We start from the raw sequence: 72,089 nt of genomic DNA on the forward strand, positions 1-72,089 counted from the left end.
GCCCAACTAGTGTTCTAGGTGTTGGGGACATAGAAGTAAATAAAATGAAGCCTTTGCCCTCATGAAACTTAAATGCCAGTGGAGAGAGACAAACAATAAGATAAGTGCTTAGAAATAAGCTGAAGCAGTGTTGGGAATAGGACCTGGTTTGGGTGGAAGAGTACGATATTACATGTAGGTGGAGCAAGGATGGCACTTTGCCGGGAGCTGGAAGAAGTGGGCCGTGTGTTTGCTACTTGACACAAAGCAGTGTAGTATGAGGGTGTTAGCTAATGGGCGTGCAGCAGTACCGCCTGGGGGCTTTTGCTGCGCGAGCAGCAATGTTGTATGAGGAGAAATGCTACCGAAACTGTACGAGTGTGAAAAAGGACGCGAACTTCTCAGCGTATGAGTCTGGAACAGCCTCCATCACAAAGTATCGCAAACTGAGTGGCTAAACCAACAGACATTTATTGTCTCAGTGCTGGAGGCTGGAAGTCCAAAATGTTCCGTCTGAGGGCTGTGGAGAAGACTGTGTCCCCTGCCTCGCTCCTCATTCCTGGTGGCTTTCTGGCAACCTGAGGCTTTCCTTGGCTTGTAAAAGCATCACCCCAATCTGCTTTCATCTGCACGTGGCACTCTCCCTGTATGTATCTGTGTCCACATTTCCCATTTTTATAAGGACGCCAGTTCTACTGGATCTGGGGCCCACCCTATTCCAGCATGATCTCATCTTAAGTAATCACATCTACAACAGCCCTATTTCCAAATAAGGTCACATTCTGCGGCGCTAGGGGTGAGGACTTCAGCACAGCCTAACGCGTTTGTGCTGCAAGCCACTCTGTATGCTTTCTGTGTCCAGGACCCCGGCTTTCTCCCGCTCCCCTCTTCCTTTCATTATACAGTGCAGCTTTCTACCTCGAGTTTAACAACCCCACACCCATGCCACAGTATGGCAGCACTCTGTATTCTGAGCCCTGCTGACTCGCCACCTTGCATTTCAGGCCTTGTGTTCTTCAAAGGAAGCAAGTTCCCTATCTTGGAAACATTCCAGATAATAAAAAGAAAAACCACAGAACAACTTGTTTGAAGGATCGTTTGATGACACACTCATCATTCCTACACCCGTGCCATCTTGGTTTGTGTCTTCTTACTTGCCGATCTTTCCTCTTGGCAAACTCCTTCGAACAAAGAGATTTCCTGCTCCCTAAGCTCAGCCCACCCTGGCAGAAGGTCCTGCATGCGGGCCATGCGTAGAAATGACCAGTGTAGCAAGCTTAATGAAGAGCACTTTTAATTCTATGGCCATCTCCACACCCTCCTCTCCATTTATATTTTCAACATATGGTTGGCTTTTGAATGTTGCTTTAATGTTTTCTCTTGTATTTAATTATTTAAAGATTTAATAGCAAACTGCTGAAAATCAATTGCACACTAGAGACACATTCCTTTGAATTCTCGCTCTTTTTTTCTGCTTCTGCATAAGACTTCATTTAAGCCGGTGAAAGCTAAAGGCACAAAGCAAAAGGGGAAGAGAACAGCCTGAATGCGTTCAGAAAAGGATATCTGTAGGTGAAATCAAACTCTCAACAATATCTGATAGGCATCTCTTATCAGCAATAGGCGGCAGTGATGACCAAGGAACCAAAACAAATAAGTTTAATTTCATTTTGTATCTTATAATACGAAGCCACTAGCTTACATGTCAAAGATTTTCTTCCTAAAATAAATTGTTTCTGAGATTGGTTCTGAGTGTTGGGGACAAGGAGAAGAAAGAATAAGTATTGCTTTGGGGATCTAGTCCTATTGACAGAAAAAGCAATTTTTTAAAATATCACTTTTAGAATCTTAAATAGTTTGTTGCTTAATATTTTATGATCTCCTTTCCTCATTTCTATTTATTATTTGTATAAGCTGATCCAGTTTGGAAGACATTAGCATATTCTACTGATAGAACAACCAACCCTACGGGACAGTGCTCCAGTACTGAGGATCCACCCAGAAGCAACACCCACTCTACCCCTGCCTTCATAGCCAGCTGCATGCACTCTTGGGGAACAGAGTGAACAAAAGGACAGCTATAATGCATGCGCTCTGATTTGGGAGGTATAGGGTACTATGGAAGCCCAGAGGGAAAGCATTTAACTCAGATTTGGAGAAAATGGAAAATGTTTCCCCGAAGAAGAGAACTATCACAAGACTTGAAAAACCAACAGGCGCACAGCAGATGGAGTGTGGGAAGGATAAATAATGGGCTTTATGGAGAAGGAACAACTACTTAGTCATTTTCTATCTGTGTACTTTAAATACGAGTTAGAAATTAAGTATTTTACAAATAACTCTGGAAACGCTTCTTGTATAGGCAAAGTCTCGGTGACTTTCTCTAGGAGAAGGCCCTCCCTAATTCTCGCCATGTGACTGGGTGGGATGCTCTATTTGCTTGCTCCATCTAACATTGCTAAGAAGAGAAACCCAACTCTGCATCTGCTGACCAGGGGGTTCCATGATCAGAACCGTTTAAACCAGGGGTGGGCAAACTTTTTGACTCGAAGGCCACAATGGGTTCTTAAACTGGACCGGAGGGCCGGAACAAAAGCATGGATGGAGTGTTTGTGTGAACTAATATAAATTCAAAGTAAACATCATTACATAAAAGGGTATGGTCTTTTTTTATTTTTTTATTTTTATTCATTTCAAACGGGCCGGATCCGGCCCGCGGGCAGTAGTTTGCCCACGGGTGGTTTAAACTCTTGGAGTCCAAAGCTTGGGACTGGCCAAAAGGCAGCCCAGAAACACTCCAAGAGTAGAATCAGGAGACCTCTCCAACTTTGAACTGAGGGTTCACATTCCTTGAAATTCTCCCTGTGCCAGATTCCTTAGGCCCTTACATTCCATTTCACACCTATTTAAAACTGTGGCACTTATTTGCTAAACAAAATTCAAAGCAATTAAAAGTATATATACCAAAAAATATCATATGCCATTATAATATTTTTCCAGAATATGTAAAGTTCCATTCAGTTAACATCCTTGTTTCAAGGAGCACATATTTATGAAATACATAGTTAGAATATTTTTAAAAGACAGTGAATAAATATAACTTTATTTTTAATTTTTTAAAAATTTTCAAAGGTGTTTCTCCAGGACTTCATTAATGAAAAAGCTAGTCATTATTTGTCATCCTGAACAGTGTGACAAATCTTACCACCCTATCTTATGATGCACCCATTTTTCTGCCAAAATGAAACCAAAGAAACACTTGGCTTTACAAAATGGAACATATGCTTTTCATAAACAATAACATGTATTCCAAAAAGATTTGTTGAGCAGCTACTACTTGCCAGGAACTGCCCTAAACAAATAAGCAAGAAAGACTTAAGACAATAAAACAGCAAGGTTCATAGTATTTTACTTGGGAGGAGAAAAATGAATAAATAAGTGAAACAAATTATACAGTGTATCAGGAAATGATAAGAACTGTCAGGAAAAATAAAGCAGCTTAAAGAGCAGAGAATGCTAGCATGGTGTTGCTATTTTAAACAGGATTATGAGAAGATGGTCCTTTAGCAAACATTTGAAGGAAAACAGAGAACAAGCCATGTGTTTATCTGCAGAAGTGCTCCAGGCCGAGGAAACACTTAATAGAAAGGCCTTGAGCTGTCCTGGCCCTTTCAAGGAGTTCCAAGGAGGTCAGTAGCTGGAGTGAAGGTAATTAGGGCCAGATCATGTGGGACTCTACACACCATAGAAGACCATCCAGCTCTTACTCTAAGACAGAAGCCCTTGAATGGTTTCGAGTAGAGGCAGGATATGCTCTGCTTTCTCTGTATTGAGGCTGCTGTATTGAGGATACTTGGTGGGGTGATAAGAGTGGACACAGAAACTGGTTTGGAGGCCATGGCAATAGGTCAGGCAAGAGATGTTAGAGGTCTGGCTGTGGTGGTTGAAGCAGGATTCAGAGGTCAGATTTAGGATTAATTTTTTTTTATTGTTGTCAGCGTTAATTTTAAAGGCAGATCCAATAGACTTTGCCCTTGGGTTGAAGGTGAGGTATAAGAGGAAAGATGTCAGGTGATTCCTAAAGTTTTGGCCTGAGCACCTGGAAGGACTGAGCTGCACTTCACTCAGATGGGTAGACATCGGATAGGACAGGTTTGGGTCCATTTTTCTTGAAAGAACACACAAAAAAATATGCTACGACACTTTCTCCTATCTCCTTAAAACTATGGTATAGATTTTCAAATTCTCAAATGTGATTTTGTCTGGTATAAATTGTCATAGATTCACAGAGTACCTTATCTGGGGAGCACTTACTGACAAACTTACCTGAATGGAAAAATGAAAAACAAAAACAAAACACCTCCTTTGACAAAAAGGATTATTTATTCTTTCTTTATTCATAAGTGCTAATTTTTTGCCACTTGCCATTGACATTTCTGGCTGAGCTGAAATGCAGACATTTCCCTAAACCCATTGATTTCCCTCATCACTTCCTTTGCCCTGGGTATTTCTAAAGTTTGCTGAGGCACAGCCTAGCCTAGCCTTGACTGGGACCTGAAAAAAAAGGCAGAGGTATAATCTCGCTGGCTCCATCTTGCCCTTTGACTTTAATTTTATTGTTCTCAGTTTTCACTAATCTTACACTCTTTGAAAAATAAATCCAAGTGACTCAAATCCACTAACAGTCTTTCTCCAATTCCTTTCCTTGATAATTCATTTTATGTTTATTAGTCTTTTTGTATGAAATAGCTTTGTCTGAACTATCCATTTACTTTCATTTCTCAAAATGTTAAAACATCTTTTTTTGTAGACTTCTATTATATTCATTTCATCAAACTCCATTATAAATCTGAAAATCAACATTCACATGATTATTGTCATCTTCAAATAGTACATGTTAACAAGGAGTTGATATGGTCTGTGATTTAGTACAGGGAAGCCTCTAGAACAAAATACAGCACGAAATAACAAAGAGGATCCTAGAAATTCCATCAAAGGGATGAGTTGCCTGGTGAAGCGATGTGTTTCCCCACCCATTAAAAGACTAACACAGTAAAAAGGAGTACTAAAGAATGGTTATTTGGTTGAGTAGAGGGTTAAATTATAAATATCACTACTTTAATTTTATAAATAATACACTTGAGTTTCATTTTTCTCAAAAAGTCACTGTAAAGAACATTTATATCATAGACCAGAACCTGGGAAATAAAATATATTTAATAATTAGTAGCTGTGCTGGTAATAGAAGTAGCAACAATAGTAATGAGTTGTAAAGGGGGGGCGGGGGAAGAGGGAGAAAGAAAAGAAAATATGAAAAGTAATAGAAAATTTAAAATGCCCTATAATACTGCCACACAGAGAAAAACACTCATATTTTTGATATATTCTTTGAGATGGATGAATGGATGGATGAGAGACAAAGAGGGATGGAGAGAGAAGGGAGGAAGAAGGAAAGCTTGAAGGAAGGAAGGAAAGATGAAAGGAAGGAGACATGGGTGACACACTTCGAAGGCTTTCTTTTTGCCTTAGTACTTGTGTGGTAAGTTGGTAAATACAGGGTTCTCAGTTCAAAACACTTTTTCTTCAGAACCTTGTAGACATTGTATCATTATATGTTAGCATTCTGTGTGGCAACTGAGCATTCTGCTGTTAATCTGACTCTTGCTTTTTGTAAGCGACTTTTTCTGTCCCTTAACTTACAGAATTTTCTCTCCACTTTTGCTCAGAAGTCTCACAGATACGTTCCTAGAGTTTACATAATAAATAATTGCTTAAATTAGGTAGAGTGGTTATAAACAGATAAATTATTACATTAAATGTACATGAGTAAGCCATTGAAAATAGTCATCTCCTCAACTTGCCACAAAAAGACAGGGAAGGAAATCTTTATGATGTCCATTGCACCTCCATTGTGTTGTGCAGAGAGGGGAGCTTTATAAAGAAGGCAGAATTTTATGGGAGCTCCAACCAGGGTGCTGAGAGTGGTCAGGGAGGAGACAAGATGAGAAGCACAGGGAGAATTAAATCTCAACTGCTCTCCTCAACCTTTCCTTACAGGAGATTCCTTCCCCGTCTTGCACCTTCTACACCTTCTACATTGATCATCTCTTCTCTTCTGTGAATTTCTTGCTTGACTTCATTTATCTGACTACAATCTGGCTTCCTACCTCAGCTTCCCTGATTTAGGTTCTTTTAATTGACTCCACCTCTAGCTAAATGCAATCCTGAGTCTGTGTTCCTTGATGCTGCCCTTCCAAGCTGTGTAGCACCACTTGTCCCAGTTGAATACATAAGAACTGGACACATTTGTATATATTTTTGCCTAACTTTTCTCAGTTACATATTTAACTCCAATAATATTAGTATAATAATTATCCTCAGCCTAGGGATAGTGGTAAGCTTACTGCATCACCATTTATTTTCAGAGTCTCCAAAAAGCATAAATAGTGCCTAATATGCAAAAGCCATGGTGACGATAAGCAAAGCAGAGTCAAAACACTGCCCCATCACCTTCCACACAAATTGAAAGAAGTGATAAGTATTTATGTACATTAACAAGCCAAAATAATTGAGGCTGCTTTTTTAGATTACATGTAACAAGTAAAGAGAGCAACAAAAATTATTGTAGCACTGTAAGGCAAAGAGCTTATGATGGAACAAATTTACACACTTTATTGTTAGTCATTCTAGCAGCTAGTGTAGCCAACCATTTCCTTATCTGAAGAAGAGGTGTTGCTCTGGGTCATTTTGAGGCATTGAGAGTAATGAGATGGAAAATATGTTCTGTGGATTTCCCCACATAGCAAAAAATTCTGCAGTGAAGTATTGCATTTGTAATTCAAGACTGAATCTGATTTATTGCTTATATTTGTGAAAAGGGGCCAGTTTGTGGGGATAAGTAGGATGCATGATATTAACAGTATCAAGTTAAAATAAGTGAGTGAAAATAATCATTGGAGATAAATTCACTCAATCAAACCATATGCAGTTTTTTCTGGCTTTATGGTGATCTAAATGTAGATATTTTTCAGACCTTAGAAAAAGGAATTCTGGAGAAGCAAACTGTGGCAGAAACTGGGCAGGCTTTCATAAAACCCATTTCTTCTTCTTTTAGAAGCACACCAAGGCTACACTTCCCAGGCACTTCTGCAAGGAGCCATAGCCTCATATTAGAATGTGCACATCACCACTTTCATTACATGTTCACAAAATTCTCCCATGTGTGATCATTCCCTTTCTTTCCCCCACCATCTGAGGGAATAGAGGAGAATGGAGACAGAAGATGAAAGGAGTCTGGATTTCCAAAGGTCATGAACTCACATTGAACTGTTGCCTTAGTAAGATTATGTTTCTATAGTGTTTAGCCACTGAGATTTGAGGATTTGCTTATTATAGCAGCTAGCATTAGCCTTACTTATTATACTTACTTACAAGTTACTGACTAGCCTTTCAAAATTAGAATTGGTAAAGGAATTCTGAATAAAGTTAATGATCATAGAAGTAGGCACATAGCTAAATAGATGGTGAAAGGTAAATCATATACCTGGAATGGCAAGCTTCTATAACAAACCTCTGTTAAGCTTAACTCTCCTGAATCTTCTCATCATATAAGACAGAGAGACACAATGATACCTCTTCAGAGACCATCATTCATCCCATGAACCCCAACCAGCGTCCTCACTACATGGTTTTCTCCATAGAACTAATCACTCATTCTTGTAAATTATCCTGGACTGTTATTTATTTTCTACAGCCCTCCCTCGTGAATGTCAGCTCTGTGAAAGAAGAAGCCTTTTTGGCCCTGTTATTTCTTGATATACAGCAACTTGAACACTTGATCTATTTTAGACACTCCATGAACAATTTCTGTTGAATGATTGAATGGCCTTTGATGTCTATGACTAAAAAGATCTTTTATTACCATTAGACTCTTCCTCCAGTCAACAAATGTTAATATCACTGAAAATAAGTATAAGATATTAGTCAGTGCCCTCAAGGGGCCTATTACCCAGGTGAAGAAACACATGATGGAGTGGAGCACTAAAAATGGTGAATGGCAATTGCTGAAGTTAAATACGGTGGCAGAATTCAAGTGTTTATGAAACTTCAGAGCAGAAGAAAGAGATTAAGAAAAACTTCATAGGAAAAGTATCTTGAGTTAAACTAAAGTGTCTGTAGAAATTGATAGCTTAGAGATACGCTCACCTGTGGTTCCAAGGTGGTGGAGGATGGGGTGGGAGTAGAGGCTCACAAGACATCTCCCAGAGTGGAGGGTGAAATTATTAGAACTTTTATTTGTATTCACTTTTTAAGTGTTTTAAAAATTAGTCTTTACTAATATTTACCACATTAATAATATATGTGCATAGTCTATCTAATAAAAGAGAAACATGGTAATTGGCGTACAACCGCTACCTTCCCATTGGCTAATCAGGGCGATATGCAAATTAACTGCCAACCAAGATGGCGGTTAATTTGCATACATAGGGGCAATGATGGGAGACCATAGGGGAAGGACCGTGATTGGAAACACGGGCGGCAGGCAAGAGCCGGGAGGCACTGCCCCTGGCCCTGGATCAGAGAACCGGCTGCCTTTGCCCACCCTCCTGCGGTGATCGGAGAAGCCAGAGGAGGGCAGGGAAGAGGCAGGCGACCGCCTCTTCCCTGGCAGCCCCTGCCAGGGATGAGCAACTGGAGATCCCACAGCAGGAAAGGGCGGCCTGCAGCCAGCCCCTGTGTGCACCTGCCCCTGGGTCGTAGCTGCGATCCCTGAGCAGGAAAGAGTGGCCTCTAGCCAGCCCCTGTGTGCACCTGCCCATGGGATCCCCCGGAGATCACGGAGCAGGAAAGGGCGGCCTCTAGCCAGACCCCGTGTGCGCCTGCCTGTGGGATCGCTGTGGCGATCACAGAGCAGGAAAGGGCGGCCTCTAGGCAGCCCCCATGTGCGCCTGCCCCTGGGTCACCACGGGGATCCCACAGCAGGAAAGGGCGGCCTGCAGCCAGCCCCCGTGTGCACCTGCCTGCCCATGGGATTGCTGATGCGATCCCACAGCAGGATAGGGCAGCCTGCAGCCAGCCCCCCTGTGCGCCTGCCCCTGGGTCGCCCTGGTGATCCCACAGCAGGAAAGGGGGGCCTGCAGCCAGCCCCCGTGTGTGCCTGCGGCAGTGATCAAAGAGCAGGAAAGGGCGGCCTGCAGCCAGCCCCCCTGTGCGCCTGCCCCTGGGTCGCCCTGGTGATCCCACAGCAGGAAAGGGCACCCCAACCTGGCCACAGCTCAAGGAGAAGTACAACATGCAGTGGAGGCCAGGAGCCTGAGAGATCAACAGAGAGGGGTGCCTGCTCCAAGCCTCCAAGGTGTGGCTGGGGGCAGGCCCCCAGCAGACACACACACACACACACACACACAACGCCTACTCTGAGCTTCCAATGTGGCTGGGAGCAGACCACCACTGGACACACACACACGGCAACTGCTCGGAGCCTATGTGGCACGGCTGGGGGCAGGCCCCAGCAGACACACACACACACACACACACACACACACACACACACACAGGACTCCTGCACCGAGCCTCTGCTACCAGACTGTGGCCATCAGTAGGACATCCACTGAGGGCTCCGGGACTGAGGGGCAGGCTTGGCTGAGGGGACCCCATCCCCCAGTGCACGAATTTCGTGCACCGGGCCTCTAGTAATTTATGAAAACAAACAATATGCACATATTATGGGAACATGTTCATAATCAGAAAGTTTTAAGATTATTTATGTAAAGAAAGCATTTTATTGAGGAGACAGGAACAAGGCATGAGGGCGGAAATGCAAAAAGGGACATAATTGTTTTCCAGCTTGGACGGCACAAAGGGGTGTATATAGGAGTGAAGTGTAAGTTAAGGTTAGAACAGACGGTTGTAGCCAAATTATGAGAAGCATTAAATACCAGCAGAAGCATTTGTACTTGATTGTTGACCCTTCCTCCACAACAAGTCCCTGTGTCCACTGTTTTTATCTCCGGGACTGCCTTCCCATGAGTTAGCCTCTTGATGACTGCAACACTTCCTAACTCATCTCCCTGTTTCCATGCTGACCTCATGGCCGTCTCCTCCCCACACAGTAGCCAATGTGCTATTTTAAAAACTTAAATGGGATAATTCTACTTCCATGCTCAAAAGCTTCTAGTGACACACCATTGCACTTAGAATAAAATCCAAATTTTTACTAGTTTCTTTACAATCTGTCCCCTGCCTACTTTTCCAGACTCATCCTATATCACTCCTGCACTCGGTCCCTATATTCAAGCACATCAGTCAATCTTTTTATTTCTCCGTATACAGGCAAACTCTTTCCTTCCTTAGCATTCTTGCACTAGCTACGCCCTCTGCTTGAAAGTTCCTCCCCATGCATGCATGCCTTACCCTGTCTCATCAGCCAGGCCTCATCTGTGCTAGGTACTTTCTTATATACAAAGCAGTAACGCTATCCTCCCACAACACAGTGAGGTAGGTAAAGTGAGACAGGGTCAATTTAGAGTTAAAGTGTATGTATGCATATATGTATTTACAGATATGTGCATTGATTAGTTTACAAACATGAGTCCATTTGATCCTGGTAGAAATAGGTTTATAGAGGGGAAATAGATTTATAGAGGGGGAAAAAATGGGGTTACAAAGATGTGGTTCTATTAAAGTCACACACAGATTGTAAGTGCTGAATCAAGGATTCAATTAATGTAATTTGGCTTCAAAATCTAGTGGTGTTTATATTCCTTATCCCATGAAGGAAAAACAGTTTCAAGAAAGTGAGGAGCCCAGTCAATGTTGCATAAGTGGTTAAGCATCAACCTATAAACCAGGAGGTCATGGCTCCATTCCTGGTCAGGGCATATGCCTGGGTTGCAGGCTTGATCCCCAGTAGGGGGTGTGCAGGAGGCAGCTGATCAATGATTCTCTCTCATCATTGTTGTTTCTATCTCTCTTTCCCTCTCCTTCAATCAATAAAATCATATTAAAAATAAAAAAGAATGTGCGAAAAGGCAATAGCATTTCTTAGAGCAGTGGTTCTCAACCTTCCTAATGCTGCAACCCTTTAATACTGTTCTTCATGTTATGGTAACCCCCAATCATAAAGTTATTTTCATTGCTACTTCATAACTGTAATTTTCTACTGTTATGAATTGTAATGTAAATATCTGATATGCAGGATGTATTTTCATTGTTACAAATTGAACATAATTAAAGCATAGTGATTAATCACAAAAACAATATGTAATTATATATGTGTTTTCCAATGGTCTTAGGCAACCCCTGTGAAAGGGTCGTTCAACCCCCAAAGGGGTCACAACCCACAGGTTGAGAACCGCTGTCTTAGAGAGTTTTCAACAACATATATCCATAATAATAAAAGGGTAATATGCTAATTAGACTGGGAGTCTTCTGGATGTCATTCTGGATGTCCTTCCCGATGAGCCTGGGACCGGAGGGAAGTGCCAGCAGCCAGGGGAAGGAAGGCCTACTCTTGCACGAATTTTCATGCATTGGGCCTCTAGTATGTAGGTATAGATATAGATGATAGATAGAGAGATAGAGATGAGAGAGAGAGAGAGAGAGAGAGAGATAAAGAGAGAGAGAGAGAGATGAGATATATAGAGATAAAGATAGAGATAGAGATAGATAGAGATAGAGATAGATAGAGATAGAGATAGATAGAGAGAGAGATAGAGATAGAGATAGAGATAGAGATAGAGATAGAGATAGAGATAGAGATAGAGATAGAGATGGAGATAGAGATAGAGATATAGAGATAGAGATATTAGGTGGTTAGGAGTGGACTCTGATAATATAATAATCAACCTGCATATTTGTTATATTAAAACATTCATTAAACTCCTAATATGTGTAAAGCACTAACTTAAGCTAAAAGGAGCATAAAGAATGGTTCTTTTCTAAGATGAAATTTTCAAAGAATAATGATGGCAACAGAAGTCAAATTAATTGAAGATAATATATAATGCTCTGAAGAAATAAAAAGAGCACATCCAGGTCAATTCTCTGAGAATTGGCAGTGAAAGGAGGAGAGATTGGTTGATAACAGAAGGAGCAGGTCAAATGAAGGTTATATTCAAGACTCAAGGCAACAAGCAATTAGGTAGATTTAAGCTTTTCTAGCATGACATTATTTTTCAAATTTTTTAGCCTATATTAACAAATTTGCATTTGCACCTCAGGCCTCCAGTTACTAGCATTTCAGTGGTGTCATCCAAATGACTTCTCTAAGGGCTCTTCCGGGAGCACATGTCAATACTGAAAGCTCAATATACAGGGAGATGTGATGTTGACTCATAGAAAATGTCCTTCCTTTCCAATGATGACTGATGTTTTTGCTGCCTTGAGTTGGCAGAATGACACATTGACCCAGAGCCCTCTAGGATTTGGCTGATCCTTGGGACTAAGATAAGAGATTTGGAATAACTCTGATGAGGGTAAAGGGCTTTGATAGCTACATGTCTGCTTTAGTGTACCCATTGGTACTCTAGAGACCTAAAAGTAGTAAAGCAACTTTCAAAAGACTGTTTACTTACTCCAGAAGAGGAAAAAGGCTCTTGAATGTAACTCAAGGTACATCACAATCAGATCTGAATTCAGTTTACAGTGGGTCCATCATTAACATTGTCTTAAATTAATGATATCATCCACGACTGCCAGATTGTTCAGGTTCTGCCTCTGAGGAACATTCCCCAAAAAGCTTAGCATATGCAAAAGTGGAGCATGGTCCCAAGAAATGAAGTAAATTTGAAAATTTTTTATAAATTTTCTATGAGAATGGATAAAAGCATGACAAAAAAGGAAGTTGAGCCTAAAAGCTGAGCCTAAAAGATATGCTGAAGGGATGAGTGCTATCAGTCTGGGTCTTGCTGTGAAGGCTTGGTGATGGGTGCTACTTCCTGATACTGGCCCAAAGCCTTCCGAGTCCAGCTTGTCTGACATTCCTATCAACATCTATTTCAGATCCCTCTTCTACTGTTCTATAAGGTTTCCTCCTGAGTATTTCACAGTTATGCTCAGGAAGCTCTAAAAGATTATCTGTCTTGAAAGAAAGTTGGTAAGAACTGCTATGATATATCCCAATGGAGTTTTTCCAACTCTTTTTCTAAATATTACTGCACCTTCATGACAGCCTCCCAAAAATACCCAATTGCCTCCCTGACCTTGTTATTTTTTCCCACCTTTTGTCCTTCTCTCATATTTCCCCTGGAACTCCAAGAGAAGAAATAGCAAAATCCAGTAGCCATGGAAGTAACAACCAAGCACTCCCCAGCTGACAGTGGACCTGACATTTCTCCTGATCTGTGTGATCAGCATAAACCAATCATACTTTGGAAGACACTGCTATAACCCACAGATGTTAACTTAAGGAGTTGTCTTTTCTCAGAACAGGATAGATTAGCAAGTTAAATATGTTATTTTAATGGATCCAGAAATGGCTACATTTAGGTAATGTACTGAGAAGGGGCAAGAAATAATTCAGTGGCTCTCACCCCTAGACCCACATCAGAATCACTTGACTTTTAGAAACTACTGATATCCAGGCACCACTCCAGACCAATAAAATAATAAGATGTGAATGCGGACTCCTCTTAGTTTGTCAAAGCCCCTAGGCCAGTGATGGCGAACCTATGACATGCGTGTCAGAGGTGACACATGAACTCATTTTTTTGGTTGATTTTTCTTTGTTAAATGGCATTTAAATATATAAAATAAATATCAAAAATATAAGTCTTTATTTTACTATGGTTGCAAATATCAAAAAATTTCTATATGTGACATGGCACCAGAGTTAAGTTAGGGTTTTTCAAAATGCTGACACGCCGAGCTCAAAAAGTTCACCATCACTGCCTTAGGCTGTGCTCTTATGCAGCAGGTTGAGGACCATTGATAGCATACACAGAGGGGTGTAAGTCCAAGGATCGGATGCTACTCTCTACTCTACCACTCACTTATGCTGTGACCTTGCACAAGTTAGATAGTCTCTGGGTTTCACTTTCTTGCTCCATACAATATCTTTGGTCCTGTTTTCTCTCTTTTTCCCTCTTTCACTTGCAATAAATACTCTACAATATCATCTAGTCTTAAATGTTTATGGTTTTCAATGCCTACAAATGACTCAAGTGATAGTATTTGGGCCTCTCAGATCATAGAAAGATCTCATGCCAAAAGGCACTGAACTCCTGAAGTGTAATAGAGAGATTGTCTAGGGGAAAAGACAGAAAGCAGCTGTAAGGCAGCCAGGGATTTAACAGGAGCAAACAGGGCTGGAAGAAAAATCCAAGCTTCTCAACTGTCAACCTTCCATGGACTTAAGAGGAAAATAAAAAGGAAGGAATTTCCCAGTTTATTGACAAAGCAGTACAGCCACAGAAGAGTAATGATGGGACAATATTAGAATATTGGTGGTTTTGTCTTTAAATCTTCAACTCTAGACTTTGCAGGAAATCAAACAAAATAAACTTGGGAACTTAGTCTTATTTTATGTGAATGCTGGATCAGACACACATCTACATATCTATCAATCACACATTTTCACATCTGTTACACATCAATATAAGTATACTAGAGGCCTGATGCATGAAACTTGTGCATGGGGACAGGTGGGGGGGGGGGGCTCCCCTCAGCCCAACCTGCAACCTTTCCAATCCGGGACCCCTCAGGGGATGTCCGACTGTCAGTTTAGGGGATTGGACCTAAACCAGCAGTCAGACATCCCTCTCACAATCCAGGACCGCTGGCTCCTAACTGATCACCTGCCTGCCTGCCTGATCGCCCCTACTGGTCCCCCTGCCAGCCTGATCTCCCCTAACTGCCTCTGCCTGCTGGCCTGATTGCCCCTAACTGCCCCACCCCATCAGCATGATCACCCCTAACTGCCCTACCCTGCAGGCCTGAACCCCCCCCCAACTGTCCTCCCCTGCAGGCCTGATTGCCCCCAACTGTCCTCCCTGCCGGTCATATTGTGGTGGCCATCTTTGACCACATGGGGGCGGCCATCTTGTGTGTTGGAGTGATGGTCAATTTGCATATCACCTCTTTATTATATAGGATGATTATATTCAATGCAGTTTTTCATTAAACAAATATTTACTGAGCACCTATTAGATGATTCCTGAAATTACAGCATAAACAAAACAGCAAAGTCTCCTTTTCTGTGGACAGCTTACATTCTAGTGGAGAAGACAGACTATAAACAAGATAAGTAAACATATGCTGATAAGGGTTAGATAGAAAAATATTGCAGGAAGAAGATATCAGAAGTATTGGGAAGGGGTTGTGGTTTTAGATAGGGAACCAGAGAAAATATAACCCCATATATCTTATTTGGATTTAGATTCAATTAATTAATTTTCCATTTATAAACAAGGATTGTTTGCCTTTCTCTCCAAGTTTGTTGGGAAAGTTAAGTGAAATTTTGTAGAGTCTTTGGAAGGTGCCAGGCAGGCACTAAAAGGCTGGATTAGTAGAGAAAGAAAAAGGAACATTGAAGACTGAAGAAATAACGAGTCAGTAGTAGGTCAATAGCAGACGGAACCTAAACCAGAGTATCAGACATCAGAGGAGGTGTCTGATCCTTCACTTCTGAGCCATCCAGTATTGTGTTTGAAGAGTGGTTCCAAGTATTTAATGTAATGGCAGCCTTACCATAACTAGTAAATAGAGGGTGAGGGTGGGGGGGGAATGTGTGAGGTCTACAAAGGCAGATATAGACTGCTTGGTCCACTGTCACCCAGAAAGATAGCAACTACTCAGGTAATATTTGTATAATATTAATTCTACTTGCTACTCATAAATTTCAAAAGGTAGCCCATAAAGTTCAACAAATATTAGTCATGGAAATGCTATACCTCTGGTTTTGCACTGCATGCAGAATGAGACATGCTTTGTTTATTGGTTCCATTTACTTTAGATTTTATGAGAGTAAGTGGATTTCCAGGTTTGAAATAAGAATAGAAAAGGTATCATTTTGAATAAATGTTTACTTTTTTAAATCTTTGTCTATCACCATGGCATTTCAATGCCCAATATTTTGAGTTCCAAACCTAATTTTCTCTGTAAGTAAAGAAGATAGGTTTATATTTTGATCACTACACAAGATGCTTCTACTTCTAAACTCCCCACCCACTCTTTAGCCCCTTTCCCCCAAAATGGACACCACTATTTTGAAGATTACTAAGGCTACTTTAGGACCTCAATTCTGTCCTATCCTCCTTGGTATCCTCACAGCCCTTGGGTCTTGATGAACATCATCCATCCTCCTTGAAACTGTCCCCTCCCTTGGCTTTCAGAAGTTTGGGCCTTCAGTGCTTTATGCGTTCCTACTCATCCTTCCCTGTCTTTCTGTAGGAATTGCCTTCCTCTCTCTCTGTTCTCTACATGCTGTCATTCCCAGAATGCAGTCCCCATTCATCTTCCCTTCTCCCTTGGTTATCCTGTCATTATTTTAATCATGACAATTAGCATCTTAACGAGGGATGTCTCTAATTCTGTCTCAAGGTCATATCTCCAGGATGGTTTCTAGGTCTATATTTATAGTACTAGAGGCCTGGTGCATGAAATTCATGCACAGGTAGGGTCCCTAGGCTTGACCAGCCATCAGGGATGATCAGGGCTTTCCTGCTGCTGGCTGGGGCCTTCCTTCCCTGGATTCTGGCTGCAGGCCTTGCTGCCTTTTGCAACCTCAGATCCTCTTAGGGAGAGCATCCCCAGTACTGCCCATCCTAATAATGACTCCTTTGAGAAAAGACAAGACATTTGTTAATGTGTCATGTTTACATCTCCCATTTTCCTTTCACTTAAGGTTGCTAATCAGTTCTCTTTAACACCAGTTTTCCCATCAACCCCAAAGGTCTAACCATCTTCCTATTCCTCAGGCTAAGATTCTTAGAGCAGGGTCATGCTGCAAAGCCAGGAACACCTCTCTTAGGAACCTCCTCATTTTGTAATTAGAAATGTGTGCAGCAGCTCTGCCTGACTGCTCAGCTTCAGGGCTGAGAATTCAAACAAATTCCCTTGCCAGCAAACATTATGTGTTTACTTAGCAGCAAAGAGAGAATTTTCTGAATAATTAATTGCAAGTCCAGGATCTTCCTGAACTGTGTAGTCAGTTCCCAGAATCCACCCTGAAGGATCTTATGTGCTACTTATTCATAACTGTCATCGTAGCTATAGACCTGCCACTTATGCTTTTGACTATTGTTTCAGTTTTTCTCTAAAGAAAAAAATAACAATTCTCAGCAGTGTAATTTTTAAGATTTATTTTGATTAGTCAAAAATGGAGAATATGAAAAAGCTTTTCCCTAGGACACTAATCCTCCAAATGCTTACATTTGAATTTGTCCTTGGCATGCTGCTTCTCACATTCCTGCTCACACAGTCTCAAGTCCTTTGCCTGAGCATGCTTTCCTTCCTTGCTTTTGTTTGGGGGCTTAGAATATTAGACAACAACGGGTGCAAGTTTTGAACAAAGCAGACCTCAGCTCAGGGGAGTTTGATGGATCATAGCAAAGCATACCTATGCAAATAGTAGGGAAATATTTTCCCACCACTTTCTAAATTCATTTAGGCCAAGTAAAACTTACAGGCCTAAATCAGATAATAATTCAAAAGTAGCTTCTTGATAAATAAATACTCTAAATCTACCCCCAAATTATGTGCTTTTTTTCAGTATTGTATTATGGCAACAAAATGTGTTGTTGGGACCTGCAAGACTTACTGTAACCAAAACAAAGGCTCACCATTGATATGAAAGACAAAGTATATCAGTGATGCTCAGTTGCCTCAAAATGAATATCATACAATTCTGGAAACCATCAAAGTCATGCATCTTAGGGAAACTGAGGCTCAGATAGGTAAAGGAGCTTGCCTCACCAAGGTATCACAATTATTTTATTAGTGCTAATATTAGATGAAAGTTCCAGGGCTCCTTGAAGTCATGCCATTAAACCAAACCACATCTAATATTATGAATATGAGATAGCCTGTTGAGATTTGCCCAGAGTTTATCAGAGAAACCAGCTTTTAAGAAAACAAAAATATCCCATCAACTATTGAATAGAATCTCTTGCTTGGAGTGAAGATGGGATAAGAAAGGAGTTGGCCTTCTATATCCAAAGGTTCCATATCTGTGGATTTTCCCAACTATTCATTAGAAATATTTGGGGAAAAAAAGTTATATTGTTGCTAATTTTTGTATGTGTACTGAACATTTAGAGATTCTCTTCTTGTCATTATTCCCTAAATGATACAGTATGACAACCATTTACATAGCATTTAAATTATAGTAGGAATTACAAGTAATCTAGAGATCATTTAACGTATATGTACAGGAGGATGTGTGTAGGTTATATGCAAATACTATGCCACTTTATATAAGGAACTGAGCATCCACAGATTTTGGTATCCATGGGGGATCCTGGAACCAATCCCCCTTGGATACGGAGAGATGACTGTAATTTTAAGCTTGAAGGCTTAGTAAATTACATATTAAGCAAGAAATAAATCTGCTACCAAATGGTCTTGCTTTGCTCTCCAGCCTTTTACTTTCATCACCTCTCTTTCCTTTCCTCTTCCCTCTTCAAGTAAAGAATACAACCCCAATTAGCCAGTCGCTCTTAAATCAAGCAACCCAGTAGGGAGAAGTCTCTGCATTTTACCTTTACTTAACCAAATGGCAAATGCAAAGAGTTGCTCCAATATAGCTTCTGGGGATCTCTGCGAGAAGTGTGCCATCGGGGTTCAAGAGCTGTCAGTGCAGCTCGCAGCCTTTTTCTCTTCATTAGGAAACTCAACCCGATTGCATAAGTATTTTCAATGGGTGCTTAAAGGGACTTAGCTAAGTAGTAGCCATCCAGACCGAGGAGTCAGAGCCCACTGTACAAGACCAAAGTATCAAATCTTGACAAAACCTTTTACCTCCATGGAGCTCTAGAAACTGAAGGAAAGCTCATCACCCAATTCACCCTCTTCGCTATCCTTCCTGCCTGCCAACAACCCCGCATGGACTTTTCTCACCATTAAGCTTCGTCCAATCAACTTCTTGCACACAGGTCCCACCTAAATGATACCAGACCTGGTGTTTTATGTTTCATTTTTCTATATGCTGTACAACTTTAAAGATGTCTTGTTCCACACTGAGACCCGTGCAAAAATGGCACCCATACTGGTGTTCCCTTGGCAGGACCCAAATACTGGTTTATGTTCATTTCTATTTTATTTCTCTTATCCACCCCAATCTGGGATTTTTTCTCTAACATTTTAAACCAAAAGTTCTGAGGGCTGTGTCTTATTCGTCTTGTTACCTTTAGCTTAGTGCCGTGCCTAGTAAATAGTAAGTAGCTGACAGGTTTGTTGAGTGAGGGAGGTAAATAAGGATTCATATTTCTGCTTCCTCCCTGAAGCAGTGCCTTTGGTCTTTGGGTTTCTCTATCTGAATTTTCCCCTCCGCTCAGGACATTTTCCTCACCTCTGAACCTTTTCTGCAGATGTCTCACATAGTCTTACAAGCATCTTTTGGCTAAAGATTCTATCTTCTTTCATGACAAGGCAGGGCATTGAGTTTTTTTCTAGCTAGATCTTTTTTTCTTCTTCTTCTTCTTTTTTTTTTTTTTTTTTAAGGTAACTGGAGACATTTCTAGCAACTACATGATTAAAGTGATTTTTCAGCTGCTAACCTAACTGCCATTGGCATTTAACACTGCCCAAAAGTAAAGCTCTTTGACACTACTCAGTATCCAGGCCTCCTTTATTTGTTTATACAAAATATTTTAATGCTTTGTTGTGCACATAAAACAGCTCCTGAGAAGTACAGCAAGAAGCAAGTCTATAGGGGGATTAATGGGGCTTTGCTTGTAGAATACAGAATTTTATAATAATTCTGAAAGCAGATTTCTGAAGCATGAGATGTTTTCAAATTCATTATTGTTTTAGAACAACATGATTTTCTATGTGAGCAGCAGCTGGGGACTGTTAGGAGTGGAGTTAGTGAGAAGTGCAGCTTTATTTTATTATTCTTTGCAGGTGGCAGATCTTTTTCCTGTTTGCTCTTAGGAGCTTTCATACCCTGGTGGGATGTGATCGGCAGATTCAACAGTTGGGGTATTTGGCTTCCAACTTTGAGAGTGAAGTGAAAAGGATTAATTCTGAAAACTCCCAACAATAGTTAATCAGGAGGTAGAATTTTTTTAGATAATATTTTTAATCCTGCTTGTATCCAGATCAATATTATAGGGCAATTGATTATTTGATTTTATCAGGCTCGGAACCTGGAGACACTTTGATGTACTGATTAAGGACTTAGCATTTCTGTGCAAAATACCTGCTTGCATTTCAGGCACCTTGTAGGAATAAAGGTGTTGCCATCTCAAGATAACCTCACAAATGTGTTAGTTTAATTTAGTTATGTATTGATTCTCATTTTAAAAAATGTTTGATATGAAAAGGGATCAGGATGGAAGATAGAGTCTCTCACAGATTTCTCCACCAAGAGACAACAGCTTTTTCACCTGTTACAAAAAGTGTCCCACACACTCTCTGAATGGATTCATGGACCATGGTCATGCCAGCTGTTGGCTTCTATTATAAAGTCTGTGAAATGCGACAAGGTGGAAGGAAAGTTCACTGGTTCCTTTACTAGAGGGCCTAAGGAGAGGTAGGCGAGGATGCATCCCATCAGATTGAAAGCCCCTGAGTGGACAAGTTAGAAGAGTGAGATAGCAAAATAGAGACAGACTCATAGATAGAGAAGGCAGACAGCTCAGAAGATGTTGGGAGCAGTTGGGAATTGAGCAATAAAGAAGAAAAAAAGAGAGAATTCATGGACATGGACAGTAGTGCGTTGATCGCAGGATGGGAGGGGGCTGGGTGGAGGTGGAAGAGGTCATAGAGGGGATAAAAAGTGATGGAAAAAATAAAATTTAAAATAACAAAAACAACATTTAAAATAACAAAACAAAAAAAGAAGAGATAGTCAAGATGTGCATGAGGTTCCTAAAAATCAGAAGTCAAATATTTATTGAACATCACTGGTTTTTAAGAAACTATAGGTTTACCTATCATGGAAGTCTATAAACTCAAGGTGTTATCTGTAGACGGGGCGCCAGTGATGAAATAATTAAACTAAATCCCTCACTTGCCAGATGAGTACATGAAGCTGAGAGAATTTAGTGACTTAACCATGATAAGTTGAAGCAGAGATAGAACTATAACCAAGGCTCTGTGACTAACGTTCAGTCCTGTGGGTATGACTGTAATTTCTCTAGTAACTGGTTGGTCATACTAAAGTTGATGTTAGGAGTGCCATAAGGCCCATTTTGAGAATTTCAGTAAAAGAGGCAAGATGGAGGCTAGAGTACATGTTTAAAATAAAAATTTGGCTTCACCATATTTGATAAGAAAAGGGGAATACATAAATCAATGTTTATATAATTACATTTTTAAATTCAAAGATTCCTACAGTAAGATTTTTTCTATATAGTTGGTCAGTTCAGACCAGCTGTTTTAAATTTAGTTCTCCAAGCTTAGGGACTAAAGTGCCTACGGTGCATGCATGTACACAAGGCAGAGAGAGATCAGTTTTGCCTCTTTAGGCACTTGTTGAAGTGGGAAAACGTTGTTCTCTCTGGAGCTCCCATGAACAGCCTAGGGAGACAGTGTATTCATGTTTTATTGCTATGTAACAAATTACTACAAACTTGGCAGCTTCAAACAATGCCCATTTATTAGCTCAGAATTCTATAGGTAAGAAGTCTTACAGGGCATGGCAGGGCCCCTGCTCAGGGTATCACAAGGCTGAAATAAAAGTGCTGGAGGGGCTGAGCTCTCATACGGAGACTCCAAGGAAAAAATCTGCTTCCGAGCTCATTCTTTTTGTGTTTGTTTTTTTATAATATATTTTTATTGATTTCAGAGAGAAAGAGAAAGGGAGAGATAGAAACATCAATGATGAGAGATAATCATTGATTGGCTGCTTCCTGTAGGACCCCTACTGGGGATCAAGCCCGCAACCTGGACATGTGCTCCTACGCTCAATCACCGAGCCTGTCCTGGTTCATAGATCAACGCTCAATCACTGAGCCACGCCAGCTGGGCAAAATCTCATCTTTGTTTTGTTGTTAAGCCTCACCCAAGGATTTTTTTCCATTGATTTTTTTTTTTTTTTTCGGGAGAAAAGAGAGGGAAAGACAGAGAGAAATATCAACTTAAGAGAAATACATTGGTTGCCTTCTGCAAGAGCCCTGACCAGGGCCCGAGCTGGGGAGGAGCCTGCAACCAAGGTACGTGCCCTTGACCAGAATCAAACCTGGAACCCTATGATCCTCCGACCTACGCTCTTTCCACTGAGCCAAACCGGTCAAAGCTCCAAGCTCATTCTTGTTGGTAGAATTCATCTTGCAGCTATAGGACTGAGGTCCTGTTTCCTTGCTGCCTATCAGCCAGAGGCTGTTTTTGCCTCCTAGAGACCACCCACATGTCTTGCCATGTGGCCTCCTCTATTGCCAAAGCAGCAATGATGCCTCAAATCCTTCTCACACCTCAGTCTGACTTCCTCTTCTCAAAGATATTTAAAGGGCTAATGTGGTTAAGTCAGGCCCACCCAGAGAATCTCCCTACTTAACAGCCATTGTTTTGTGACCTTAATTACATCTGCAAATTCCCTCCTCAGCAGTCCTTACATTCATGTTTGGTTGAATAACTGGAAAAAGGTGTGTGCATATCAGGTGCCAGGAATCTTGGTGGACCAACTGGAATTCTTCCTACTCCAGATGTCATGGTGCTACCTGTCCAAAGTCAAGAATGATGCTTCCTTTCTTCCTTAAGAAATACTGCCACTGACCTGGCTGGTATTGCTCAGTGTTTTGGGCATTGTCCCATGCACCAAGGGGGTTGTTGGTTCGATTCCCAGTCACAGCACATACCCAGGTTGCAGGCTCAATCCTGGGTGGGGGGCATGCTGTGCAGTGGATTGATGTTTCCCTTTCACATTAATGTTTTATTCTCTCTCCTTCTTCTCTCTAAAAATCAATTAAAATATTTTTTTAAAAAGAAATGCTGCCACCCAACACTGAAGATTCAAAGACCCAGCTAGATTATTATTCAATGTGAGCCCAACTCCTAACTCAGATTGTTATATTTTAGTCCCTGTAGCCTAAACCGCCTGGACTCAGATGTGAACTTGCTATGACCCACACATACATATTTCTGGGGAGGGGTGTCCATAAATTTAATCAGATTATAAAAGGGTTTGGGATCTTCCATCTAATCATGATCCTCTTACCAGAATACAGTCAGCAACCGTTTTAGTCTTGTTGGAAGCTGCTTGTCACTCTCCCATACAGGGAACATGAGCAGTTAGGAAAACACAAGATTTCTTCTCTCTCCCTGAGTATGAGAAACAACCACTTGCTAGCACTCTTGGTAAGCCCAGCTCAGGTCTGGCTCAGGTTGCTTGATGTGGAATCACTACTACTTGGCACTGGTGTCCCCCAATCCTTTGCACTCCTGCAGATTTCAAGGCCTCTCTTCTGGTTTGAACCTATGGACTCCTTGGAAATTATGAAGCTAAAAAGCAGCTGATCTTTTGCAACTCCAAATGCCTCATGAATAAAATGAATTATCATCAACAGGTGTGACACAGTCCTATCAAGCAGGAGGAGGCACGTGTGTGACGGTTAAGAGAGCAAGCTGCAGATCAGCCTGGCGGGATTTGAATCCTGCCTCCAACATGCTCACGGGGCAACTGTGGAAAGATCCATAACTTCCCTGGGCTCTGAACCCCTCGATTTCAGAATGGAATTTGTACTAATACGCATTTACAATATAATGTGTGGATGAAATAAGATAATGTACATAAACTACTTAGAAGTCACTTAATAAATATTAGAGTAGTTGTTTTATTTTTACTGTTGTTATAATTTTCCAGCCCTTATTATCATCTCTCTTGTCTGAAGCAAAGCATGTATCTACTGGCACTCTGGTGCCTTGGGTTTATTCCTCTAATTCTCCAAGGTGCCCCCTTTAATTGTCTACAATGCACCACCAGTCTATTTCAAAGCAGTATGAGGAGGAGAGGGTGTCAATGCAAATGCAGGAGAATGGATAGTAAGCCAACAAAATCTCCCACAAAGGCCTCTTTGTGCAAATAGAATCTCCAACACATGCCATAGGTGCCAGAGAAAAAAAACTGGGAAAATTAGTCCCAACCCAAGATCATAGTGTAATAAAACAAATAAGCATAAAATGTTGGAAAAGCTAAGATAGGCAGAAAAGCTCATTATTTTATCATTGGGCACATTTGAATTGCAGCCAGAAGTAAATGATTGTTGGGAATATCAAAGCTTTCTTATGTGATGGAAGGGAGAGAAATGTAATTTTGAGTACCAAGCAGCTGGAGTAGCCTCTAGTGCGATAGACTGTATGTGGCTGATGCCTTCTGTCATTTGGTGTAAAACAAAGAATAGCCTCCCAGGAACATCACCATGGGAAGGGAGAGTGAGTGACTATGACCTGAAGCTCTGACCCAAAAGGGAATTAAAGGAATTATGATAGTAGAGTTCTCAGACCTTCTGAAAAGACTTGGAGAAATAGCTTTAAAAATGGAATATCAAATATTACTTGGAGACCTAATGAAGCAATATAAATAACAGTCTAATTTAATATAGCTAGCTATTACATTATTTTATCATTACTAGTATTTAAAATTTTTTAAATGTTAATAATAAATAACATCTCAGTAAAATAATGCAAATTTGCTCTTTTCACAAAGCAGTGAGGATAACAATGATGATAATGGTTAAGGAATGATGATAATATAGGAAATGTAATGTTCAAATATACTATAGTTTGGAGAATAAACAATGTCATCTCAGATGACAACCCCAGAGTACATCTCTATCCAAAGAGGCAGAGAATTCTGAGCTTTCCCTGGGCTTCTCAATCACCTGTAATATCCCACAATAACAAGAGGTACTGATTCATATGCAAAGGCTTGATTTCGGTGACTTCCCCATTATTAATAAAGCTCAAATCTGGTGCACCTTCTTGAAATCAGAGGCTTTCACAACTATTCAGCCAAATTTTACTTGTTCCAAAACTTGCTACTACTGTTATAATCCAAGACACTAGTTTGATTTCTCTGTCTGCTGCCATTGCCTGTCCCAAGAGATGTGCCTTGACCAGGTCTTTTTCTCCTCTATATCAGGACGATGCATTTCATCCAGAGCCCATAGTGTCTTGCACAGGTATGGAGGCTAGTCCAGATGCCCAGGCTTCTCTTACCATAGATATGAATTCTCTTCTGGGTCCTCTATTATACTCTCCTGTCACTCAGCTCTGGGTTAGTGCTACCCTGGAACTTGAGGCGTATTTTGGGTATAAGCCTCAATAGGTTGTGGTTAGAATGCTTATCACTCTGCTTACACACTCTCCTCTCCTACTTGGTAAATTCATGGGTGAAATAGATATAAGGGGTGAAGGCTTTGCCCAATTCACCAAGAGCAGCATCTGTGTTCTATATATCAATGGATGTGCCAAGGGAAAACATAGCATGACTCTACGACTCCATCTCAGAGCAAACATTGGAGCCTGAACCAAGAGCCTTTTACAGTCCAATGGGATTTCACAACAAGAGCAGCAGTAATAGCAGGTAAGCTTATTGAGCACTTGCTATGAGCCGGGAACTGAGTTAAGCATTTTACTTATTAAATCAAGTATGGGTAAAGTGTGTACATGACCTGACAAAGGGGCACAATTCCTCTCTACCTGTGATCTTGTAAAACTCAAGAAACAAGTTATCTTCTCCCATAATACATGGGAGGGACAGACACAGAATACCAATTCAGACATTCTGGTTAAAAGGGAAGAAAAATAGAGGGGCGGGGTGGAGTCACCAGGCCCCCCAAATTTTGAAATTCAGCCAAGCAAACTTCCTTTGGTTCCAAGGCCTGTAAATAATCCTCTGTGGCTCAAGATTCAACCACCTGGGATCAGAGCTACATCTCAGGAGTCATCCTTCCTTTATCATGAAAGGTAGCATATGTTTGCAGCTAATTATTTTTTTTAAGACTTCCTTTTTTTTAGAGCAATTTAAGGTTCACAGAAAAATTGAGAGGAAGGTACATATATTTTCCATATATGCCCTGAAGCCCACACATGCATAGACTCCCCCATTGTTAACATCCCTCACCAAAGTGGTGTATTTGTTATAATTAATGAACCTACATTGACATATTCACCCAAGTCTATAGTTTACATTATAGTTCACTCTAGGAGTACATTCTATGGATTTGGACAAATGTAGAGTGACATGTATCTATTATTATGGTATCATACAGAGTATTTTTACTCCCCTAAAAATCCTCTGTGCTCTGCCTATTTATCTCTCTGTACCTCTAATTCCTGGCAACCACTGACTCTTACTCTACAGTTTTTGCCGTTCAACATGCCATATAGTTGGAATCCTACAGTATGTAGCCTTTTCAGATTGGTTTCCTTCCCATAATGATATGCACTTAAGTTTTCTCCATGTCTTTTCATGGCTTGATCGCTCATCTCTTTTAGTGCTGAATATTTCATTTTCTGGATGTACCACAGTTTATTTACCCATTCACGGACTAAAGGACATCTTGATTGCTGCCAAGTTTTCACAATTACAAATATAGCTGCTATAAACATCTAAAACATGTTGGTTTTTTATGGATATAAGTTAGGTAAACATCAACGTGTACAAGTGCTGGATCACTTGGTAAGAGAGTGTTTAGTTTTGAACAAAAACACCAAACTGTCTTCTCAAGTGGCTGTACCATTCTGCATTCCACCAGCAACGAATGAAAGATCCTGTTGCTACATCCTCACCAATGTTTGGTGTTGACAGTGTTCTGGATTTTGATCATTCTAATAGGTGTGTACTCATATCTCATTGTTGTAATTTGCATTTTTGTAACATATGATGTGGAACATATTTTAATATGCTTATTTGCCATCTGTATATCCTTTTTATTGAGGTATCTGATGAGGCCTTTGGCTTATTTTTTTTAATTGAGTTGTTTGTTTTCTATTGTTGAGTTTTAAGAGTTCTTTGTATATTTTGGATTCCAGTCCTTTATCAATTGTGTCTTTTGCAATGTTTTCTCCCAGTCTGTGACTTGTCTTCTCATTCTCTTGACATTGTCTTTCCCATAAAATTTTTAATTTTGATGATGTATAGTTTATCAAGAATTTCCTTCACTGATTGTGTCTTTGGCGTTGTCTCTAAAAAGCCATTTCCATACCCAAGTTAATCCAGATTTTCTCTGTAGGAGTTTTATAGTTTTGCATATTACATTTAGGTCTGTTATCCATTTTGAGTTTGTTTTTGTGAAAATGTGAGATCTATGTTTAGATTCATGATTTTACATATGGATGTCCAGTTTTCCAGCACCATTTGTTGAAAAGATTATCTTTGCTCAATTGTATTGTCTTTCATCCTTTGTCAAAATCAGTTGGTTATATTCATGTGGCTCCATATCTGGGCTCTCTGTTCTGTTCCATTGATCTCTTTGTTTATTATTTCTTCAATACCACACTATCTTGACTACTTTAGCTTTAGAGTAATCTTAAAGTCAGGTAGTGTCAATCCTCCAACTTTGTTCTTCTCCTTAATAGTGTATTGCCTATTTTGGGTCTCTTGCCTTTCCACATTGACTCTGGAATCAGTTTGTTAATATCACAAACTTACTTGCTAGGATTTGAAATGGAATTGCATTGGATCTATAAAGCAAAGTGGGAAGAACTGATATCTTAAGAATATTTAGTCTTCTTATTCATGAATAGGAATCTATCTTCATTTACTTAGTTCTTTTATTTTATTCATCAGAATTTTGTACTTTTCCTCATATAAATCTTGTGTATATTTTGTTATAGTTATACATAAATATTTCATATTGGGGGGTGCTAATGTAAATGGTATTGGGCTTTTAATTTCAAACTAAATTCATTCATTTCTGGTATATAGGAAAGCAATTGACTTTTGTATATTAATCTTGTGTCCTGCAACCTTGTTATAATCACTTATCAGTTCCAGTAGTTTTTTGTTGATTCTTTGAATTTTCTACATAAACAATCGTATCATCTATAAACAAAGACAGTCATATTTCTTTCTTTCCAATCAACCTGTATACATTTTATCTCTTTTTTTTTTTGTCTTATTGCAGTAAGAAGGACTTTAAGTATTATGTTGAAAAGGAGTGATAAGAAGGGACATCCTTGTTTTGTACCTAATCTTAGTAGGAAAGCTTTGAGTTTCTCAACATTAAGTATGATGTTAAGTGGGTTTTTGGAGATATTTTCTTATCTAGTTGAGGAAGCCTATATGAAAAGGCTTACTAGCGTTTTTATCATGAATGGGTGTTGGATTTTGCCAAAAGGTATTTTTACTTTTATTGATATAATTATGTAATTTTTCTTTTTTAGCTTCTTGATATGATGGATTCTATTAATTGATTTTTAGATGTTGAACCAACCTTTTATACCTTTGATAAATCTCACTTGTTCATGTAAATAATTTTTTCAATACATTGGATTTGATACCTGTAGTAATTTTTTTCAGCCTATTTCTTGTATGTAGATTGTTGAAAGTGTAGGAGCCTTTTATCATTTTATTCCATATGTACCTTTTAATCAAAGCTAGGAATGATAAAACAGTTCTTAAGACTTGTTAGGGTGTCCCCTTGAATAGGGGGTCCTCCTTAGATCTCTGCTAGATAGGCCTATCTCTATTTTTGTTTCCTGCTGAGTAACTGAAGGATTCATAAGTCACATCCTTAACCTCTTCAAAGAGCCTTTTGTGTGATTGAATATTCTGACCTTCTTTCTGGACCTTCTAAGACACTAACAAAAGGTTGTCCAGACACATCCTTAAGTCTTCTCTCCAAAGCCTGCTTTACTGACATTGAATCTCCCAATTAGGCATTATTTTCAATATGAATAGGCTGAGAATTTCAAAAATCATCTAACCCTTGTTCCTTTCAGGAGCAGGAACAAGGGCTTGAATGGAATGCCAGAACAAATATGGATGTACCAATTCCAACGCCATATTCACATGTTTTTTAGAATTTGTTCCAGCAGTACACTAACTATTACCAAAACCTATATTTGTCTCCTATGGCTACTGTAACAAATTAGCACAAAGTGGCTTAAAACAACAGAAATTTATTATCTTATAGTTTTAATAGTTAGAAGTCTAAACTGGGTCTCACTGTGCTAAAATCAAGGTGTCAGCACAGCTGTCTTCCCTTCTGGAGGCTCTAGGATAAAACCCATTTTCTTGCCTTTGTCAGCTCCTAGAGGCTGCCTGCATCACTTGGCTCATGGTCCCCTTCCACCTTCCAACTAGTCATGGTCAAGCATATCTTTCTCATATTGTAACACCCTGACTCTGACTCTTCTGCCTCATCTTCCCCATTTAAGGTCCCTTGTGATTACATTAGGCCCATCCTGATAACCCAGGATAATCTCTATATCTCAAGGTCATCTGATTATCAACATAAATTCTATCCTCAACATTAATTCCCCTAAGCCATGTAACAGCATATTCACAGATTTCTAGGTGTCATTATTCTGCCCACCAGACTTACACTAACTCATTTATTTCTCTTAACAACCCTGTAAGGTGGGAATTATGATTACCTTTATGTTACTGATAAGAAAAAGACTCAGAGATGTTGAGTCACATCTCCAAAGCTACTGTGTGTGGAGTTCACCACAGAACTATAGTTCTGATAACTGGAATGGTGAGCCAAAGTTTTCTTCTCCTGAGGTCGTGTCTCACCAAAGACTGAGCTTGAGGACTGGAAGATTTAAGCAAAAGCGTGGAAAATGTATTATAGGCAGATTCAGACTCCCGGCATTGGAAGGGGGCCCAAATAATGGGTTGCCAGTGAAACCTTGTAGTCTAGAGGTATATATTTGCTACAAGCCTACTCTATATCTATCTGTGTAAGCCACCTGATTGATTCCCTCAATTGTTTTTGCCTAGCAACGACCCTGAACTTTCCCTGTTCCTGGGCAACAGTTCACCTTATTGTTGCCCACCCTTCCTAATTTCACATGCCTCCCGCTCTAAGTCTAAAAATATTCTATCATTTCTGCATGGCTGGTTCCTGTGATTAGATTTGCTCAAACTGTTGTGTCTGCTCCTGCCTATGTTCCATTTGTGTTTGTTTTCTATTGGACCTCTGCCCTGTCTGTGTAGCAAGCTTACTCCTCTCAGTTCTATAGCTAAATGTGTATGAGTATAAATATCCCTCTCTTAGATAAAACTACAGTCCACCACAAGTACTCTCTTTCAGTCTTTACCAGCATACTTTGAATATTTATGGCAGTCATGGACAATAACAATGCTTCTGTTGGTGTTCGGGCTTATGAGGAGATCTAAGAATTTATATATCTACCTCAACTTGCTATAGTCTTCCAAATTACTAGTTCTCATAGAGCCAAGAAGTGCAATGAGTAGATGAGAAGGCCCACACCTGATGAAAGTCTATCCTCAGTAGATGATGAAATAAGTGGACAACTCGAATGCTCAGATGGAAGGAGATAAAAACAGATTGGTCAAAAACAAACTGACCAAAGCAACTATTTAGTTGAAAGTGAATCTTCTGGTACCTTTGGTTCATTGTAGGGGAAGTCCTGGTAAATTTTTATGTGCTACTTACGAAATTTCCATTTCCCCACTTTCTTTATGCTTTTAAAAATTTCTCACTTATTTTGTGTCTCCTTTAATCATTTGTAATAAAAATAAATTTTGGAAGCAAACTCAATGTTCAGCACTAGTAAAGTCACTGTGGTCCAGTTAATACCATTTACTCAGTGCAAATAAATTATAAAATATAAACTGCTGATGAAAAAAGAATAATTTTCCACCAATTTCCACATTTGTAAACACTAATAATTAAACAAAACAGGTAAAATTGCTTGAAAAATAGAAATTAAAAAAAAACTCAAGTTGGAAAATGTATAAACTTTTCTTTCAATGTTTTAAATATTTTTTATTTTGTTATTACAATCATAGAAAAAGTCAGAAATACAGACATAAAAGATGTATTTCTATATTTACATAATAGAAAAATTAAAGACACAGACAAGCAGAAAAAAATATATCTATCATTCCACTCTCATAGATGACCAGTTTATTAACTCCCTAGTAAATCTCTTACAGATACTTTTTCTAACTTATATGTTATCTCTCTCTCTCTCTCTCTCTCTCTCTCTCTCTCTCTCTCTCTGTATGTATATATATCTATATATATATATATATATATATATATATATATATATATATATATAATGTGGGGAAGCATGGGACTTGGTTGGAATGTTTGTAAGGAGAAAATTCTGAGAAAAGGGAAGTGTGCTAAAGGCCACCCACCTTGTTTAGCAGAATTCTGACTTAGGGGAGTGCTAAAGGTGGTGCCCCTAATTATTCCTTGACCTTTCCAAACAAGTCTGTGCGTGTGCAAACCCTCGGGTGTTTACTGGAATCCTCATGCTTAATCTTTGGGTGTCCTTGCTTAAAGGACACTACAAACACATGTGTCCTCCCAAGATTACTTACCCTGCTGACTATATCTTTAAGATAAACTTTATCTCAAACTGCTGTTACAGTAAAATCCTAACGAGGCAAGCGATTGAGGCTGTCTGGTTCCTTTAGCCAGGCAGTCCCTTAGCCCTCTCTTTCACAGCGAACATTGTGTTGGATTAACCTATTCATCCATGGCTCAGGGTCTGCTGGTCAGCCCCAGCAATATATTATACTTGCATTTTATGTTATTCTCAATAGAATCATGCTGTTAAAAAGTACTTTGTAACCTGCTTTTTAAGCCTAACAATGCATCATAATATTTTGTCAAGATATACATTTCTTTTTATTTTTAAATTTTTAATGTATTTTTATTGATTTTACAGAGGAAGGAAGAGGGAGAGATAGAAACATCAATGATGAGAGAGAATCATTGGTCAGCTGCCTCCTACATACCCCATACTGGGAATCAATCCTGCAATCCAGGCATGTGCCCTGACAGATTAGCAAACCATGACTTCCTGGTGCATAGGTTGATGCTCAACCACTGAACCACACCAGCTGGGCAAGATATACATTTCTGAAACATACTTTTTCATGGCTGCATACTATTCCTTTAGATAGATATACCATGGTTTTGTTCAATCAATTTCCTATTGCTGTGCATTTAGATTGTTTTAACCTTTTAGGAAATAATGCAGAGTAGGCATAATTTCTGGGAAGAGTTAGCAAAATTTGAAAACAATTTTAAAATCCAAAAATGTAAAAAAAACACAAAGTGGAACAAAACCTCAACTATAATACATAAATATTTGGGGGGAAATCAATATAGAACTTTGAGCATTTATTTTTTGACCTGTTTTTTTTGCCAATTGTTATCCAAATTATTTTTCTAAAATTAAGTTGCTTTAACTCAATAATTTAAACCAAACCTGGTTCAATTTGGTTATTCATTCTGTCACAAGGCTTTTTTAAAAAAATCAAAGTTAAAATTAGTACTGAGAAATGTGCCTCTGATGAGAAGGGGAAAAAATCTAACTCAAGACAGAAATTGAAAGAGCTGAATGTGACGGCATTGGGAGGCAGTAAAGAGAATACAAGTGATTAGTTAACTGGGAGAATTAAATATCATTATTTTTCTGAAACTGCCAAGATCATATTAATCTGAAATATGGAAATAGTGCTGGCAGTCACACCTTGGGTTTACATCACATCTTCAAGTGAGACATTTCCATCCAAAGGTATCCACCTCGGCTGCTAGTGCTGGCAGAGATAATATCTCCCTAATCCAAATTATGAATTGATCTCCATGAGTCATTTGTCCTGAAATGTTAAGCAGACACAGTACCTTCTCTGTTAAAAGACTCTGTGCTGTGGAGTTACAGAATCAATGCAGCAAGCATTAAATGTTACTGTGGATGGTGATGATTTCTAAATTGTTAACTAGCTGCCTTTCTTGTTGTGACACTAGTTAGTTAAAATGTGACCAACAAGCTAATGCCCCCTTTAAGCCTTATTGGAAACATCAATACTTTACGAAGATGTGACATTACATCTTCAAAAATTTTTTAAAAAGTAAATTATTTTTTCCTAAATATAAAATTATTTAAAAAAATGACAGTTTCTCCCTGTATTATTCTAAATAGCAATTTAATTTAATCCGATTGTTTGTCTAGTAGAATTTAACTTGACTTGGCCAACATTTCATTGGTTAATTCAAAAGAATAAGTGACTTCACTCTTGTGTATAAGCCATATCATTTTATTTAACATTTATGGGAAGTTATCACATGTTAAGCACTAGGGATGTGAAGATGAGGAGGAGAAGGGGAACTTTGCATCAAACACAGTGCCTATAGGTCTCAGAACAGTGCCTGGCACATAGTAGGTTCTTAATAAATACTGAATAAATAGAAGATAAGGAGAAAAGGGGGGGAAAGGGGGGATGAGAAGGAAGGAAAGACAAGGTTCCTTCCCTTAGTAGCTTACACATTTTGGGGTGGAGTTACAGAAAAGTCCTAGGCTGGGAGGCAGGGCACCTTGTTCCCATAATTTGCTACCAACCACCCAGAATCTGGGAAAGTTCTTTCTCTTCCCTGGGACTTACTTTTCTGAACTGCAGGATTTGGGCTCTCTTTCAAAGTTCTAGAATGCGATACATAACACCTTATCCACAAAAGTGGTCATTTGTTCTTCCTGCTTGCCTTTTGTGTACACCCAGGCGCCCTGTGGCAGGGGCGCAGCTCACCTTTCTCTCTTACGCTCTTCACTAAACGGCAACAGACCTAAGGATAAGCAACTCCTTCCAGCCCAACCCTGTATCCTAAGAAAAAGCATTGCTTTCTCCTTTCGGCCAATTCTGGCCTTTGTCTTTTCTCTTTAATGGCATGAAAAGGAGCCAGTCCGACTCCCCCCAGATAAATAGCACCGTGCATGCAGCTTTATGTCAGAGACTGACCAGGAACTCGGCTTTTCTTGTAAAGATGAGTGAGTGCTCTAAGCAGCTCAGCTGGGTTGGACCTGCAGTCACTTCTTAGAGGGTCCAACCCACAAATCTGAAATGAGTTTAGGAAATTGGACTTGGATCCTAGGACACAGGAGAAGAAAATAAAAAGCACTGAGGTTGCTCGTGCTGTCTTCTTGCGTTGCTTTGACTGCTGCCTTCTGGGCTCCCATTAAAAACCTCTTGTATGACAATTACTACTTTTTGATTTTTCAAAATGTCATGGAGCCTATTTAGCCAATAGATCACTTCGTGCAAGGCTCCAACTTCTCTTTTAAATATTGCATTAATCTTTTAAATGTCAAACCATGTGAGTTATTGGCTTGGCAACAAAATAGTTTTTCCTCTTGGCTCTTTTTATCCTTCCCTTATTAGTACAGAAAAGCCAAACCAATACTTCACAATGGACACTTATGCAGGTCCTCGGGGTCTAACTAATACTCCTGTCATGCAATGTATATCCTATGCTACAGAGGCACGATAGAGGCATGCCTCCCCAGTCATGCCTATCTAGGACATGGCTCACCTCACTGTGCTCATCAGCTGAGATTCTAAGGATACTTCACCACCTAGGGAGTAGCTAAAAGGCGCCCAGGATGATGCTTCCAAGACCTAGATCAGTGATGGTGAACCTATGACACGTGTGTCAGAGGTGACAAGTGAAATCTTTTTTTGGTTAATTTTTCTTTGTTAAATGACATTTAAATATATAAATATCAAAAATATAAGTCTTTGTTTTACTATGGTTGCAAATATCAAACAATTTCTATATGTGACACGGCACCAGAGTTAAGTTGGGGTTTTTCAAAATGCTGACACACCGAGCTCAAAAGGTTCGCCATCACTGACCTAGATCTTGTCTAGCTCTGTCATAGGCCAGCTGTGCAACATGGGGACAGTCAATTCACTTCTCTGAATTCTTCTCTAATATGAGGGAGTTTTAAAATTGTCTCTAAGCTCTGAAATTCTTAGATCATTAAACTCTTTACTGTCCAAAGTATTTTAGAGTGAGAGTAGAGAGGCTCTAGCAAGAACCATACATTGTAAACTCTGGTCCACAAAGGGCATAATGATTCACACGAGACCAGTGACTACTATTGGGACATATGGTGCCCCCTTTTCTGAAAGTAGGTTGGTGATGCAATAAGTGCCCAATTCTTTGGAGCAGAAGGCCTTTTCTCATATCCTGGATTATGAAGTCCTTAGGCGAATCATTTAAATTACCTAACCTCAATTCCCTTGTCAGACAAGTGTATGTATATGTGTCCTGTCTGTGATATTGTGAATGGGGTCCTGTGCCAAATTTGAGAAACATGTGCCATGTCATTGTGTCTGACTGGCCATGTCATGGTCCTGTGATTATATGAGACTGAGTCTACATTATGACGACTGAGAGTTTTTGTATCATGGGGATGTCTGTGGCACTCTTCATGTCCTTATTTCCTTGGGCACGAGACTGGCTTTATCACAGCTATATGGCTGAGGGTCGCTAGGCTTGTATATGATTTTTACCCTAACTGCCTTACAAAGTGGCTGTAGAATAAAATAACATGATGAGCATGAGCAATTTGTCCCATTTATATCACTTTTAAAGGGCTTGCTCACATGACATCTGTTTTGGGCATCCTAATAGCTGAATGGAGTATTTTATTACTTTTATATTATTACTTGGGGCCCAGTGCATGAATTTGTGCACCTTGAAAGGAACTGTGGGCCACGAGGCTGTAGTAGGCACAGGGGCGGGTCTCGGCCCATCCTCCATGTTCCCGCCCGGCCCCTCCCACCATGGCCCCCAGTCCCAATCGCCCCTCAGGAGCAGGGGGAGGTGGAGAAGTCCTCAGGGGTGATCAGGGCTGGCAGCTGCCACTCGTACCTGCTGATGGCTCCAAGTGATCGGGACCAGTGCCAGGCTCAAGCAGCAGGTGCGAGCGGCATGCAAGAGCACAGAATTTTCAGTAACCACCAGAGACTCACCCCAATGACAGCGACCAGCACTTAGCCTTGGTCTGGTGCCCCTGCTCACCTGCTCCACCATCCTGCCCCAGCCAATTCCCACCATGTTCTGCACACACACCCTGGTGGTCAGCGCACATCATAGCGACCAATTGTTCAGTTGCTCGTTGTTCCACTGTTTGGTCTATTTGCATATTAGCCTTTTATTATATAGGATTGTATAGACCAGGATATTTAGAACTTAACTGATAAACTTGAAGTAACTCAGCTAATCAAGAGGAAAGCTATATTAAGCCTAGTTCTTTATCATTCCCAATATTTCATTTATTTATTTTCCCCATGATACACACCTCCTTGTGAAAAGTTACAAGGTCTACCATGAAGCACATTATAAATGTAAGACTTTGTTGTTAGTATTAATGAAAACTCTGGAAGGACGGCTACGCAGTTATAATTTCCTAGGCTATTTATTGGTTAGGTTTTACTGAGTAAGTGCGTTATTTCCTACTTCACCACTGAAGATATAGCCAAAGTTGATATCAAAATTAGTAGAAAAGGATCACAGTTTTTAATGTCAACTAGTAAAATAACTTGTCTGAAGGCTTGCACTGCAAGTTCTGTGGTTGAAATTGCTGTGATGCCTGCTTAATGCTTTTAGTGTATGAACAGAGTCTGCACCTGATCTACTGCTCTATGATCAATACTTTCTCCAGACGATAATGCAAAAGCCTTACTTTTTCTATACTATGATACCAAAACTGAATCATCAGCAGACTGGGTCATGAACTACTTCTATAGGTCAAAGGTAAATTGTCACTGAGCCAATTTCCTCTTTCTTATCACCCCACTGGTCATGTGCTCAGGAAAGGAACTGTTCCTGTAGCCCATACACTCAGAGTTTAACAACAGCAGCCTTGTGGAATTAGTATAGAATATTGATAAAATAGCACAATAAATAATAGTTATTTAGTATAGACATTATTACAAGAAAATCATATCCAACATCTTTGTCTTTTAGCACAAAACTCCCATCAACTGGGCTAGGTAGCCAGCCATAGTCATTTCCATTTTGTATTCTGACAATCATTTCTTAAACAGTTATCCTGGGGGGGGGGGGGCGGGAATTAATTAAGTAAACATTTTTCATTAATAACTATCCTTAAATCAAATCTTTGAATTTTTTATCTAATTTTTATGCATTTGTTTACTGCTCTCTTTAGAATAATGAACAAATTAATTTATGTTATTACTTGGCCAAGGATGTCCTTGTAGGTATCACTTATACATGAGAGGCTAGGTTTTAGGTCTGTGCTAAAGACAATTAAATTCACAGGTTTCTATACATCCTGAGGCAAGAAGCTAATGTGTTGTTTTTATTGTTGTTAGTAAATTCCATTCATTTAACACATAGCATATGCCAGGTTCTGAACTAAATGTTTTATATACACCATTAATTAATTTATTTATTGAGCACCTACCATGTGCCAGGGGCTATAGTCAAATAAATCATTGATCTCTGCATAATAACAGACCATGTATTTTTGGTGTGTTTTTTTAAAAACATGATTTTCTGGCCCTTATACTCTTCATCTGTCTATTGGGGATAATAAAAACCATTTTTTTCTTCCCACAACTGTTACAAAGATCTCAAAAGATACTAGACATTAAACCTTGTGAATAATTAAAAGGGTTTCAAAAATATAAATGTTAAGAAAACCACAGAAATGTTTGGTTTAGATTTTGTTTTGTTTATTTGTTTCCCTAGATTCTGAACCTTTTATATCACTGAGATTTTATTAGAATGCCTTCCAGAGAAAAGGCTACCTAAAATAGTCTAACCAAAAACACTTATTTTTTCCAAATAACTAAAAACCTGGGGATAGGCAATTCAAGGCTCAACAATGCTAAGGACCCAGGTTAATTCTATCTTCCTGCCACTTCAAACTTAGAGTTTGATTTTCTTCTTCAAAATCATACAATCACTGCTTCATCTCCAGAATTGCATCCACATTCCAGGAATATCTCCTATACAGTTATATGATATAATTCGGGAAAAGAAGTTCTTTCCAGATGAATTTAGAATTGAAGATATAAACTATAGCTTCCTGCAGATAAAAATGGTCAGTTTATTAATAAATAGATAAAAAGGAATGAGATTCCTTATTATAAAAAGAATAGAACATTTTGGGGGAATTCTTTACAGAAAAAAACAACTCCATATAATTATTGCAGACTCAAAGGTTAAAAGGGAAATTAAATGGGCCCGTGCCTGGAAACTGTCTCTCAGAATCAAATTTGCAAAGAGAAATAGGGAGAACTGGAGTGGTTGGAAAAATATGCATCATTCAAACTATCAGAACAGGAGCAGAGAAAGAATGAAAACAAAATACATAAAGACCAAGTATATTAAGCTGGAATGAGAACACCATTTCTCTAAGGAGCATATATTAGTTCTCCAGAGAAACTGGACCAGTAGGAAGCCAGGGAAGAGCTGCAGCTCCCGCCCGAAGGCTCTCAGTTGGCAGAACTCCCTCTTCTTCCAGGAAGGTCGGGTTGGATGAGGCCCACCCACATAATGAAGGATAATCTACTCAAAAGTCTGCTGATTTAATGTTCATCTCATCAAAAACCACCTCCACATCAACATCTTGATATGTTTGACCGAATACTCAGGGACCATGGCCCAGACAAGCTAACACTTAAGACTAACCATCACAGGGCCTATTGAGATCTTAGAAAACAAGCTAGGCACATACAAAGTACAGACTATAGTGATTTTTACAGAGTGTCAGGATCTAGGAAATGATTGGGAAACACCCTCCCAAAACTCAGCGATTCCATATTAAAAATAAACAATCCCTTGCATTTTGGGTTAGCTGTACTTAATAATTATGGACTTGCGACAGAGTTGGGAGGGTATGATCAAGAAAATACTCCAAGATTATTATAGTACCTAAAGTAATGTCCTCAGGTCAATCATACCTCTTTTTGTTCATTCCCACTTATCATGTCACTCTGTTATGCTTCTCATCCAGAGATTGAGCCCAATTCCTCACCCCTTAAATCTGGGGTTTTCTAGTGACTCTTTGACCAGTAGAATGTGATAGAACTGATGTGAAACTTTCATGACTTGCATTTCCTTCTTTGACCCTCTTAACACTACCAAGACCACTATTCTGTGAGGAAATCCAGATACATAGAGAGGTCCAGCTGTCCCAACTATGGCAGTTGGGTTCAGTCCATACTGACGTGCCAGCTGTGTGTAGCCTCATGAGAAAACTCAGACAAAATTAGCAGATGAGCAGTCAGACAAACCAAAGATTTATTTTGAAATGGGTAATCTTGGCTTTAAGCCATTAAGTTTTGAGGTAGTATGTTGTACAACTATTAAAAAAAAATACATCATAGTCATTCTGACAGGTATGAGGTGATATCTCATTGTGGTTTTAATTTGCATTTTTCTAATGATTAGTAACATTGAGTATCTTTTCATGTCTATTGGTCATCTGTATGTCCTCTTTGGAGGAGTGTGAATTAGGTTCTTTGCCAATTTCCAATTGGATTGTTTGTTGTTGTTGTTTGGTGTTATGTTTTATAAGTTCTTTATAAATTTGGGATATTAACTCTTTATCAGATGCATCACTGGTGAATATTTTCTTCTATTCGGTGAGCTGTCTTTTCATTTTGTTGATGGTTTCATCTTCTCTGCAAAAACTTTTTAGTTTGATGTAGTTAGTAAATCAACAAAAAAGTGTTGTCAAGGATGTGGAGAAAAGGGAACCCTTGCGCAGATTGGTACAGTCACTGTGGAAAACAGTATGTAGTTACCTGAAAATTTTAAAAATGGAACTGCTTTATGACCCAGCAATTCAATTTCCAAAGAAACCCAAAACATGAATCAGATAGAATATATGCACCCCTATGTTCATTGCAGCATTATTTAAATAGCCAACATTTGGAGGCAACCCAAGTGCCCATCAGCAGATGAGTGGATAAAACAGCTGTGGTACATTTATGCAATGGAATACTATGCTGCTGTAAAAAAGAAGGCACTCTTACCATTTGGAACAGCATGGATGGACCTGGATAGTATTATGCTAAGTGAAATAAGCCAGAAAGAGAAAAACATATGATTTCACTTATATGTGGAATCTAATGAACAAAACAAACTTAAAAACAAAATAAATAGACTCATAAATACAGAGAACAGACTGACAGCTCTCAGAGGGGAGGAGGATTAAGGTGCTAGGTGAAAAAGGATAAGGAATTAAGCAAAGAAGAAACCTCATAGACACAGACTATAGTATGATAATTTCCAGAGGGAAAGGGGGAGGCAGGTAGAAGAGCGTAAAGGGGGAATAAATGGTGATGGAAAGAGCTTGACTTGGGGTGGTGAACACACAATACAATATAGAGATGATATATCATAAAATTGTACACCTGAAATGTATATAACTTTATTAACCAATGTCATCCCAATAAATTCAATAAAAATTTTAAAGAAAAAGAAACTAAAACATAATTGCAATTTATTTTTTGTCATGGCTGCCTAGTCCTTCATTGGATAAACTCACAATTTTCAACAATCCATTCATTTCTTCTTAAATATTTAAATTGTTCCCAGTTTATTGCTTTCAAAATGTCATTTATGAACATTTATATACATTTATTTATGTAGATTTATGTAAACAGTTATACAAATCCAAAAATTTATCTGAAGTCTACACCTAGGAGTAGAATTACTGTGTAGAGACGAGCATTTTAAACATAACTATCAAAGCAATTATCAAACTACAATCCAAGCTATAAACCATGCAGAGATTAAACAGATAAACTATAAAAGGTTAGTAAATATACTAATTAAAATCAAGAACTTTTTCATCAAAGATAACATAAGAAAGGAAAATACAAGCAACATATTCGAAAAAGTATCGCCTACATTTAACTAACAAATAATTAGATTACTTAACAGACTCATAGATACAGAGAAAAGAGAAAAATACAAACAACTTACTAGGAAAAAATATGACCAAAGGTATCACAGAAAAAAAATGATGGTCCATAAACATATAAAATAGTCCATAAACACTACTAAGTAGGGAAATGAATTTCTTAGTGAGTTCAAGATGTGTCTTTGCCATTTTCAAGGGGGTAGGTGATATCAGTAAAACAAAATTTAGATTATGGTTCATAGCTATCTACCTAACAAATTTATCTCTTAAATATTCAAAAATTAAAAATCTGAATTTAAAATCGTGGCAGTAAAATATACAATGTTGATGAAGGTACAGGAAAAGGTATCACTAATTCTGCTGGTAAGAATGTAAATTAATACCACATTTCTAGCGATTCATTGGCAATATACCTCAGAAACTTTTAAAATATGTACACTTTTTTAGTCAAGAAATTTACTTCTGGGGATTATCACAAGTGGCAGGATATTTGCACTAGAAATGCTGATTGCATGCCTTGACCAAATGCCCTTCTGTAGTCCTTCTGGAGAAGCAACACTAACCTTTTATACCGGATAAACTTGACCTCATCCTGTTAGAGTTGAATGGACCAAGAACTGAGCCATTCTAAGAATGAGTAATCAACAGACTCTGGACAGAGGTTTGATATGTCAGGCATCAAATGATGAGAGGGGACAACAGGAAACTAAGAGCCTAGAGCCAGAAAGATTAAGGGCTGCTGTGAAGCATTAATAAAAATGGGGAAAGATATGGCATAACAGAAACAGGAATTATGAGGAAATAGAGGAAGATTATTTATAAAAAGAAGAGAATGAAATAGGTGCACAGAGAGAAGCAGCTATCCTAGGGCTGTTTGAGACTGCAATGGTTTTCTACGTCCAGTCCCAGATCATATATATTACTAAAATAAAATATCTTTTTATTGATGATCCTCAAGCAAAATTCTGGGTTTTTTTTTAAACCAAACGGATTCTCACTAAAATAACACCAGAATAAAATAAAGTGTAAGGATGTAAAATTGTGATGCTGAAGCATATTAATTAAACTATAGGTTATGATGATAAATTTTTTGTCTCCTCTATGTGATATGTGGTTTGATCCCTGAGGGCAATTTAATTCTAGGGAAGAAAAATATGAGTAAGGCTTTTGACTATTAGATCAAGCAATGTTTCCTGATTTAATCTCACCAGCAGTATACAACAGCGGTTCTCAACCTGTGGGTTACGACCCCTTTGGGGGCCGAACGACCCTTTCACGGGGTTTGCCTAAGACCATCGGAAAACACATATATAATTACATATTGTTTTTGTGATTAATCACTATGCTTTAATTATGTTCAATTTGTAACAATGAAAATACATCCTGCATATCAGATATTTATATTACAATTCATAACAGTAGCAAAATTACAATTATGAAGTAGCAATGAAAATCATTTTATGTTTGGGGGTCACCACAACATGAGGAACTGTATTAAAGGGTCGCAGCATTAGGAAGGTTGAGAACCACTGGTATACAACATTTTGAAGCCACAAAATGGCTTAATAACTTAATAAAATTAAAAGAAAAGGAAGCAAGCATATTAAAGAACAGTATACCTAAATATTTGCATTTCATCCTTGATATTTGCATATACAATATGTGATAGACAGATGGATCAGAAAGGATGTATAATAAATATTGACTGTGGTCATCTTGAATGGTAATATTATTTATATATTTGTTTTTGCCTTACTGCATTCTTAATCTTTCTACAGTAAAATGGATCATTTTAGAAATTATTATTTTAATATCTTAATGTGAGACAGTGATGATCGGTGCCATTGGACATCACCCCCATGTATTTCTTCCATGGGAAGGGCCAATTCCATGGGAACAGTTTGAAGATGCTGATTATGGTCAGACATTTTACACTTACTCTCATAAATGAGTGCTTCAGAATGAAACACTAGGTAAGAGTCATTCTGGAGCTGGACATTGAGAAGATGTTGATAGTTGTACCGAACTATCAGAACCACCATGGTTAGGTCTCCTGATTGTTCTGGTCACAAGTACACTTCTTTGCTCATGTGATTTAGAAAGAAATGCCATAGGCTGTTACTGGCAAATTGAGTTATTTGATGTATCATTCAACATTGGAACGTTTTTTAATGAGAAAAAATTAATAGCTGAGTTTACTTCTGTGATAACGTTTTTAATTAAAATTCCCTAATAAACTTATCTTTAGGGTTTTATAAGATGGTTGTTCAATGTTAGTTTATTAATACAGACTATTTATTTAGTAATGGCTTTAAAATAGATTCCATCTGTAATCTGTAGCAAATAGGATTTTAATAAACAAGAAATGGTTACTTTTATGTCATGTTAATCATTAAATTGAGTCAGGAAATAACAGAGTTGAATTAGATGAAAATATTAAATCTTTAGCAGGAGGGTAGATAAAACCATTTGATTATTTCAGATTTACCTATGAATTAACTCATTGTGAAAAGATAATAAAGAATTCAATTATTTCCCCATCTGTTAGAAATTCAGTTAAATGTTACTTAGTTTCTATAACCACAAACCTCCTGCATCATTCCATTCTTAGTATTATCTCTACTGCATACTGACGCTACTGAAGAGTGAACTACAACTATCTAAAGACAGGAAATAGCATGAATTCCATTTTACATCTATGACATATCTGCCCTCTGAATTTCATTCACTGTTTCATTCACTCAACATTCATTCAGTGATATACAGTGGTGGGTCTCCTCAATCCCCAGGCACACATAGTTCTCCGCCCTCAGCTCTCCTCTGACACTCAGGAGCTCTCTCTGCACTTACCTTGCAGTGTTGCCATGATATAGTTACATGACTACTGCTTCACAAAATGATGAGCTCTTTAAGGCCAGGGACAATATCTAATCCCTTATGAAGTAATGAGACAAAAAAATACTATTTAAAGACCACACTGATTGTACCAACTTCTACCCATTAGGAAAACCATCATAGTTCTATGAGATGAAAAGGACTTTTGGTGTGTTTTCTTTACTTCACAGGCACTTTTGCAGAAGTGAGAAATGACTGAAATTGCAAAACCTCTTTCAATTGTTTTGGGCTGTTATACAGTGGGAACTAGAGCACACATCCCACTGTTTAGCAAAATGCCTTTAGTGTATCTCCACATAGTCAAAGGTGTACCCAGAGCAGAGAAATGGAAAATAAGTTGACTTACATAAGGTAGCGAGGAGAATTTAGTTTCTCTGGGGCACTTAAGAGGTGGGACTAAACTGAAAACCTGAGGTTCTAGAGAATGGCTCTCTGGTGAATGACCAATTCTTTAGTTTTATGATGTTGGGGACAAATCTTCAATCATCACAGATCAATGTTTGTAAATGCCTACTCTCCATTTCAGCTTTTAACTCATGGTAGACTGGTAACCGACCACACTTTGAGTAACATTGGTCTAGATGTAAGGTAGTTAAAGGACCCTTAGAATGCTTCTTATTCAACTCTAAGTTGTTATTGCTAATCTATAAGCACCCATCATGTCACCAAATTTTTTAATTGTGGTCAACACAAAAATGTTTCCTGAAAATGGAAGGTTTTGAGGTTGTAATTGGTGGTTGAGGGGTTTGGTAAACAAGGAAGAGAGATAATTTTATGTCTTGGTCAGCACAGATACAAGAGAATGAAATAGATGGGTATATATAAAAGTTCAATGAAATAAAAAAATTGAAGCCAAAATAACCTTGAGGATGTAACCTCTGCAGACTGCCAACAAGACCACTAAATGATGTATAAGTTAAGCAAAGCCAAGTTTATTGCCCAGTGGAATAAAGTAGGTCGCTACCTTGACAGAGTCTTAGTCCCATCTTGAAAAAGAGAGAACAAAGGAAAGATATTTATAATGTTCTGGTTTAAGATGGGTCCTTCAATGTGGGAGCAGAAGTAAGCAGAGTTTGTGATATACTACTTTAGAATTGGCAGACAGAGGTTTTGAAAAATAATGTCTTTTGATAAACCCAGTTGAATAATCTATTGTTCTCAGAAAGCATTTATTTACCTTAACCCTACCAGACCGCTGTACCGATTTTTCGGTAATTTCCACACAAAGGTGGAATATTGGCGCTAGATTAAAGGTAGATGAAGGGTAGACCTATTTTCTACAATGTCTCCAAGTTCCATTTTATTCCAACCACTTGTTTGCATGTAACTAACATTTTTCTATATCATGTTGGTTTTTTCTCTTTAATGCTCAGGAGCCGAAGTATAGGGGACAGTTAGGTTCAGGGCCTCAGGTCTGGTAGGATTAATAAAGGCTACTTGGATAGTCTACTATTGAAATAAGTGGATTTCAGAAAGTTCATGAGACATAACTCCTTCTCAGTAAGAGTTTCCTGGAAAAATAGTCATGTTAGTGCAGAGTGAATAGTAATGTCATAGTAATGGAGAGAGTAAGTTACAGGTTTCAGTTCTGAGTCACCAGCAAATGCAAACCCTATAGAAAACATTAGAATAGGAAATTTAGTCTCATGTGACATCTAGGTTATATTTGTTATTCACAGTATCTAGAAATGGCAAGCACATCGTAGGGACTTGACAAATACTTCTGAAAAAAATAGTAAGTAAGTAAATAAATTAGTCAGTAAATGAGCACACTAACCTAATACTGCTTCAGTCAAAGCTGGAGATCTACATTTTCTAATGTTCACTACCATAATGACTTTTTATTTTAGCATAATCTTTTTTTCTAACATAATCTTTTTTATTAAGAGGAAAAAGCAAAAGCAACCATGCTAAGCTTCAAACATGAGCATGCAAGCATGTCTGATGAATGACCCTAAACCACTGGAATTGTACACAGCTTATCTTGAACTTGCTAGAAATCTGGTCTCCCAGAATCAGCCATGTGAAACCTGAAAGTGACTTTCATAAAGAAGTGGTGTTTCTGCCATGGGAGGCAATCAGAGGCCTGAACTCAGTATTCTGCCTGATATATCTGATGTAATTCCTACTTTGTACTTTGCTCTCTAATTTGAATTCCATTAGACATGTGTTTGAAACCAACAGCATTTCTTTTTTTATAAACTTGTCTAGGAGGTACAGAGCATTATTCATTTATACATACTCATTTATGTATTATGAATTTGGTCAAATAAGGGCATCTAATCTTGTCACTTCCTAGATACCAGGAGAAGGGATGAGTCTGAGTCAGCTATCTTAAAAGGCTGCTTAGAACAGCAAAGAAAAAAAGTGCTGTAAGCGAATGAGCCCTGGGAGAGTAAGGACCAGAGAAAGATGGGAATATCCTAGTCTGTACATTCAAGGAACATTCTCCAATGCCAAATTATAAAGGGAGGTCTGGATCTCACTTGGTTTGTGGGTTGAGACCTACCTGTAGTATTTTTAAGATGTCTAGTCACTGAAATGCTATGATCTCTGAGAAGAAAGGGAGAGATATCATCTCAACTATATTTTTAGAATATTTTAGTTTTGTTTGTCTCTCCAGCTGAGCTTGGGCTTCCAGCCTAATGGTCTGCATTTAGAATGTTCTGTTGGAGTATTCAGTTCATTTATTTTTAATCAAAGTGTTATTAAAATTATAAAACTGCTATGAAGATTAAAAGCAGACAATACAAATTACATAGGTAATGTGGTGACATTAAATATTCACCCACCCAGCTAATTTTGTAACTTCAGAGTGAAAAGCAAAAAATAGCTATGGCTTCCAGCTTTGTTCTTTTTGGTTTCCCACCAGTTATCCCTGGGAACTCCTGTCATTCTGATGTGATTCAAGAGTAAGTGTTTCTGCCTTGGCCAGATAGCTCAGGTGGTTAGACCATTGTCTCCACACACCAAGGTTGTGGGTTCAATCTCTGGTCAGGGCACATACAAGAATCAACCAATGAATGCATAAATGAATGGAACAACAAATTGATGGAATCAATGGCGCTCTCTCTCTCTCTCTCTCTCTCAGTCCATAATAAAAATAGAGTAAATGCTTCTTTGTAGCCTGATAGACTGCTTCTAATTGAGCCTCTAAGATAAGTGATATCTCACCAGCCCATCAGTGTGAAAAAATGGGGGAAAGGGAGTGGAGCATCAGTAATCTGTTATCGTCCCAGACAAGAAGAACCAGTTTCATGATCAATAGAAGCTATAGAACAAATACAGCGTGGGCACCTCGAAGTGATGAAAGAAGTCAATGCGCATTAAAATGTCTGTAATACTTAGTTCCAGGACCTGTGAGAAAGGTGGTTCTATACAGAAGTTATCTGGTTCTGGCATGACTTTTACCTTTGTGGATAGACAGTAGAAATGCTAAGGAGAAAAGGCCTACCAAAAAGTATAGTTGAACAGGAAATACATTATACCTAAAAAGCACTTTTAAATTCAAGATCTATCATACCTTTCAACAATTTATTGAGATTGAAAGCAATGGTTAAAAGAGCAGAGGTGTAGGAAGGTGAAAAGACCTACTCAAAACCATTCTGGAAGTATAGGTATGTAGGTAATAGAGTGAGCATTAAAACCAGCCTCTAAGTCCTACAGTCTTTCTACTACACTACCAGTAAGCAGGAAATTCTAGGTGTGTGTGTGTGTGTGTGTGTGTGTGTGTGTGTGTGAGAGAGAGTGAGAGAGAGAGAGAGAGAGAGAGAGAGAGAGAGAGAGAGAGAAACTAGACAGTACAGTATACTTTTGTATAGGATGCACACACCCAATATCTTCTTACCATTGTTTCTACAATGCATGGTTGTACTAGTTGATAGATATGCATTTTTAGAAATATAGCCACTTTAGAGGCTTCTTAAAATCAAACATTAATGTTTTGCATAAATATTTCCATTAAAGAGAATAAATCCAGAAGAAAAAAAGATATACTTCCTCTCCTCTAAAATGTCATTCAGGTAAAAAGCAGGCAATCTGAAAAATAGCAAATATTTCAAAACTAACATTGATTATACATGTAAGACTCTACAATAGTTTTGGGAAAGAATGAAAGCAATTGGAAAGAACTCATTAAAGCAATCTTTTTCAAGGAAGAGAAAATGTTACTCCTGGGTTTCTTAGTTAGCAAAAGAAATTCCAAACTATATCAGTGGTTTGCCTCAGATCAGAATCTGCATTTTTCATTATTTTAAAGCACAAAGCTAGGTAAATTTTCATGAGTCCTGGGTCTAGCATCCAAGTGCAGGCTGTGGGACCTGTGTCCACTGAGATCCAGTCAGATTCCAACCGGAGGGTTTAGACCATTGAAGAATGGTCTAGATGTGCAGCCTCTGAAGCTAATTCTTTGGCCCTCTCACATTTCCTGTGAGCTCTCTAGGATTCTTTAATTTATTCCTTTTCTGTTTACACTGCCAATACTAACCTTTATTTTTTTAACATCCTCACACAGAGATACAAAGTGCATCCTTTATGTAATGGCCAGAGTGTGATTTTTATATAAGCATCAATACATGACACTTCCTTAATGAAAACCTTACAACAGACTCTCTATTGCCACCACACCACAGCTCAAACTTCTTATCAGGACTGTGGGCCCAGATCTTGACCACAGAGAGAGATCTCTGCTACAGCCTGTATCTCCATGTGATCGTCCTGCCTGTCACATGGAGATACAGTGAATCACACCACTCCAGGCACAATGATAGGTTACCATCACTCAGATAAACCAGCTCCTTTCTGTTTTGGGACCTTTGCACTTGCTGCAGTCTCCAGGCAACCAATACAGCCACACCCAGACTACACCCCGAGTGGTACAAAGGATACAACCCCCCCCCCCAAAAAAAAAACCAAAATCTGAATAGTCCCTGAGAGCCCACAGGGACTGGCCTAAAGACAGTCCTTTTTATTTACTTATTTTATTTTATTATTATTTTGTTATCTCTTTTTTCTTTATTTTCCTTTTTTTGTTTGTTTTTTTTATTTCTATTTCTATTCACATTATTTTTTCACCATTCTCATTTTTTAATTTTATCCTACTTTTTAAAATAATTTTTTAAATATTTTTACTAATTTTTTTCTTCTTTTTCTCTCTTATCCACTCATCCTCTTTCTACTTCCTCTATACTGAACTGAGGTCCTCCCCATATTCATCCAATTCCTTAACCTTACTTTCTGTATATAAGATTCGCCGCGGCTTCTCCGGCGCTCCTCTTATCTCGCGTGATTTCCTCTCCTGGACACTCTCCTCTGCCCGGGAGCTATTCTTTTCTCCTGCCCGCTTCTCTTCTCGCATGATCTCTTTTCGGTGGACACATCTCGCGAGATCTTTTTAACTCTTCTCAGGAGATATTTCTTCTCACATGCTCTTTTCTCTTGTGCGCTTCCTCATTATCTTTTCTCGCGTGATCTCCTCGCTCACCTCTTCTCGCGTGATCACTTCTCTTCCTGGGCGCTCCTCTTCTCTCGCGGGATCTCTTTTCCTCTCCCGGACCCTGATCTCGCGTCATACTCTCCTCATCCCGTGAGCTGTTCTTTTCGTGTGCCCTCTCATCTTGCGTGGTCTCGTCTCTTGGCTGTTTTGCAGTCTCGGAAGACTTCAGTGGTCCGGGGAGGATCACTTTCTTCAAAGCAACACAACGTTGAGTTTTTCACAAATTGGAGGCAAAACCTTACACCAGCAAAAAGGTTACACCTCATGCTGTGGTGACGTTTGCTTTATCTTGGTGGTCTGGAACTGAACCTACAGTATCTCCAGGGAATTTGCGAGGATCGCTGAAGGCGCGAAAGAGGAACAGCGCGAGGCAGAAAGTGAGTTACCTTAGCGATGTCGGTGGAGTTGCACAGCCAGGGCCAGGACCCCTGTGTCCACACCTGCAGTGAGTGCAAGCAGTGGTTGGAGGCACACTGGCACTGCCCTGGGTGCTACGACTACAACCTTTGCATCAACTGCTACAACACGAAGGGCCACACCCACAAGATGGTGAAGGTGGGTCTGGGCCTGGATGAAGAGGCCAAGGGGGGCGATGAGGGCGGCAACCAGGGTGAGCTGCTGCCCAGGAGCCCCGGGGAGTCTCTGTGCCAGAGCATCCAGCGCTGCATCCAGTCTCTGGTGCATGCCTGCCAGTGCCTCAACGCCAACTGCTCGCAGGCGGCCTGCCAGAAGATGAAGCGGGTTGTGCAGCACAGCAAGGGCTGCCAGCGCAAGAACAATGGAGGCTGCCCAGTGTGCAAGCAGCTCATCGCCCTTTGCTGCTACCATGCCAAACAATGCCAAGAAAACCCATGCCCCGTTCCCTTCTGCCTCCACATCAAACAGAAGCTCCGCAGGAGCAGCTCGGCTCCGACAGGAGCTGTTCCGGCTCCGCCAGCAGCGGCTCCGGCTCCGGCTCCGGCTCCGCCAGCCGCTGATCGGGAACCACCTGCAGCAAGGTTAGCTCATTCGCCATGAACACCCATAAAGTGCCTCAGCAGTCTGCCCTCCCCCTCCTTCAGCACCACCCTGGACACCCATACACCCCAGCAGCCTAACACACTCCAGACACCGCAGCCTTCGACTCAGTCCCCGCCCTCGCTGTAAGCATGTCACTAGCCAGCTTCTGCAACATGGCCAGAACTTAGCCCGCCACCACAGTGTCTACGGGGAAGCCCACTAACTTTCAGCTCCAGCGCAGCCTCCAGCCCAGCCTGCAGAAACTGAACGCCATGCAAGCCAGCGGTCCACGACCTGATGTCCCTCTGCAGCAGCAAGCAATGGGAGGCCTGAACCCCCAGGGCCAGGCCTTGAGCATCATGAACCCGGGGCCCAACACCAGCATGGCGAGTATGAACCACAATAAAGAGGGGTGCTGCGGAGCAACAGCAGCAGCTGCAGCAACACCAGAAAGGCAGCGCTGGCATGGCTGCAGGCCTGGCAGTACACGCCCAGTTCCAGCAGCCTCAGGGATGCTGACGCTACCCGCAGCCATGCAGCAGCAGCAGATCCAGCAGCAGATTGGGTTCCAGGCCAGCCAAACCCTGTTAGGCATGTTCTGTACCTTTCTCCTGCCCTTAGTTTCTCCCCTGCATTCAGTACATTTTTGTTGTCCCTGCTTGAGGCTCCTGTTTTCTTCTGTTTTCCTGTTATTCCATTTCAGGTGTCACAAGAGACAACTAAGCAGCTGAGAAAAGCAGCTCTATACTCAACTTCCTACAACCTCCTGCACCTACATCTGACCCACACAGAGACATAAATATCCCACCCTCCCTATTCTTGCTTGCTGAAATGGATATATTAGTGTGTATTAAAAATAAAATTTCTAAAACTCTCAAAAAAAAAAAAAAAAGATTCTGCCCCCATGCTCTTTACTAGGTATTTGGTGTTTGTATGTTTTGGTTTATCTGTTTGTTTTCTGGTATTTTCTTCCCACATATATATATATATTTTTTTTCCTTTTTCTTCTTTTCCTTTTCTCTCATACCATTTTTTCTCTCTTCAATATCATTTGTGCTCTCTTTTCTCTCCCCTAATTCTATTTTCTTTGGTGGTCACTTATATTGGGGTTATCAGTGTCATGAGTACATTTGTGTTTTGTTCCCTTTGTGTTGTGTCTTGTCGAAGTGAATTTTATCCTGTTTGGCTAATGTGGTAGAGAGCGAGCCACATAACCAGACACCCAGAGAGGAGACTCCATCCATGAACGGGTCATTAACACTCCAGACCCAACTGTAGAGGCAGGAAGAAGGCAGCAGTGAGGGAGAGAGTGTGAGGGAGTGAGGGAGGGAGCAAAAGAGGAGTGTGTGGTCATGTGGGGGGTGTGTGTGTGTGTGTGTGTGTAGGAGAGAGAGAGAGAGAGAGAGAGAGAGAGAGAGAGAGAGAGAGAGAGAGAGAGAGGCACAGTTAGATCCTGCAGGACCTTCAGGGGCAGGCTAGCCAGGCAGCCATTGTTCCCATTGCAAACAGTTCTGGAGCAGCCGGATCTTCTGCAGAGGCCATGCCTTTTTGAAGGGGAGAGCTGCTGTGACTGGGAGCCCAGCCTCATTTCCACCCAGGGTGCCCTCACATAACACTCAGGACTCTACAGCCACCCCCACCAGGGACCTGCTGCCTAGGCTGGGGTCCCACGGACATCTAGACTCCAGCCACCCTGGGTGCAGGCTCCTGAGAGTTCTGAAGCATGCTCCCCTCTGGCCAGCCCAACACTTTAGCCCAGGGCAACGCAACCATGCAAACAGCAGCCATGTGAGCAGCCTGCCCCCATCCGAGGAGCAGCAGCTGCGCAAGCAGCCCACCCCCATACAAGAAGAAGCAGACCTGCAGGCAACCTGCCCCTGTTTGAGGAGCAGCAGCCCCACAAGCAGCCTGCCCCAATGCGAGGAGCAGCAGCCCCACAAGTGGCCCGCCCACATCCGAGGAGCAGCAGCCCCATGCTGCCCACCCCCACCCGAGAAGCAGCAGCCACATGAGTAGGCCACCCCTGTCCAAGAAGCAGCAGCTGCACACAGCCTGCCCTCATCTGAGGAACAGTAGCCTCATAAGCAGCCTGCCTTGTCCGAGGAACAGCAACTGCATGAGGAACCTGCCCCTGCCAGCCAGAGGAGCCACCACTGCTACGAGCTGCGCCCACCAGAGGAGCCACCACCAACTGAGGAGTAGCCACTGTCATGACCGCCTGAGGAGCAGCCGCTGCCCGAGGAGCCATTGCCGCCCAAGGTGCAGCCCCTGCATGACTCAACATCTAGATCAAGCAAAATTGGGGAGACAAAAAAAAACCCCAAAGGAAAAAAAAAGGAGAAATCACCAGAAAAGCGGCCAAGTAAAATGGAGGCATGCAATATGTCAGAAAAAAAATTCAGAATGAGGGTCATACAGTTCATAAACTGGATGGATGAAAAAAATCAACAACTTATGTAAGAATCAAGAGAAATAAAGAGTGATATAGATGCAATAAAAAACAGCATGGAACGTTTCAACAGTAGACTAGGAGAAGCGGAGGACCGAATTAGTGAATTAGAAGACAGGGAAGTAAAACACACCCAAACTGAACTGCAATTGGAGAAAAAAATTAAAAGACAGGACAAGAGCCTAAGGGAGCTTTGGGACAACATGAAACAAAGCAACATATGAATAATAGGGGTGCCAGAATGACAGAAATAAGAACAAGGGTTAGAAAACCTATTTGAAGAAATAATGTCAGAAAACTTCCCTGATGTGGGGAAGAAAAAAATCACACAAGCTTAGAGAGTCCCAAACAAGATGAACCCAAAAGAGCCACATGTGGACATGTCGCAATTACAATGGCAAATGTTGAGGACACAGAGAATCTTAAGACTACAAAAGAGAGACAGAAAGTTATGTATAAGGGATCTCCCATTAGATTGTAAAATTATTTCTCAACAGAAACATCAGGCCAGAAAGGAATAAAAGGAAATTTACAAAGTGATGCAAAGCAAGAAAATGAATCCAAGAATAATCTATCCAGCAAGGATATCATTCAAAATTGAAGGGGGAATAAAGAGCTTCACAGATTAAAAAAAAAAAAAAAAAAAAAAAGGTTAAGGGAGTTTATCACCACCAAGCCAGCAATGCAAGAAATGTTAGAGGGACTGGTCTAAAAAGAAGAAATAAAAAGGGAAGAAGGGCCCTGGCCGGTTTGACTCAGTGGATAGAGTGTCGGCCTTTGGACTGAACGGTCCCGGGTTCGATTCCGGTCGAGGGCATGTACCTTGGTTGCGGGTGCATCCCCAGTGGGGGGTGTGCAGGAGGCAGCTGACCGATGTTTCTCTCTCATCAATGTTTCTGGCTCTCTATCACTCTCCCTTCCTCTCTGTGAAGAATCAATAAAATATTTTTTTTTAAAAAAAGGGAAGAAGGAACACAGGCACAAAAAATGGCTACAAACAAGTACCTACCAATAATAACTTTACACGTAAATGGACTAAATTCCCCAATCAAAAGACATTGAGTGGCTGAATGGATAAAAGAAAACATGACCCATATATATGCTGTCTATAAGAGATCCACCTCAGAACAAGGGACTTACACAGACTGAAAGTGAAGGCACAGAAAAATGTGCAGGCAAATGGAAATGAAAAAATAGCTGCAGTAGCAATACCTATATCTGACAATATAGACCTCAAAGTAAAGGTCATAACAAGAGATAAAAAAAAAAGGCCACTTCATAATACTAAAGGGAGCAAAACAACAAGAGGATTTGACCCTGGTAAACATATATGAACCCAATGCAGGAGCACCCAAATACATAAACTCCTAGAAGATATCAAAGGAGAGATCAACAACAATACAATCATGTAGGGGTATTTGATACACAACTGAAATCACTGGATAAATCCTCTAGACAAAATATCAGCAAAGAAACAGCAATCCTAAATGACTCACTAGATCAGATGGACTTAATTGACATCTTCAGAACATTTCACCCCAAAGCCACAGAATATACATGCTTCTCAAGTGCACATGGGACATTTTCAAAGATAGACCACATATTGGGTCACAAGCAAAGTCTCTCCAAATTCAAGATGATTGAAATCATATCAAGCATCTTCTCAGACCACAATGGCATAATATTAGAAATAAACTACAATAAAAACAATCCAAAAATCTCAAACACTTGGAAGCTAAATAGCATACTATTAAACAATGATTGGGTTACCAAAGAGATCAAATTAAAAATTAAAAACATCTTGGAAACTAATGACAATGAAAATACAACAGTCCAAAATCTATGGAACACAGTGAAAGCAGTCCTGATAGGGAAGTTAATAGTTCTACAGGCCTACCTCAAAAAACAAGAAAAAATGGTAATAAATCTTCTCACTCTACAACTTAAAGAATTAGAAAGAGAGCAACAAGGAAAGCCCAGAATGAGCAGAAGGAAAGAGATAATAAAGATCAGAGCATAAATAAATGATATAGAGACCAAAAAAACAATACAAAAGATCAATGAAACCAAGAGTTGGTTCTTTGAAGGGATAAGCAAGATTGATGAACCTCTAGCAAGACTCACCAAGAAGCAAAGAGAGAGGACCCAAATAAACGAAATCAGAAATTAAAGAGGCAAAATAACAACAGACCCCACAGAAATACAAAATATTATTTAAAAAAAAAATACTATGAACAATTATATTCCAACAAACTAGACAACCTGGAGGAAATGGACATATTCCTAGAAAAATACAACCTTCCAAAACTCAATCAAGAAGAATCTAAAAGTCTCAATAGGCTGATAACTATGGAAGATATTAAAGCAGTCATCAAAAAGCTTCCAGCAAAAAAAAAAGCCCGGGGGCAGATGGATTCACAGGGGAGTTTGACCAAACAATCAAGGAAGAACTAAAACCTATCCTCCTCAGACTATTCCAAAAAATTCAACAGGAAGGAACACTTCCAAGCTCATTCTATGAAGCCAGCATCACCCTAATCCCAAAACCAGATAAAGACAACACAGTGAAAGAGAATTACAGGCCAATATCCCTCATGAACATAGATGCCAAAATCCTCATCAAAATTCTAGCAAATTGGATCCAGCAGTACATTAGAAAGATCATACACCACAACCAAGTAGGATTTATCCCAGGGATGCAAGGATGGTACAATATCCGCAAATCAATAAACGCTATACATCACATAAACAAATTGAGAGATAAAAATCACATAGTCATATCAATTGACGCAGAAAAAGCATTTGACAAAATCCAACACCCTTTCTTGATAAAAAAAAAAACCCTCAGATAAAATGGGAATAGAAGGATCATTCTTCAACATAATAAAAGCCTTATATGATAAACCTATGGTCAACATCATACTCAATGGGCAAAAACTAAAACCATTTCATCTAAGAACAGCAACCAGACAAGGATGCCCACTTTCACCACTCCTGTTCAACATAGTACTAGAAGTGCTAGCCATAGCAATTAGACAAAAAGAAGAAATAAAAAGGTATCCAAATTGGAAAAGAAGAAGTAAAACTGTACTTATTTGCAGATGACATGATACTGTACATAGAAAACCCTAAAGACACCATCAAAAAATTATTAGACTTAATAAACGAATTCTGCAATGTAGCAGGATACAAAATTAACACCAAGAAATCTATGGCATTTTTATACACCAATATTGAACTTACAGAAAGAGAGATTTAAAAACAATCCCATTTACCATCACACCAAAAAAAGGAAGATACCTAGGAATAAACTTAGCTAAGGAGGTAAAAAAAAAACCTGAACTCAGAAAACTACAGGACACTGAAAAAAAGAGATAGAGGAACATAAACAGATAGAAGAGCATACCATGTTCATGGATTGGTAGAATCAACATCATTAAAATGTCCATACTACCCAAAGCAATCTATAGATTCAATGCACTCTCCATTAAAATACCAATGGAATATTTCACAGATCTAGAACAAACTCTCCAAAAATTCATCTGGAATAAAAAAGACCCCAAATAGCTGCAGCAATCCTGAGAAAGAAGAACAAAGTAGGAGGGATCTCAATACCAAATATCAAGCTGTATTACAAAGCTACTGTTCTCAAAACTGCCTGGTACTGGCATAAGAACTGACATATAGATCAATGGAATAGAATAGAGAACCCAGAAATCAACCCAAACCACATTGCTCAATTAATATTTGACAAAGGAGGCAAGAACAAATAGTGGAGTCAAGAGAGTCTCTTCAATAAATGGTGTTGGTAAAATTGGACAGATACATGCAAAAAAAATGAAACTAGACCATAAACTTATACCATACACAAAAATAAGCTCAAAATGGATAAGGTACTTAAACATAAGATGGGAAACCATAAAAATATTAGAGGAATCCACAGGCAGCAAAATCTCAGACACATGCCAAAGCAATATCTTCACCAATACAGCTCCTAGTGCAATGGAAACTAAAGAGAAAATAAACAAATGGGACTACATCAAAAGAAAAAGCTTCTGCACAGCAAAAGAAACCATCAACAAAGCAACAGGAAAGCCCACTGCATGGGAGAGCATATTTGCCAAAGTTATCACCAATAAGGGTTTAATCTCCAACATTTACAGGGAACTCATACAACTTAACAAAAGAAGATAAACAACCCAATCAAAAAATGGACAATGGACCTAAATAGATACTTTTCAAAAGAGGACATAAGGAAGGCCAAGAGACATATGAAAACATGCTCAAAGTCACTAATCATCTGAGAGATGCAAATCAAAATTACAATGAGGTACCATCTCACACCTGTCAGAATGGCTATCATCAACAAATCAACAAATGAGAAGTGCTGGCAAGGATGCAGAGAAAAAGGAACCCTCATGCACTGCTGGTGGGAATGCAGACTGGTGCAGCCACTGTGGAGAACAGTATGGAGTTTCCTCAAAGAGCTAAAAATGGAACTCCCATTTGACCCAGTGATCCCACTTCTAGGAATATATCCCAAAAAACTAGAAATACCAGTCAGAAAGGATATATGGTCCCCTATGTTTATAGCAGCACAATTTACCGTAGCTAAGATTTGGAAACAGCCTAGGTGCCCATCAGCAGATGAGTGGATTAAAAACCTGTGGTACATCTACACAATGGAACACTACACTGCAGTAAAAAAGAAGGAATTCTTACCATTTGTAACAGCATGTATGGAACTGGCAACCATTATGCTAAGTGAAATAAGCCAGCCAGAGAAAGATAAATATCACATGATCTCACTCATTTGTGGAATATAATGAACAACATAAACTGATGAACAAAAACAAATCCAGAGACAGAGAAGCATCGATCAGACCATCAAACCTCAGAGGAAAGGTAGGGTATGGCAGGGGTAAAGGGGAGACATCAACCACAGGATTTTAATGCATGCATATAAGCCTAACCAATAGACACAGATACCAGGGGGATGAAGGCATGTGTGGGGGTATGGGGGAAAAATAGGGAGTTAGGAAACATATTTAATACCTTAATCAATAAAGAAAAATAAAAGACAAGACAGTACTTCTGGTCAAGATGGGGACATAGGTAAACACGGTATTCGCATCCTTCCACAACCACATCAAAATTACAACTAAATTACAGAGCAACCACATTCATGACTACCTGAAATCTAGCTGAATGGAAGTCCTACGACTAAGAATATAAAGAAGAAGCCACATCAAGACTGGTAGAAGGGGCAGATATACAGAATAAGCTGATCCCACATAGGCATATTAAAATCAGGAGGGATATCTTTATTGAAAAGGTCCTCCCTGAGTTGTGAGTGCCACAGCCAAGTGTTCCAGTGCCAGGAAGAGAAGTTCCCATAAATTCTGACTGTAAAACCAGTGGGGATATTGGCTGAATAAGACAGAGACCTCCTGGAGTCCCAGGCAGTTTCTTTGAAAGGACCCACACACAGACTTACTTGGACTCATCCCCTCTGAGTTCCAGCATTGGGGCAATAGCTCAAAAGGCACCAATGGCATATGAGAAATAACTGAACTGTCTGGCATTAGGGTGAGAGCTGGAGGGTCAAGCTTCCTGCTAGACAGAAGTGCTGGCAGGGCCCATTGTTCCTTTTCTGAACCCTTCCCACACACAGCCAATAGGCAGACACCATATCAGAGTCTCCATCAACCTGCTTTATATTGTTTGCCTCACCCTGGTGATCCCATGAGACCCAGCCCCACCAACTTGCAGACTACCCAAGATGTTTCAAGTGTTGTTATTTTCCATATAAATGACCTTTTTTGGTTCATTCTTCTTCAGATTTTCCTAAATTTCTCAAACAAGCAGCATCTGGCCTCAGTATATCCTATACCTCTCACGAAGTGGCCCCAGACCCAGAACTAGCTACAGCCATCTGCAGATTGTTTTGTAACTCATGCCGAGTGGCCCTGGGCAGAACATTGACCTCTACCATGGTTTTCACCTCCTAGCAGGCTCCAGAGCCAGAAAACCTGGTGGATAGCAACAGATCACATCAAAGTACCACCAAACCACCTCCACAAGTTACATATTCAAGGGGCAAACTCAGCAGACATCACCCCATTGAAGTAAGTCCTGCTCTGTGGAATGGGCCCCTACATAGCTAATCCTCCATGATGGTCGGAGGTCTGTGGTCACAGCCAGTCCTTGTTACTGATCAGCCTGGGGATAAATCAATTCCTCTAATTGATATGCCAATAGCAATCAAGGCTCAACTACAATAGGAGGGTATACACAGCCCACATAGGGGCACACCTTGAGTGACACACCTTGAGTGCTTGGGGAGGCTATGCTGCTGGACCCTACAGAGCACCCACTATATTAGGTCACACTACCAAGCCTGGGAGATATAGCAGCTAATACATAGAAACAAACACAGGGAGGCTGCCAAAATGATGAGAAAAGGAAGTGAAAGAAAAGAACAAAACACGCCCCCCCCCCAAAAAAAAAAAAAAAAACCTGAACAAAATGGAGAAAAGCATCTACTAGATGCAGAGTTCAAAATACTGGCAATAGGATGCTCAATGAACTTAGGAGAAGAGTAGATGAACTCAGAGGGAACTTTAACAGCATAAAAAAGGACATGGAAACCATAAAAAAGAACCAGTCACAAATGAAGAATACACTAATTGAAATGAAGAATAATTTACAGGGAATAAACAGAATAGTAAATGAGGCCAAAAATCAAAACAGTGATTTAGAATATAAGGAAACAAACAAAAACAAACAAACAAAAAACCAAATCAATACAACAAAAAGAATCCAAAAAAATGGGGACAGTGTAAGGAATCTCTGAAACAACTTCAAGCATACCAACATTCACATAATAGGGATGCCAGAAGGAGAAAAGAGAGAGCAAGGAATTGAAAACCTATTTGAAAAAAAATAATGACAGAAAACTCCCCCAACCTGGTGAAGGAACTAGACATACAAGTCCAGGAAGCACAGAGATCCCAAACAGGATGAACATAAAAAGGCTCACACACCAAGACACATCATAGTGAAAATGCAAAAGGTTAAGACAAAGAGAGAATCTTAAAAGCAGCAAGAGAAAAGCACTTAGTTACCTATAAGGGAGTTCCCATATGACAGTCAGCTGATTTCTCTACAGAAACTTTGCAGGCCAGAAGAGAGTGGCAGGAAATATTCAAAGTAATGAAAAGCAATGACCTATAACCAAGATTACTTTACCCAGCAAGGCTCTCATTTAGAATTGAAGAACATATAAAGAGCTTCCCAGACAAGAAAAAGCTAAAAGAGTTTATCACTGCCAGGCCAGTATAACATGAAATGTTTAAGGATCTTCTTTAAGAAGAAGACAAAGAAAAAAAAAGATCAAAAAATGAATAACAAAATGGCAATAAATACATATCTATCAACAATTGAATCTGAAATTACAAAATAAATGAACAAGCAGAACAGAAACAGACTCATACATACAGAGAACATTTGGACAGTTGCCAGATATGAGAGAGATTGGGGTAATGAGTGAAAAAGGTGAAGGCATTAAAAAGTACAAATTGGTAGTTACAGAATAGTCATGAGGATGTAAGGTACAGCATGGGGAATATAATCAACTAGAGGCCTGGTGCACAAATTTGTGCACAGGTGGGGTCCCTCAGGGTGGCCAGCAGGGATCGAACCCCAGCTTGCACCCCAGCCTCGCAGCCCCAGCTCACACCCCCAGCCTTGTAGCCCTGCAGCCCCACAGCCCCGCCTGGCACTCCACCTTGGCCTGGCACCACCCCCTCACCTGCTTCACCATCCTGCCAACGAGGCAATTGATCGAGGCCAGCTTCCCCCACTCCCACCCCCTGCCACTGCTGGTTGCTGTCTGCAGGCATATGGGGAAGAACTGAACTGTGTGGCATCTCTCCAGGGCAAGAGCTGGAAGGTCAAGCTTCCCCAAGTGCTGGCAGAGGCCATTGTTCCTTTTCTGAGCCCTTCCCTCACAGAGCCAACAGGCAGGTGCCATATCTGAGACATAAATCTAAATGAAATAAGTCAGTCAATGGATCCTTCCAGTAATATGAGGTATCTAAAGTATCCAGACTCATTGAAACATAAGGTAGAATGTTAGGTGTCAGGAACTGAGAAAAGGCAAAAATGAGAAGTTGGTGTTCATGCAAGATGAAAAACTTCTAGAGACCTGCTGGGAAACTTTGTGCTAGTAGCTATAATATTGTACTCTAAACTTTAAAAAAAAAAAATGCTGAGCCCTAACCGGTTTGGCTCAGTGGATAGAGCATCAGCCTGCGGACTCAAGTGTCCAAGGTTCGATTCCGGTCAAGGGCATGTACTTTGGTTGCAGGCACATCCCCAGTAGGGGGTGTGCAAGAGGCAGCTGATCGATGTTTCTCTCTCATCGATGTTTCTAACTCTCTATCCCTCTCCCTTCTTCTCTGTAAAAAAACCAATAAAATATATTTTTTTAAAAAATGTCAAGAGGGCAGATCTCATGTTATTTTCTTTTTACCACCGTTTCAAAATAGTTTTTTTAAACAGAAATATATTTTTTTATAATTCAAGAAAACACAAGTCACAAAACAAAGTGTCATCAGGGCCATGCTCTCTTTGAAAGCTCTGTGAAAGAATCCTTCCATGCCTCCTCTTAGCTTCAGGGGATTTCTGGCAATCTTTGGATTGCTTGGCTTGTTGATTCACCACTCCAATCTCTGCCTTTGTTGTCACATGACCTTCTTCCCTGTGTGTCTATGTGTCTGGGTGTTCACATGGCCTTCTTTAAAACACCAGTCCTTGGACTTATGGCTTACCTTATCTAATATGACATCATCTTAGTTAATTACATCTACAAAGACCCTATTTCCAAATAAGGTCTCAATTTTTGGAGATCTCAGTCCCTTGCAGGACTCCCCTCAACTTCTTTTAGGCTTTATCCTAATACCTATGATCAAACCTATACTTCATCTCTGAAGTGAACCCTGACTTACTCAGTCCTCCTGTCCCTCATCATCTTGGGAAGGCATTTCTATTCTGGCTCTAAGGACAAGCATGTTCTTTGCCATCATATTTTCCTATACAAACTTCACAGATTTCACCTTCATCACTACTAGAGATTTCTCTGATCTTAGGCCAGGGAAGTTAACCTCTAGGCCGTAAACAATTTCTTTTATTGTTTTTGTTGTTGTTGTGTATGGGGCCTACTATGTGGATATTTTCTAAGTACCTTATCAAAGATTGGCTTAAATTTTCTTTTGAAAGCTTATGAACTGTTGAACATGCCCTTGAATTTCTAGGATTCCGCCTCATTAGAAGAATAGAAAGAACTAGAATATGCTGAGCTAAGGAATGCTCAGGCAACATCCTCTGTTCTTTTCTGGTGTTCCAATTAGTCTTCTTTCAGAAAAGTATCATGCAAACAATATCAAAATAGTTTGAAAACAGAGCAATGTTACATTTTTCTCAAGGACATTAAAGATTTCTGGTTGGAAATGTTTGGGAAAGCTAGTTGTTGTAGTAGTGAGTACAGGAATAAAGGATGAGAGAGAGACTAGGAAGTAGACTGCTAGTCAACAGGACATTTTGAGATTAGAAGACATTTTGTGAACTAAGGGAAGACCAGAGAAGAGGAAGCAGTCATGAGACCTCTATTCAATGTAACTGATGTGATACTATGACTTGGCCAACTTTCCCACATGTCAAGGAAAATGTGGCGTTGGGCTGGTTTTGGCATGTATACATTATTAGAAGAGCATCTGTCTGAAGGAGACTGAGTGGAGTGCTAATAGGATGACGATGACAACACTGAGCTTTGATGTTGATGCTTAAGCTAAGGGATGTGCAAAATATGAAACCAGCAGGTGGCTTGTGACAGTGAAATGACATTAAATCCAACAAGATATTAAAATCCCACATGTCCCCATGGAATAAAGGCAGTCTGGAGAAGGCAGAATACCTTGCTTGACAAATATCAAATATCTGAGAAGGTAGCAAATTATTCATGTTCTAAACAAAACAAGATGCCAGTGTGTTTGTTATAAAAATATTTAAATAACCACCAAAGAAATCATAAAAGCGTTCAGGAATTAATTTAATGACTAAATTTTAAAAAATAGTTGCAGGTGGACCTTTCCATTTCCAGTATGGAAATTGCACATTTAAATGCCATTTTTAAAAACTTATGTTTTGGCCATTTTACTTTAAAATTCCAAAAAGAAGAAAGTGTCAGACAAATATCTTTGTACTTCCTCAGGCATAGAAAATATAGTGTGATTCCTTTTATTATTCTTGTATGCCTGTGGAAAGATTCAAAACCAGAGATATGATTCAGTTTAAGAACCTTTAACCTTATTTCATGTGATGTTGTGCTGTTTGTCATTAAGACTGTTCTGAGTAAAAGTTTATTGACTCAATAGATGCTCTCTATTATATATTACTGTTTTAAAAGAGCAAAGCCAACTCATTAGTTAGAAACCAGCAAAGCATGCAAGTGTTTTGTTCAACTGACAATAAGAGAGAGAACCAGTGGAAATTTACTGTGGAGAGCATTATCACCAAAAGATACTTGCTGAACTGGCAATTTTTGACATTTCCCATGTTCCTTCTGAAAATATTTGCATTAGAATCAGACCTTTCAGCATCACCAAATGGCATCTGATTTATTTCAGTGTGATTTTTCAAACTCTGGAAACTGAAGTACAAATAAAAGGGGAAGAGTTTCTGTGAATTCACACCCCAGGTCCAAAGTCACACTAAGCATCAGCTCTCCCAACAATACCATCGAGGCTAAACTTGAAATATAATATGACCTTGTATAACCCATGTTTCTGGAAAAAAAAAACACACACAGATGAGAATAATCAAGGGACATGACTAATAAAAACAATAACAATGCTAACAAAAATAGCCTTGTCTCTGACTGGAAGGGAATGACTGGGTCCCTTCTCTTTCTCTGGCAGGGAAACTCAAATTCCTACTCCAGACCACATGTTCTCTGCGGAGTCCTTCACCTTCAACGGGGTGCAGTGGTCTTGTCATCTCCCACCTAATGGCTTGAGTGATGCTGTCCCCAGGTAGTTCCTGCTTCTGCTGCATCTACCCGAGATTTCTCCTCAGAAGTATTGCTGCTGGGACTCAGCCTGCTGCCACCCCTATTACCTTTTCCTCCTATCACAACTTCTGCTGCTCTCACTGCATAGGTAAAATCCCCTTTTATGCTCCCAGACATAGTGCGCTATTACAGAGTATGAGTTTGTCTTTTCTGCCCGCAGGACTTGGTCAAACACCATTATTGAGGGCTTACATAGTGTTTATTCCACTGACATGGGATACTGAATAACATCGCTTCAGCAAATGCCAGCCTGATATTGCAATGGAACATCTTGGAGATGATCCCATGAGAATGATGAGCATCATCCAGGAGGCAATATACATCCGTAAGCAACAACCATTGTGTGGTGTGTGGTGTTCCAATAAGTCCAGGAAGCAAGGGGTAGAAGCAGCAGAGGCCCTTCTTATCATCATTCCCAGTGACTACCTGGGCAATTTGTGCTTCCTAGTCTTGCACCTTTAGGTTCTGGCATCCAGAGGTCTTGGTTCCCAGAAAGGAAATGCTTCTACCAGGGAACCTGGTTAGAATCTTATTTAACTTAAAGGAAAACTACCTCTCAGTTTCTTTGAGTCCTTTGGGCTAAGAGACAAGAAGGTAAAGAAAAGTATCATGAGATTGGTAAGATTAATAAGGAGGAAGCAGGACTGCTTTTATACAATGGGGCGGGAAAGAGCATGGTTGGCACCAGGTAACCTGTGGGCTTTCTCTTGATACTATCCCACCCAATTTTGATGGGAAATGGAGAAGTATAGCAGCCATGGCATGAGAGGCATGATGACCAGGGGCTCAGAACCCTCAGGGATGAGAGCCTGGGTAACCCTGCCAGGTAAGCCACATAGTCTAGCGGAAGTGTCAACCATGGGTGAAGGGAATCTAAAATGGGTAGTACAGGAAGGAGAAGATGAGTACCAGTAGTGACTTTTAGACAGCTATGGTGTCAAGGAGCTGGGCTGGACTCACTAACCTTTCCCTTCTAAGTTTCTTAATAAAACAGGTTCAATCAGAATTTTGGAGGAGTTGTTCCCCTAGGAGGGGAACTTACTATATGAAACAAGTGAATCCTGGGGGTAGACTGTGTGGGTGGTGTCATGTGTCATCTAGATTCCCCCTTTAAGACTGAGGAACTGGTTCTGCTACCTTCTGAGAATGTGCTGATGACAGATCTCAGCCAAATGGAGCTGCCCCTCCTTGGGATGAGCTGGTACTCAATTACTGGGCCATGAGACATTTTAAAAACCCAGCCCCTTCACCCTTGATAAGATGCAACTCTCAAAGGCCATCTCAGTGCCAGAGCTCCACAGAGGATTTGCTGAGGCCTCTGCCACATCATCACAATCCAGCTTTTTTCTTTGCCCAGCTGTGCTTCCGTCGCTCTTCCACGGGCACACATAAATCTTCTGTGCACAAATCACAGAATCTGTTTCCAGGGGAACCTGACCTAAGACAATCTCATGTGCCTTGGTTTCTGCATTTGTAAATTCATCACAACACCTGCATTATAGGCTTGCTATGAGGATTAAAGGAAAAACTACTTGTGAAACATTTACCATAATATTCAGGCAAAATTAAGTAAGTGCTCATTCTCCTGTGGTCCACTTACAGATTAATTATTGATTTGCATATCAATAGTACACAATCACTGGAATCTAGAAAGTCCTTTGACATCTCCTGAAACTGGAGCTATAAGAGGACTTTCCACATTTCCCCTGTCCTCTCTCCAATTGTAGTGCTTCTTTGAGCCTGAGTCTCTTGGTTTTAACTCTAAGCCTCTAAAAGATTTTGTGACATCTGTGGCCTATCTCCTTGGCGATGCAAGGGAAAATTCTCTAAGGCTATGACAGAAATGAAGGGACATTATCAGACCTAGATCTGAAAGAGAAGTGATTTTCAAATTATGTCTAACTTGATTGTAGTATATGTTTAAAGACTGCAAAATGAGAATTTGGGGATCTGTTATTGACCTTAGGAAAATGTATGCCCAATTCTGGGCACTCAGTTCTTAACCTGAGAGCCACAAAGCTGCCTTTGGAAGGAATCAAAATAGGGACTTTCACTACTTTCTTATTAGTGTGTCTCAGTGTTCTAGTGAAACAATCCATTTTGCTAAAAATGGATGGGCAGCCAACCACTCTAGGTAGAAGGCAGGCTGATGGGGTAAGACAAGCTGGCTGTCTAACAGGTAATTCTCACATTTTTCTGGTAAAATAAAATTATTCTCATCACCCTGTCCATCCTTCTTCATCATTCACCCACTAATCTAATCTACTCACTGTCCCAGGGGGTACTGTGCTCCCTCCAGGCTCTGATCATACCTGCTCTCCATTCTAAAAGTTAATCAGTGCCTCTCTTATGGAATCCCATGGCAACTCGAGGCTGTACATTGAGCAAGCAAATATATTTCTATTCTAGTTCTCTCTTAGATATGTTGGTTTTATCTCTCTAATGAAATGTCATTAGAGGGTCATATTCTAAATGAACTTGAGAGTATGGTGGACAACCTACAGAGGCTATCCTTAAATGTATTTTGAAATCCATTGTCCCAACAATCATGCAATTAAATATGACATCTGTTTATCTGGTCAAAGTAAAGGCCTAGATTTACAGCATTCTCAACTAAAAGAAACCAGAGTTCCTTAGAGAAATAGCTGATTCTAAAGCTTGGGGAAGGAAAGAATAAAATTAGTCTGGAACATCTTTCTGCATCAGGAAATGAAGATGTGCTCAAAGAATAATGAGGACACATCAAAAGGACATAGGATCCAATTTAAGGGGCTCCCTCTGGCCAAATCTGATCATTGAGCATGAAACTCAATATTGGCTTAATGAATTATAAATCACTGAGTAAAATAAAGATCCATGTGTCACTAATAAATAATCTATCTTTGCCTATTTCTAAGTAACAAATATATTCTCATGTATTTTCTTCTAGAACTTTCAGAGTTTTAGAATTTACATTTAGATTACAATTCGTCTCAAATTTATTTTTGTGCATAATAAGAAGTAGAGATCAAGATTCATTTTTTCCATTTGCTGATGTTATTTTCCAGTTGTTCCACACACTTATTGAAAAATATCTTATCCAATTAAATTAATTTACTCCTTAGTTGAAATCTATTGACCATATATATGTGGGTCTACATCTGGACTCTATTTTATTCTAGTTCTTTATTTCTTCCTTATGCTGATTCTACCTTATCTTGAGTATTGTGATTTTATAAAATGTTCTGAAATCTAATAGGGTAAGTCTAGATTGTTTGGCTCTTTCCTTTCAGGGATATTTTGTCTAAATTTCCAGCCACCCAGCATTCCAAACTTTGCTTTCTAATTTCTCAGGTCAATAAGACTGTGATTTTTCCATAAGCCTCATGAGGACAGGAAGAAGTGCCTTCAGGAGAAGAGGCTTGTATATGTGGACTTCACCCAGTATCGTTTTATTTTTTCCAAGTATTGAATCCCCTCCAGTTCTTGCTAGCTTTTGGATATACTTACAGAGACATGGTCTGTAAGGGCTGCCATCAGGAGAATTAGTTTAATACAAGCTGTTTGGACTTTACAGACCTAACCTTTCCACTGGTTTTAAACACAGAATTTCAGGTCTGTGCCAATAGCTCCCATCAGCACTACCTAGGGATTCCTACCAGATGGGTAAGCTAAGAATCATGCTCTATTGTCCTGACAGCTTTTCATTTTCTCCATGCCTCTGACCAGGACTCCTCAACCACACTGCTAAAGCACTTTGCAAACATAAGAAGCATCCAAACCTGTAGAGAATTTCTATGAGTTTATTTGAACCAGACAGACTGTGTGTGCTGGGGAGCAAGATCTCCATTGCTCCAGAGTGTAACAGTTCTGCAGTTTCTCTTATGAATTTGAAAGTGAGGAGGGAAGGGAAGAAAGATTATATGAAGGTGGCAGAAAGCAAGGTGGGGATCGGATTATGGGATAGTTAAGATTACCAGTATGTGCTCTCTCGAGGGTGGTCACACTTTAGAAGGAGGGGTCTGAAAGGGAAGAAAGCAGGAACCTCAGCCATACCTGAAGGTGAGTAGAGAGGAGGCCCTGGGGCCAGGGATGCTAAGATTTAGAACAAAATCTTGTCTTTTGTAGGAGCTATTTGTCAATGTCTTGGCATTAAAGAAAGAGTTTTATTATTCTATTGACACTGTCTCTTTGTCCTCCCTGGAACCTCTAATCCCATAATTATTCCCAGGAGAATCAAAACTGTAATTATACTTCTAGCTCCCTTAATTCCATGGGCAGCCTGGACAGCACTGTCATGTCAAAACTCCCTTTCCTACGATGGACTTCTTTTTTTCTCTTTTCAAAGGCAGTTATTTTTATTTCTGAACAACCCTATTATTCATCTTTTTTCAATTCTGTAAATAAAAACAAAACTACATGTTTTCTAGTGAGAAGGAAACTCACCTTCCCTTGAAAATTATGCTTCTCTTTGAAAACTATGTAGGCATTTCAGTGGGAAGGGCATGGAGGGAAAGAAAAACAAACATACTAGTACACATCATAATCATCTTCCACTCTGGCTGCCATTTGTTAAGATGTGAAGAGCTGCAGGTTATGTGATTGAGGCCAATAGTTTCGTTTGTCAAAGAAAGATAAGGTAAATTCTAAACAAATCCAGCTGCATACTTGTTTTCTGACCTTTCTTTGAACTGTTGTCAGTTGTCACTTTGGCTTGTAGACCTACATTTAAAAGGATGAAAATATTACTTCCCTAGTGCAGATTGCTATGGACACCACTTTTGTTCAGGTTATGATGCTCTGACAAATAAGCCCAAACAGGCAGGAAAGAACTGTCTATATTTCTACTTGTTATTATCTTTAATATTACAAGAGCAGTTATTATTCCATATGTTCCCAACTCTTCACTTCTCATTAAGGAATGGAATTGCATAAGTTATTCAGTGATTTAAAAAACCTAATTAGATTGTAAAGGCTGTGTGGGGGGGAACTTGTTTCCAACCTGGAGCAGGTAGCATACCTCTGGGCTCACAGGGAGTACTCAGTAATTCTTGTTTGATCACATGGTACACACGTTCAACATTAATACTCTATATTCAGCCACTGTTTCCCTCAATGTTAAAATTTCACACTAATTTTGTGCTGGCTCTGTGTTGATAGCAATGTCTTTTTTCATGGGTTTTATAAATACAGTGGGAAAATCTTTTATAACTCTGGTTAATAGATTTTATCTTGAGCTTTTCCTATACTTAGTAATCAAATTGGGAGAGATAAGACCTTTTAGCACCTCAAATCCATGTAATGCAGGTTCTCTGTCAGCACATTTCCTACTAAGAGACAGTGTTGATAAGTATGATGTTGCCTGGAGTGGTGATTAATGCATAAAATATGTTTGGCCAACCGGAATTCACTAAATAATATCAAACTCTCTTTTGCTCTCCATGCTCTGCAGACTGAAACAAGGCAAATTACTGGGGGGAAAAAATCTCTCTTTGCCTTAGTCTCTCGGCTTGTAAAAGGGAGAAAATAACACCTGTCTGGTCTACCTCTCAGACTTATTGTCAGGGTAAAATGATATAATGCATGAGAAAATAATGTGTAAATTGCAAAGCTAGACACAAATGCAGGTTGTTATAATAATTTGCATTGTACACAGGTCAAAGCCTTACAGGGCAAAGTGCCATTCTAAACTTCTAGAATGAATATTTTAAACCAGTGTACAATGTGAACTACTCCTTTCTGTGCCACAGATCAATGATGATGCTGCCGAGTCACTCATTTCATCTGACGGGCCTCTAAATAAAAATAATTAAAAGCTGATCTGCATACCACATATTCTTCATTGCCATAGAGAGCCTTACAAGCTAGTAACAGATCAGTTAATCAATGTGTCCCTCAATTATGGTTTGTCATCAGATAAATCTACCAAACCAATCGAGAGTATTCTAGGAGTACAGTTATACAGGCATGATTTTTGCAGCTGCTGTGCCATTTCTCCTGAAGGAAAAGGGTGAGAAATGATTGCTTTATCTCATCTTTTCTCCAAGTATAAGTTTCCAACTTGTGAAAGTTACATTGACAAAATCACAGTCAGGCACTTGGAATCCATGTATAAACTTTGTGATGGACATGGCCACGGCACAGGGGACCTTTGACATTCTAAGAAGGGTCTCAAATATTTCTTCTCCCAGAACATCAAGGAAACGAACCCCATCCATGTATTCTTTGTGGGTAAGAAAGAGAACAAGGTCCTGTTTCTGAACCTCCATAAAAGAATTAATGATATTATCATAGTGATGTGTAAAACAAGACAATTTTCATTAAGCATGGAAATCTTTTTAACTTTGAGCACAAACTTTTAAGTAAGGAAGAATTTTAATATTTTGTTCCCCTAACAAATATCCCTCATCAACGCATTTCACTTATGATTGAATCTTATCTCATTTGGTTTTACTCTTTTTTTTTTTTATTTTCTCCTTCTCTGAAAGAGAATATGATAAGGGGAGAAGTTCAGGGGCCTGGCTGCTTAGGCAGACCTGGCCTTTCCTGTGTGTAATTCCCTCAGCACACAGGGCTCTTGAAGTTTGTTTTCCCTTCTGCAGCATGAAAAGCTTAATATACACTGAAACTTAAAAAAAAAAAGTTATCTCAAATAAGTTCTCATTTCTAAGGTGGCAGGCAGTGCATTCTAGCTAACTGGTATGGATTTTGGGGGATCCTAGAAGAGTTCAGATCAAGATCATGACTTCTCTCTCTCTTCTCCCATTCCCTTATCATTCTATGCTCTTCCTCCAGCTAATGGAATCTGTGTTGTGATTTAAGCTGGAAATAAATTTAGATTGTTTCTGTCATTGATTTTTTTTAATTGATTTCAAAGAGAGGAATGGAGAGGGAGATAGAAACATCAATGATGAGAGAAAATCATTGATGGCTGACTCCTGCACGCCCCCTACTGGGGATTGAGCCCAAAACCTGGGCAAGTGCCCTGACCAGGAATCGAATCTTAACCTCCTGGTTTATAGGTTGATGCTCAGTCACTGAACCACACCAGCCAGGCTCCATCATTGATTTTTCAAAGCTTTCAAAGAATTATCAATATCTGGGTCCCATTCCCAGGTATTTTGTAGGTTTGGGATGAGGGCTGGGAGGCAATACTTTTAACATCCCTCTGTGAAATTGTAATGTGTGGCTAGGGTTGAGAACCAGAATCTAAACTGTAACATGTAATGGATCTTGGAAAAACTAACTTTATTTGGGACATTCTATGGTTTATGGAAATTAATATTTAATGTTTATATTGTAAACTGTTGCATGGTCACATGTTTTAAGGAAATGTACTTGAGTTTTTCAAGTGTTGCTGGAATGGAACTTGCATTCATGCATCCCTATGGTGTCCCTGTGGAACTTTGCAAAAGTAAAACATATGAAACAGTGAGGGTAAAATTAATCCAGTTTGGGAGATGCAGAAGAAACTGCAGAAGCTCTGATGGGTACCCCAGGAAGAATCTGCCAAAGGTGAGTTCAAGTGTAACCAGAAGTCCCTTAGGCTGATACTGAGAAGAATAAGAAAAAGAAACTTGAAGAGGACATTGATTTGCACATACCTTTAGTGATTAATTTCTTTAAGACTTCAAGAAGGATAGATTCCTTTGGTGGGGTATTTTCCAGAGAGAGGACATAAAGTTCTAAAGCTCAAGGGGGAAAGAAGGAAAGGAAGATTAGAATAGGCTATTTAAGGCTGTTCTGCTGTAGGCTGAAATGAGAACTTTCTTCCTTTGGATTCATCTTTTGAGCACCCAAAAAGAAAAGAAAACTCAGAGGAAGATGAGGATGTGACCCTGGGGAAAGAGCCCACAGAGTCCTTTGTCTCACTCCTGGGTCTGGAGATAGAATCACAAAGGGAATTGTTGAGGCTCCCATTTTGTCTATTCTGGTTCACTGCATTTGGAAACAAGATCCCCATGAGAGGAAACTAGAGAAGTGTTTGGGCCAAATCCCCAGCTAAACTGATTGTAGAGCTTCTTCAGAAAACCACAGTATCAGCAATGCTGATTGGAAATGCAGAGATCGGGATCCTGGCCATCTCTATTTCTCTGCATGGGATATGCAACAATTAGCAATCAATGTGGGTGCCCTCTGCTTTCACCATTACTTCTTTATCC

The 72,089-nt window shown here is 39.7% G+C and overlaps 1 pseudogene; it reads left to right on the forward strand.

Moving 5' to 3' along the window:
• Positions 1-272: 272 nt before the first annotated feature.
• On the forward strand, positions 273-51,099 carry LOC118650639 (annotated as a pseudogene).
• The last annotated feature ends 20,990 nt before the right edge of the window (positions 51,100-72,089 follow it).

The sequence above is a fragment of the Myotis myotis genome, unplaced genomic scaffold (genome assembly GCF_014108235.1).
Source record: "Myotis myotis isolate mMyoMyo1 unplaced genomic scaffold, mMyoMyo1.p scaffold_m19_p_3, whole genome shotgun sequence".
In the NCBI taxonomy this organism is placed as follows: domain Eukaryota; kingdom Metazoa; phylum Chordata; class Mammalia; order Chiroptera; family Vespertilionidae; genus Myotis; species Myotis myotis.